The following is a 72,089-nucleotide window of genomic DNA, read 5'->3' on the forward strand; positions in this document are numbered from 1 at the left end:
AATCCCAGCTGCGACAAAGGTGTTTTATGTAGTTGCATAATGTTTTTTTTTTTAAAAGCAAGGAAGAACCTCATTATATAAACCCCACTAAAATGTGGCAGCTAGGAAGTTTGACACTAATTAACTAGTATGCGACAAAGCAGATAACACTTAGTAAATAAGGCTTAACTTGTCTAGTATATACTGTATATTGCTGTATAATGGTAAAAAATATATGTATTTTCTATACATATAAAACAGAAGCAAATTATCTTTTAAACCGCTTCTATCAAAATATGCCTCTCATAAAATCATAATCTAACTGCAAATTAGACACCTGTGCAACCTTATGGCTGTAAGGAGTCCCATTGTGCAAATTAAATCTTAAAATGAAAATTGTCTCTTACCACACCTACCACACCTATTAGCAAGGCCTTAAATCACGTTGGTGGACCAACAGCAAGGGAGATGAAAGGCATAGAATCTGGCAAGGTTTGATGACAAATAGTACGTTTCTGTGTAGATCTTCATATAACACGAAAGGTGCCTACTTGCAATATTCTACTACCTACAATTATCAATTTTTGCCACAAGATGGAAGCATTGCAAAAGTTCTACTTCAGCAAATAGTTACTTGCACATTCAAATGAATTGGAAAAGAACATTTTAAATGTAAAAATATCTATATATTGAATATATAACGTTCCATCCTAAATAATTTAGTATTTCGTTTTTACTACAGTGCACCCAACAAGGCTGCAGCATTCTGTGCAGCCTAATAATGCTAATTATTACTATACTACCAATGACTGCAGTTTAAAAATAATTTCACTGACAGTGTAATTATAAAGAGCTTGCTGCAATAATCAGAACTGAATAAAAGCAGTCAATAGAATTAAGCAGGTAGAGCCTGCTGGGCTGCTGTTTTCTCTAACACTAACATTAAGGGTGGCAACCCCTAATAATGGACACAGCAGGTGTGCTGATCTAGGAACACAGGGATAGTGGGAACCCCTCAATGGGCACAGCGGGTGTGCAGATCCAGGAACTCAGTGCAGGGAGGTTAAGAACCCCTCAATTGGCACAGCAGGTGCAAAATCTCATAATAGATTCGCCAAAGGATAGAAGAGATTGTCAGGGGGTGTAACACTCCAACATTCACCAACTACTGAAATATCAGTTTTGCATTGGGATTCCTCACAATAGTCACAGGGGGTATTCAGACCTGGGAACTCGGAGCAGGAATGGTAGACACCACTCATAATGGTCGCTGCAGGTGTCCAGATCTAGGAATTCAGCACAGAGATAGTGGGGGCCACCCTGATGGGCACAGCTGGAGTGAAAACCCAGAATTGTAGCACAGGAATGGAGGGAACCCTGATGCAGAAATCTCACCAGCAAAGTCACCAAAGGAAAGAAGATACTGTCAGGAGAGTAATGCTCCAGCATTTATCAACCAATGAAATGTGACTTTTGGGTGGCTTGAGCATTTGCTCACAGGGACTCAGGCTGAGTATTTTTAGAAGAAATAAGCAGAATAATAAGAAATTACTAGATGTTTTCATATTTGTTGTGATGCGGCTGCAGATAGATAAAATGGCCCCACCTTTGAATAAGCCACTCTGTATTACCTTCGAGACAACATCTATAAATGCAGAAAGTTGAAGATGAAAAGAAGTCTCTTCTAAAACAAGCTACTGGATGGCTCCATCTCTTCTCTCTAATCATTCAGGTTCTTAAGAATGTTCTGTTGATGTTTTTTCTCTATGAGAGATTCCAGATTTCCTGCTGATATTTAATTGGAATATCCCAAAATAAATTCACCTATTCCAATAAAATACACAACTTGTGCTATGCCAAAGAGAGGGGCGATGACCAGGGCTCTGCACCAGGCTCCCTTCATGAATGCGGATGGACCTTCATTCCTCCAGATCTTCCTATAGAGGGAAGGGGCAAAAAATAGGTGTGAGAAAATACAAAATACAGCTATTCTCCTGTATGACATGGGATTATTATCACTTCTATTCTCCTGTACAGCATGGGATTACTATCACTTCTATTCTCCTGTACAGCATGGGATTATTATCACTTCTATTCTCCTGTACGACATGGGATTATTATCTCTTCTATTCTCCTGTACGACATGGGATTATTATCTCTTCTATTCTCCTGTACGACATGGGATTATTATCTCTTCTATTCTCCCGTACAACATGGGATTATTATCTCTTCTATTCTCCTGTACGACATGGAATTATTATTACTTCTATATGACATGGGATTAGTATCCCTTCTATTCTCCTGTACCGCATGGGATTACTATCACTTCTATTCTCCTGTACAGCATGGGATTATTATCACTTCTATTCTCCTGTACAGCATGGGATTACTATCACTTCTATTCTCCTGTACAGCATGGGATTAATTATCCCTTCTATTCTCCTGTACAGCATGGGATTAATTATCCCTTCTATTCTCCTGTACAGCATGGGATTAATTATCCCTTCTATTCTCCTTTACAGCATGGGATTAATATTTCTATTTTCTCCTGTACAGCACGGGATTAATATCACTTCTATTCTACTCCTGTATTGCATGGAATAACTATCACTTCTATTTACTCCTGTACAGTATGACATTACTATCATTCCTATTCTCCTCCTGTGCAGTGTGGGATTACTAGCACCCCTATTCTTCTCTGGTACAGTGTAGAATTAAAATCACTCCTAATCTCATCCTATAGGATTAATATCACTCCTATTCCCTCTTGTACAGTGTGGGTTTACTATCACTCCTATTTCTCCTCTTGTAAATTGTGGGATTACAATCACTCCTATTTCTCCTCTTGTACAGTGTGGGATTACCATCACTCTTATTCTCTTCCAGTAGAGTGTGGTATTACTATCTCTCCTATTCTCCTATTGTACAATATGGGATTACTATCATTCCTATTCTTCTCTGGTATAGTGTGGGATTACTATCACTCCTATTCTCAGCCTATACGGAGTAGAATAACTATAACACCTATTCTCTGCCTGTGCAATGTATGATTACTATCACTCCTATACGCTGCCTGTAGGGAATTAGATCACTCTCATTACTCATCTACGTCTACATAAAGTGGGATTATTATTACTTCTGTTCTCCTCATGTATGGTGTGAGATCACTAGACCTTTCCTCCAGAGATCAAAATCTACCTTTCTTTCTTGCAGCATTGCCTCTGACAAAGCTGTGCCTTTCTGGCAAAGCATGCTGCAATTTGTAGTTCCCCTCAAGATGGTGGGTTATAAATTCAGTGTTATTGCTGAAAGTTTACCTGGCGCAGTCAATAATCCCATTATACGTATCTTCACCAATTCCTTTTTTCAGTGTCTGTATCCGCGTCTTTAGCACTGAAAGATTTCACATATATACAATTATAATGTCTTGTTTATTAAAGTGTTAATTAAAATACTTAAAGCCAAACCATAACAATACAGACTAAGGGATTAGGGTCCCATGCTTTTTGGGGGTATCAGGCCTTCAAAAGGTACGTGCAGACCTGATAGACAGCTCAATGTTTAACTGAAGGAGTGTGCACAGCAGCCGGACAACACCACTTGCAAGGCAGTGGTTTAACACCGAGAGCTCCTATTATGTACACCATTTGATTACACAGATTCACTGCACAGTGACCACCTCACAATGTGCATCAAAAGCTACAGCAAGTCAGATAGAGCCCAACTCATTTCATGGCTAGAAGATGTCCACCATTTCATCTAGCCCCATTATTGCCACATGTGGACTATACCTGAGGCAGTCTGCATACAAATACATCCTGTCTAGGAGCACCCTTTTCACCAGGATTACATCCACCCATAAAGGTGAAGCCCAGCCAGCAGCCAGGAGAAGGACTTGTGTCTGTGCTGCAGAGGAGACAGGCATGGCTGGGCTATTACAAAACATATAGCAACCAGCGTTATGCTGCCCTCCATCCACTAAGGGGCAAACCAAGAATGTTGACTGCCAGAGACTCTGAGAAGTGTGAAGGATTGTGGGAAGTGTAGTTTGGTTTCTACAGACTGTTTGACTCTAGGGCAGGAGTGTCAAAATAAATTTAATCTGGGGCTGCATCAGCAGTATGGTTGCCCTCAAAGGGCCAGTTGTATTTGTAAGACTATATTTACCCATGCCTTTTTTTTCCTCAGAGAATAAGAGTAGGATCTCAACCATGTCTCTCTGCCCACCCTCCTGGTTGAACCACATGGAATGGTGGGTGTGGCCAAATTGCACTGTGGGCCTATCTTACAGGGGCAATAAATCCCAGGACTGTTTTACCTGCAGAGTTTAGAGATGCATGTATAGAGTCCAGGGTTTAGGAGCGTGCAGTGTGCAATGTTCAGCTCTTTTTCACAGGCTGTCCACATCTTACTTCCACCCATCCTCAGCTCTGACCTCTGCACCAGTCTCCCCCAACCCCCATCTCTGCACATACCTCCCTCCACAGCCCTCACCCCCCCCCCCCCAAGCCTTCTAGTACTTCTGGGAAGTGTAGGCTGCTCCACCTCGCTCTCTCACTTGCAGCAAGTTCATTGGTTGGCATCTGTGCACAGATGGGGATCACAGTGCAGCTTACCACGTGGTGCCCCATCCCTTGTCCCTGGCATGAGTGCAGGGTAGACAGGGATCTGTGAGGGTTGCCAAGAGGAAAGCTGTCCTTGCAAACACAAAGGTATTCTTTTGTGACAGTGGTAAGCAGGGAAGCAGGAAGCGGAGGCCGGGAGCCAGAGATGGCAGAATGGAGTTGCTCAAAAAAGAAAAAAAAACTGGATGCAAGGACCACATGAAATGGCTTAGCAGGCCGGATTTGGCTTGCAGGCCTTGTGTTTGACCCATGTGCTCTAAAGCAATGGTCATCAACCCTGTCCTCAGGACCCACTAGCAGGCCAGGTTTTATATATTACCTTGGGGAGATGCAGACTAGAATACTGCAATCACTGAGCAGAAAATTATATCACCTGTGATGTATTTCAGTTATCTTGCAAACCTGACCTGTTAGTGGGCCCTGAGGACAGGGTTGATGACCACTGCTCTAAAGGAAGAGACATCAACTCCCAGAAGCACTGTGGTGGAGAGTAGGAGGAGTTTTGTAATTTTCCCAGGCTAAGAGGGGATGTTTTGCAGAGAAATGGAGGTTGCAAGCAGACCACCGCAACTGAGTGAAAAAGAGACACAGTGGCAGCCATTCCGAAACATCAGAGAACATCCTAGATGTTGGTTGAGCCTACTGTCCAATTTAGGAGCTGGATGCTGAGGACACTGAATGGGGTACACATTGCCAGTGAGCAGAGAAAGATCCCCTTCTGACAGAGTGGTGAGAGGCTACTGGCCAACCCTGCATTACACCTTGCTAAAGAAAGGAACAGAGTTGTGTGCAAGAAATACAGTGGCAGTGCCCCTGCACCAGCTCTTAAGAGTGCTCCACCATAATGGTTGGGCCCCAAATGAGTTGGTCAGCAGAAGAAATATAGAAGTAAACTGCTAACTGTTATGTGTGTTTATCTATCTATCTATCTATCTATCTATCTATCTATCTATCTATCTATCTATCTATCTATCTATATCTATATATATATATATATATATATATGTATTTATTTTTTTCTAGTTAGGGTTGCCCAGTACAGGTGTGTTTTAGAACAATTACTGTTTCTGCAGCATATTACTCCTATTGCATAATTGTTGCCATACTGTTTAATCATAGCAGTATATTTATTTTACCATTTATTCATTACAGTATGTTTCTTCTTTGTTTTATCTGTTGCAATATATTTCTTGCTATTACTTAACCAGCTGCTGTGTCATTCCTGGTGTCTTTGCACCTTGAGCCCTTGAGGTGTATATACAGCTACTTGAAGTATACATTCCCCACCCAGCCTTGAGTGAGTGGCAATGTTCAGAGTTGTGGGCAGGAACAGGGGGGACAAACACATCAAATGGCATTTCGATATTTGACTTACTCCTCCCAAGAATCAGCTAACTGATTTCATCAGAACAGAGGGCTTTTGAGATGAGTACTGTGATGTTTGCAAGGAGCTATGTAAACACCCAGGCAGTCCCTCGTAGCAATCATGATCTGCCTGCATAGCGAAGCGCAGAAACCTAGTGATGATGTCACTGGGTATAAAATAAGGTATGTAATGAAAATAGAAAGCTATATTTAAAAATGTAATTAGCACGTTGATGGGGGGGGCAAAATATAAACAAATTGAACCTCAGATTCAAAGGGGCCGTAAATCCTCATGTTTTTTCACCTTAATGCATCCTATGCATTAAGGTGAAAAAACTTTTGTCACTGACCAGCACCCCCATTTTACTCACCTCAGCCTGTTCGTTCCCACGCCGGAGACACGCTCACCCTCTCTGGCCGGGGTCTTGGCTCTTGATTGGATAGATTGATAGCAGCGCAGCCATTGGCTCCCACTGCTGTCACTCAAATCCAATGATGTGGGGGACGGGGCCGAGTCGGGCATTCTGTGTCTATGAACAGTGCAAAACAAACTGCACAGTGGAGGTAAGTATGATATGTTCAGGAGGAGCCACTGTGCTAACTATGCAATGTTAGTACAGCAATCTCCCCTGCTGAGCTATTTTTTTCTGAAGGGGACGACCCCTCTGCCAGAACAGACCAGTCAGCCATTGGCTACAAGTGCTGATCGGATGCCGATCGGCAGACCTTTTTCAATCATGTCCCTTAGTGTGTACATCCCTTTAGTCTTTGAGAATGTGAAGTCTTTCCACTCACCATCGAGTGGTGTCACTGCAACGGCAGCCACAGATCCAGCAATGCATCCCGCAAAAAACGAGTGGTAAAATGGCGCCTTTTCATGGGAGGATTTTTGTCCCAGTTTATTGAGATTGGCAAAGAGCGGGAAATAGATGATGGAGAATGGGACGTCTCTGTTCAGAAGAGAAAAGCATTATATATTTCAGAGCTGGTATTTTAGTTTTACATTAGCGCAGATGACTGTTTTTCTCACCTGAGTAGTGTGGCCCCCAGACCTTTGTACACTCCAGAGATGCCCTGGGTACGGAGAAGGTCTCTCGCTATCCGTAAGGCGGAGGGTTTTTGGGCAGGCTGAGAGATGGTGGCCTGTCCGTCACCAGCTACAACTTTCTGTGTTGCTGCAACAGTAAAGTCCAGAGTTCAGTTGTAGAAAGCACAATGAGCATCATATTGTTCCCTGAACATTCATTCAGTTTTCAGTCCACCAGGAAATAGTGACAAGTCGGTTTTTCAATCCACCAGGAAATAGTGGCAATTTGTGCCAAACGCTTTGGTGTAGTCACTAGTTCCTAGTGTATTCATAACCTTAATGTATAATGAATATTGACTAAGCCTGCAAAATGGCTACTACGATGTCAACCCTGAAAGTAATTTAAAGGGGACACTGTATATGCATGAGGCTCTCCCGTACCCCAGATTACCCAGGCGTCCTGCATCTTGCAGCTGGATTTTCAGCATCTCCATGGGGGACGTCACCACCACCTGACAGGTCCCAGCCCCACATCCAGCCAACATTTCTCTGAACAGCGTCAGTTCCTTTCTGTAACCACAAGAGGGAGTGACAGACCCACAGGTCATAACCGAGCAATATTTCATATAATGCACTATATTCGAAAACAGAACAGTAAAGAGGACATCTTATACAAAAATATATATATAGTCAACAAATTTAAAATGATAAAACAAGACAAAACCGAAACAAACAGAAACGTTTCCTACAGAGACATAAAAGAAAATGATAAAATAATAGTGACATAATGGAGCAGAACAGAGAAGCTCCAACGTTGCCAACAGTTAAGGAATTTAGAGACAATCCAAATAAAATACAAGCTGTTCAAAAAAAGTGAGAAAAAATCTATGAAAAACTATTGTTTTTTTCTGCAATTCAAAATCACAGTTACAAAGTTTATAATATTTCTACACTGTAAAACTGAAGATGTTTTTGGGGGCAGCTTTCCAAATAATGGGCAGCCATAACACGATGGCCAGTCTTATACAGGATGATACCAACCTGCCTGAGCATTGTCACCACACATGCATGTTAAAATATCATTAGGAAAGTGTTACCTACGAAGGGCCAGTGACAAAAATAAGATCATAGTATCCCTGTTGGCAGGTGTCCTTTTATGTTGATGGGCCCTAAAAAGTCTGGGCCGTTCCCTAATTTTTTGAACAGTTGGCCATAAAAATTTAATTTTGGATTGGAACACAGAAGAGAGTCAAAGGGATAAGGAAAAGAACAGAATGAAGCAGATTGGATCATGACAGAACAGGGTAGAGAACAGCTGAGAAGAGAAAAAAGCAGGGCATCGGATTGGGGAGCAGGACAGAGCAGATGGGAGCAGGGAAGAGCAGGAGAGGGAAGGACAGAGCAGAAGACAGGAGAGCGAAACAATGCAGAGAAGATCAGGACAGAGCAGAGGAGAGGGCAGAAAAACAAGACAGGGTGGAGCAGGACAGAACAAAGTAGATGAGATGAAACAACTACAGTACAGAGAAGGGGAAAATAAAGCATAGAAAATTAAAGCAGAGGGGGGTAGGACTGAACACAGTAGAGCAAAGGAGAGTAGGACAGACCAGAGCAGAGGAAAGCAGGACAGAACAGAGCAGATGAGAGAAGACAGAGCTGAGCAGAAGGGAGTAAGAGAGAACAGAGTAGAGAACAGCAGGACAGGGCTAAGCAGAAGGGAGCACGGCAGAACAACAGATGTGATTAGGGCAGTTCAGACAAAAAAGGACCAAAACCGTGTAAAGGGGAGCAGAACAGAATGGAAGAGAGAACTAAAGTAAAAAAGAATATATCGGCAGGACAGAGCAGAAGAGGGCAGGATGGAGAGGAGAAAAGCAGAGAATTAAGGAAAGTAGGACCGAGCAAAGGTAAGGAAAGGGGAACAGGATAAAGCAGAGGAGAGGGAAAGGAAGCAGTTCAGCAGAGAGTGGAGGGGAGCAGGACAGAGCAGAGGAGAGCAGGACAGAACAAATTAGAGGCCAAGAAAGCAGAACAGAGCAAAGGAGAGGACAGAAAATCAGGACGGTTCAGAGAGAAGCAGGAAAGAGCAGAAGGGAGCATGACATAACAGATCAGAGTAGAGGAAAAGAGAGCAGCACAGTGCAGAGGACAGCACGGCAATGCAAAAGACAGCAGAGCAAAGTGGAGCAGAATAGAGAAGAGGACAGAAGAGCAGGACAGAGCTAAGTAAATAGTCTAATACAGAATAGAGCTTTACAGAGCAGTACAGTGCAAAAGAGAGGAGAACAGGACAGAGCCGAGGAAATTAGAATGTATAAACCATACCCCTCTTGAGAAAGAAAGTTTCGAAAGAAGTCATTAGCTGCCAGTTTGATTGCTTTTTCTGGTGTCACAAGTGTTAGATTTACAGCCGCCCCTGTCAGTGATAGATAAAAGGTGACAATTAGCACAAATGTCTGTGCAACATATTTTTAAACATTGTACATATTATAAGGACAAAAGAAGAAAACATAACATACATCTAAAATATAGTTGTGTATACACGTGGATATCGTTGTGTATAGATATAGTTTTGAATAGATATAGGGATATAGTTATGTATAGTTATATGGATACACAGTATAGTTGTATATAGATATATGGAGTTACTGTAGTTGTATACAGATCTGTGGATGTAGTTGTATAACAGTGTAAATTTGCTGTGCCCTGAAAATAACTCAACACACAGCCATTAATGTCTAAACCGTTGGCAACAAAAGTGAGTACACCACCCCTAAGTGAAAATGTCCAAATTAGGCCCAAAGTGTCAATATTTTGTGTGGCCACCATTATTTTCCAGTACTGCCTTAACCCTCTTGGGCATGGAGTTCACCAGAGTTTCACAGGTTGCCACTGGAGTCCTCTTCACTCCTCCATGATGACATCACGAAGCTGGTGGATGTTAGAGACCTTGCACTCCTCCACCTTCTGTTTGAAGATGCCCCACAGATGCTTAATAGGGTTTAAGTCTGGAGACATGCTTGGCCAGTCCATCACCTTTACCCTCAGCTTCTTTAGCAAGGCAGTGGTCTTGTAGGTGTGTTTGCGGTTGTTATCATGTTGAAATACTGCCCTGCAGTCCAGTCTCTGAAGGGAGGGGCTCATGCTCTGCTTCATTATGTCACAGTACATGTTGGCATTCATGGTTCCCTAAATGAACTGTAGCTCCCCGGTGTCAGCAGCACTCATACAGCCCCAGACCATAACACTCCTACCAACCATGCCTGACTGTAGGCAAGACACACTTGTACTACTCACCTGGTTACCACCACATACACTTGATACCATCTGAACCAAATAAGTTTATCTTGGTCTCATCAGACCACAGGACATGGTTCCAGTAATCCATGTCCTTAGTCTGCTTGTCTTATATAGTGTTTGACCAGAAGAGATCTTTTTCCTAATATTCTGGAGAATTTTGCAGATTTTTTCCCCCGTCCAGCCTTCTAGCTGTTGAAGTATAAATCCCAGCATGTCCCACCTGGCAACCACTGTCAGCCTAGAAAAGCTGGGACTTTTAGTTCTTTGGTAGCCACCGCAGTTTACGTTTGCCATGGCTGAGTAAAGTGGAGGGTCCCTTTGTCATACTAACATGAATATTTATGAGTAGAAAATGTGGAGCACAAGTTGTGTGGCAGTGAATATAACAGAACCAAGTGAGATGGGATTACACAACTACTGACTGTTGCACCACAACCTTTGATGTTTTCCCTGTTTACTTGTGGGATTCCTCTGGGCCTCTGGTTTTAGTGAAATAACATTCCATCATAAAACTTTGATCTGATTCCTACTCAATACCTCTGTACATTCCAAAGAATCCTTCTGAGCGAACTGTCTTTATGAGGCAGTCAAACCTGTGAGAGAAAGAGAGAGAGAGAAGAGAGACAGAGGGGTAAAGGGAGGGAGTGGGAAGGGAATGGAGGGATATAGAGGGGAGAGGGGAAGTATGGAGGAAGAGCAGGTATAAAAAAATAAAATTGGAGAAAAAGAGGAGAGAGAGAGAGAAAGGGGATGTAGTGAAAGGGGGGTGGGGATAAGAGAAATTGAGGAAAGGAGAGAGGAGGAGAAGGTAGAGGGAGAATGGAGAGAGAGGGAAAAGTGGAGACGGGGACAAAAATAGGAGAGAGAATATGAAGCGCACAGAGGAAGTAGGATGGGGGAGTATAGACGGTATAAGCAGGGGTGTGTGGGAGAAAAAGTCATAGAAAAAGAAAGAGGGAAAATAGAGCAGAGGAGGAGATAAAGAAGAACAAGAGAGAAAAGAGGGCGAGAAGGGGGGGGGGGGCAAAGTAAGAGGGAGAAGGAGAAATGCAAGAGAGAGTGGGTATGGGAGATAAAAAGTGAGGGTATTGGAGGGAGAGGGAAGTGAGGGGATAGGAGGGAGTGAGAAGTGAGGGGATAGGAAGGGGGAGAGAGACGTGAGGGGATAGGAGGGAGAGAGAAGTGAGGGGATAGGAGGGAGAGAGAAATGAGGGGATAGGAGGGAGAGGGAAGTGAGGGGATAGGAGGGAGAGAGAAGTGAGGGGATAGGAGGGAGAGAGAAGTGAGGGGATAGGAGGGAGAAGGAAGTGAGGGGATCGGAAGGAGGAGAGAGAAGTGAGGGGATAGGAGGGAGAGAGAAGTGAGGGGATAGGAGGGAGAGAGAAGTGAGGGGATAGGAGGGAGAGAGAAGTGAGGGGATAGGAAGGGGGAGAGAGACGTGAGGGGATAGGAGGGAGAGAGAAGTGAGGGGATAGGAAGGGGGAGAGAGACGTGAGGGGATAGGAGGGAGAGAGACGTGAGGGGATAGGAGGGAGAGAGAAGTGAGGGGATAGAAAGGGGGAGAGAGACGTGAGGGGATAGGAGGGAGAGAGAAGTGAGGGGATAGGAGGGAGAGAGAAGTGAGGGGATAGAAAGGGGGAGAGAGACGTGAGGGGATAGGAGGGAGAGAGAAGTGAGGGGATAGGAGGGAGAGAGACGTGAGGGGATAGGAGGGAGAGAGACGTGAGGGGATAGGAGGGAGAGAGAAGTGAGGGGATAGAAAGGGGGAGAGAGACGTGAGGGGATAGGAGGGAGAGAGAAGTGAGGGGATAGGAGGGAGAGAGAAGTGAGGGGATAGGAGGGAGAGAGACGTGAGGGGATAGGAGGGAGAGAGAAGTGAGGGGATAGAAAGGGGGAGAGAGACGTGAGGGTATTGGAGGGAGAGAGAAGTGAGGGGATAGGAGGGAGAGAGAAGTGAGGGGATAGAAAGGGGGAGAGAGACGTGAGGGGATAGGAGGGAGAGAAAAGTGAGGGGATAGGAGAGAGAGAGAAGTGAGGGGATAGGAGGGAGAGAGAAGTGAGGGGATAGGAGGGAGAGAGAAGTGAGGGGATAGGAGGGAGAGAGACGTGAGGGGATAGGAGGGAGAGAGAAGTGAGGGGATAGAAAGGGGGAGAGAGACGTGAGGGGATAGGAGGGAGAGAGAAGTGAGGGGATAGGAGGGAGAGAGAAGTGAGGGGATAGGAGGGAGAAGGAAGTGAGGGGATAGGAGGGAGAAGGAAGTGAGGGGATAGGAAGGAGGAGAGAGAAGTGAGGGGATAGGAGGGAGAGAGAAGTGAGGGGATAGGAAGGAGGAGAGAGAAGTGAGGGGATAGGAGGGAGGGAAGAGAAATGAGGGTATAGGAAGGTGGCGAGAGAAATGAGGGGATAGGAGGGAGAGAGAAGTGAGGGGATAGGAAGGAGGAGAGAGAAGTGGGGGGGGGGGGGCAGAGGGTGATAGAAGAGGGGAATCGACATGAAAGAGAAGTCGGGATCGGAAGGAGAGGGAAGTGAGGGGATAAGAGGGAGAGAGAAGTGAGGGGATAGGAAGGAGAGGGAAGTGAGGGAATAGGAGGGGGAGAGAAGTGAGGGGATAGGAAGGAGGAGAGAGAAGTGGGGGGGGGGGCACAGAGGGTGATAGAAGAGGGGAATAGACATGAAAGAGAAGTCGGGATAGGAAGGAGAGGGAAGTGGGAGCAATAGAAGGGAGAGAGAGGAGATTTTAAGCAATTACTATGCCTTAATTGAAACATGGTTCATAACTAGATATATTTATAAATGGGCTGAAGGCTATTTTTTACATTTGCCCAGAGCTTCTACCCATTGAACTTCACACACAGGCTATCATCTTATAAAACATTACTTTGATGATTGTACACTTTGCTGAGAGCTCTACACTGTTGGGGTGCGGTCACCACAAGTAGTTCTCCTTTTAATAACAAACAGATTCTGCTCCATGCTGGAAGTGGTGTGAATCATCGCAGGAAGGAGGAGGGGATGCCAGCTATAAAAAAAAAAAAAACTCCACTAAAGGAAATTTACCACCCTGGCAGCTGCTGGGAAATGGCTGGGAGTTTGAAGCAGCAGAGAGAATATCCTATAACAAGTGCGGTAACCCCTAGCAACCAACAGTTGTGCTGTACTTTGAAATGGGTGAAATGTACATGTTGGTTACTCATCGTGGCTTGTTGTTTTGTGCTGTACAGTAAAGATCACTTTTATAGCTGGAAGGTGAAGTGAAACTAAAATGAAAAAATAAAAATTTATGAGCAGCAACCTAGAAATGTGATGGTACAAAAAAGTGCGCCATCACATCTGCCCCATTGTTTCCATTTCTGTTTGTTTTTGTTTGTCCCAAGCATGTCTGAATCCACTTACTGTTGACTGACTCTGCTGAATCTCTATTCCAAGCATCAACTACTCTTTCAGTAAAAAAATACTTTCTAAGATTAGTTTTAACTTTTCTCCTGCTAGTTTGAGGCCTGTCCCTGTGTTTTTGAAAATGCTGCCCTCCTGAACCTTATTCACCCCCTTGGTGTATTTAAAGGTTTCAGTCATGTTTCCCCTTTCCCTTCTTTCTTCCAGACTGTACAAATTTTATTTGAAAAATTCCTGCAAACAGCCAGACCACTGCTTGCAGGCAGGATGCTGTCATGTTTTGGGGAAGCTGTGTACAGCACCCTGCCAGCCATCCTTCCAGCCATGATCTGCCTGCATCGCATAGAGAAGCACAGAGATCCAGTGAAGACTGAATCTAAACTAAGGTATGGAATGAAAAGTATTTTTTTTCCTTTTAATGTAATTGGCATGTTGATGAGGAGGGAAAGGATGAACCAAAAAGGCAAAATGTACGTAGATAAAAAAAAATCACCTTGAACACATTTAATTTGGATTTGGTTTTTCATCCGTTTTTGACCCACGTTCAAGGTTCCCCGCTGAGCTGCAGTGAATCAATGCATGTCAGCATGGAGAGCGACACGTTGAGCGTGAAGAACTGCTGCAGTGCTTTGACCTTTGCTAAAAAACGCAAGGCAAACGTGTCCCCTCCTATGAATGAGACCCTCCCACTTCCACAGCGAAGAATATACAAAGTTCACCTTGTCTGTACACAAGGGAAACACAAGATTCCACTTGTCTGGAATTGTCAGGATTGGATTACTCATAAGTAACAATAATCAGATTGCACAGGTAACAAAAGGAATGGAATGTGGAAAGATTCATACAATCAGCTGATGATATAGATGGCCCTAGATGACCTCCTGCCCTCCCCTATCCTCATGCTCACTAACTGCGATAACTGTGATAACGGCTCCTGATTCTCTGTGCTAGACATGAATAGCTGACATACAGTATATCTGCATACACAGATATGTGTGCAATATCAACAAAGTACCTCCCACTCACCTATTCACCTAAATTCCTGCTGCTAGCACTTTAAGATGATAAACACCACCACTTAACAGTAAAAATAAAAATAAAAAAAGTTATCTATATATATATATATATATATATATATATATATATATATATACATTTCAAATATGGGAAATATTACAATTGTGCCATCATATCAAGAAATAAATACTCAATGTCAAAAAATGCTCAAAAATAGCAAGCAATACATACTGAATTCTACATTAATGTCCATCTTCCACTCTTGTTCTGTAAGAAAAATATTTTAAAATTTGGTGCAACTCCCACCAACCCTAGTGGGCCTGCTTTAAACTTTAAAAGGGTCCTAAGAGCAAATGTTCCCTTTAAAGCTGGGAAAAAGCTATAACCACAGGTAATAAATCAGAATCACTCCATACATGGAAAGGTCTATGCATGGAGTGATTATGATGTATATCTGCGGTTATAGTGTCTTTCCAGCTTTAAAACGAACACGCGTTCTTAAGGCCTTTTATAGTTTAAAGGTCTATCCATTAAGGCGAGTGTGACCACAGGGATTGGTGCAGGCCGCACCAAATTTTATAATATGTTTTTCAAAGAACAAAAGTGTAAGATGGACGACTGTTACTGTTCTATGTTTTGAGCTTTTTTTGACATTGAGTATTGATTTCTTGATTTAGCACAATTATTATATTTGATATAAAGATTTTATATATATATATATATATATATATATATATATATATATATATATCACATCAATTTTCACTCGCCATGTATTGGGATTGACATCCATAGCGCAATGACCCCTGTTTCTCTTCTGCTCAACATGGAAATGAATGGCAATAGCTCTTTAGATGAGCAATGGGTGAGTGATACAAGCAATGTTTTGGGGAATCACACTCCCCCTACCCCCCGCTCATGTGGTAGAGGAACATCAAACTTCCATTTCTAGATCGGATTGAAATGGCGCGCATTGCTAAACCTGACCTTAGTAAGCACATAGGCTATCATTGCTGACCTACTTGTGAAAATATAAATTGTAAATTGAAAATGTAATTTGCTTGGCTGTCATGCTGAGCCTGTGGTTGCACTATGATCATAATCCAAGCAGGCAGTCAGTGATCTCCACATGTTGTGGGTCTTGAACTTAAAGTACTGAAGCCATTCAGGACTTCACTCTATATAAATCTTCTAAAAAAAACAATTCCTGCCTCTATGCTGCCAAACAAACCTACTTTGTCTCTTATTAATACCTTGTCATCCAGTCCCCATGGACTCTTCTCTACCTTAAATTCTCTGCTTTGTCCCCCACCCCCTATACCCACTAACTCACTCACTGCCCAAGAGATTGTCAATCACTTCAAAGACAAGATTTATGCAATACTTGAGGAAACCTCCACTGTACATACATCTTCCCCACTCAACATTCCTTGTCTAACAGCACAGTCAACACTCTCCTCTTTTGAACTGGCTACTACTGAAGAGGTTACAAAACTTTTCTCAGATGCCCAACTAACCAATTGTCCCCTGGATCCTGTTCCCTTACAATTAATACGATCACCCTCCTATTCTATCCTATGCTCACTCTCTCACATGTTTAATCTCTCCCTCTCTAGTGGCACCTCCCCCTCCCCTCTAAAACATGCACAGATCACTCCCATACTTAAAAATCCCTCACTGGACCTAATCAACCTGAACAACCTTGGACCCATCTCATTGCCCCCATACACATTTAAACTTTTAGAATGCTTAGCCTATAACCTTCTTAGCTTCTACCTCATTGAAAATAACCTTCTTGATCTCTTACAGTCTGGCTTTCGCTTGCAGCACTCCACAGAAACTGCCTTACTACAACTCAGTGATGATTTACTAACTGCTAAAACCAATGGCCACTACTCCATACTCCTACTGCTTGACCTCTCTGTGGCCTTTAATACTGTTGACCGCCTGCTTCTTCTCAATAAACTCCCTTCCCTTGGCCTCCAAGATTCTGCTCTATCCTGGTTTTCCTCCTACCTATCACAGTGCTCCTTCAGTGTTACCTACAACTCTGTCTCCTCCTCTCCACTTTGTCTTTCTGTAGGGGTACCTCAAGGCTCTGTTCTTGGACCCCTTCTCTTCTCTATCTACACCTTCTTCCTTGGTCACTTGATAACCTGCCACGACTTCCAATACCATCTCTATGCCGATGACACTTAAATCTATCTCTCTACTCCTTACCTCACCTCTTAAGTCTTCTCTTGCATTACTAACTTACTAACTGGCATATCAGCATGGATGTCGCACCACTTCCTTAAACTACCGTAAATCTCTCTAAAACCGAGCTGATGATATTCCCTCCTGCCCGTGCCCCCTCCCCTGACTTTTCCATCAAAATCAATAATGCAACCATCAATCCCTCCCCCTATGTCAGGGTACTAGGTATAATCCTAGACTCTGACCTGTCCTTTCACCCCCATATCCAATTGTTGTCAAAAGCCTGTAGACTTCACCTGCATAACATCTTAAAAAATCACCCCTTTTTAACTAATGAAACCACCAAGCTACTCATTCACTCCCGCGTCTCCCTCCTCATAGACCTACCTCTCCATAGGCTATCCCCTCTTCAGTCTATTATGAATGCTGCTGCCAGACTCACCTACCCACCTGCTCATGGTCTGCCACCCCTATACACCAATTCCTACACTTGCTTCCGATTGCCCAGTGAATTAAATTCAAAATACTAACTACAACATACAAAGGTATTCACAGCTCTGCCTGGAGCTACATCACCAATCTTGTCTCCAAATATCACCCAAACTGTCCTCTCCGCTCCTCTCAAGACCTGCTGCATTTAAACGGCCTTACCTCCTCCTCCCATGCTCATCTCCAGGACTTCTCCAGAGCCTCTCCCATCCTCTTGAACTCTCTACCTCAATTTGTCCTATCTTCTACTCTGGCTGCCTTCAGGTGATCCTTGAAAACTCATCTCTTCAGAGAAGCCTATCACGCCTTTAACTAATCACTTTCATCAGCTCATCTCCATCCTACAACCTTTTATACCACTTGCCCCACCCTATTAGATTGTAAGTTCTTCTGAGCAGGGCCCTATTAACCCTCTTGTATTTTATTATATTGTAACTGTATTGTCTCCCTTTTATATTGTAAAGCACTGTGTAAACTGATGGTGCTATATACATCCTGTATAATAATACTATTAATTGGATTAACGTAACAGTCATGCAACTAGCTTTGTTATTAAGAAGTTTAGCATAGTAGCCGCCATGTTTTTTTTGACTACACTGGGAGCTGTACAAAGAGACTGGTGATAAGTATGCACAATTTGCAGATTTTGCAGCTCCGCCATGACTCCACCATCGACTTACATCCCACGATAGATGCTTTGTCCTTGTTGATTCTGTAGTCGTGTCTTAGCCAGATCTATTGGGAAGACGCAGGTGACTCCCACCAGACCGGCGATGCCACCATTTATCAGTTTGGCCGGTAAGCTGTAATACAGAATTATTCATATTAAGAAATATCTGAAAAAGCGGGGAAAAAGATAAACTTCCAGAAACACTGCAAATGGGTTTCTTCCACTAGAAAATGCACACTTCTCTGAAGTGTACTATCAGATGCCAATCACTAGCAACCCCAGAATTCTGAAAAAGAAATGTGGCCTTTTCAACTGCCACTTGGAGCTGGTTATGTGAACTCCGAACAACTGCCACTAGTCAAGTGATCTCCAACTAGCTATAACCAGTAACTGGCCAAGTGGTCTCCCATCACTGACTGCAAATTGTCATGAGAACTCTGATCAACTACTACCTGAAACTGGCCATGTGATGACTTATCAACTACCACTTGGAACTTGCCTGTGATCTCTGACACCTGCAAATCCCTGACCATCTTTCACCTGGAAAGTCATTGTTTCTCTATGTAACTGTACCTCATATCTGGACATGTGGTCTCATTTATAATACTGGTTATGTAATCGCACATCAACTGACATCTGAAACGGTTCATATGATCGCTCATTTACCTCCACCAGGAACTATTCCTGTGATCTTTCATCAACTACCTTGAACTGGGCATGTGATCTCTTATCAACTGACACCTGCAAATCATTTTGTGATCCTCCATCATCTTTAACCTGGAACTAGTTGTGTGTTTCCCCACCAACTAGAACTAGTCCTGTAATCTCTCTGTAATTAAACCCTATATCTGCACATGTGATCTCCGCCAGGAACCAGTCCTGTGATCTTTCATCAACTGCTACCTGGACAGACTGGACAGACTTATTTGTCATAATCTGCAATGGATCATCTGTTCTGTTATTACCTGTTATTATCTGACATCCAGTAAATCTGGTCAGACGATTCCTCCTTAGCTGCCACGTGGAAAAGGTCCTGCAATTGCCTGACACCTGGATTTGAGTTATGTGATTTTGTATCATCTGCCATGCCCCAATAAAAATTCAAATATAAGGTTACGGTTACTCAATTCACTTGGAGGGGTTGCCTTCGGCAGTGGTACCACGCATGGCATCACGGCTGCAGCATGTGTACAGCCCTGAGTGGCTGCATGGCCTTGTTCATTTGGGAGGTAAAACCGCAGTGAATGAGCCCTTACTGTTAATGTTCCCTATTCTAAATGTAACTATAAATCATTTAGTGACAAGCACGGGTAATATATAGAATCACTATGCGTGATGGGCATCTAAAACAGCAGACGGCTAGTATTGGTGACCTTTAGTAAGGTGTGAGATGTATGATCATTTTATGTCAGCCATCTTTAAATATTAGTTCATTCATTCAAATGTATGGCACTGCCATATTCCATAGTGCAATATAGTAGTGTGACTGACCTGATCTTCTCAGGCATGGCGCCGCTGTTTTACAGGACGGTTTGTTTCTCCTGGCTGCTTAGCTGAAAGATTAAGGCAAGACAAAAATAAATAAAATAATGTAAAATACAAATGAAAACAAAAACAGTCCATAGTGACAATATTCATCAGAACATATCAAGAAAATATATTTGGGAGAAAATTCCAGATACTGCAAAGATAAAAAAACAAAAAAAAAGCCAAATATCATCTTTGTGTATGTGCATCATAAAACACAAAAAGGTACCCAGGGATCAATCTCCCTTCTAAGAGCCCTGCATGACTATACAGTCAAGAGAAAATACAATTCTACTAAAGTGAAAAATATTTTATTCTGGTACCTGTACAGGGTTCAGACTTGTAATGGCAGTATTCAGTATTAACCCAAAAAGCAAGCAATTGCGCTGCAAGTTTGAAAATGACTTACTAAGCTATTGCTAGACTTGCCAGGCTTCACAAGTGTGTTGTACAATTGCAGCAATTCTGCATTGCATATCTCAGGATCATGTTTTTTTGTTTTTTTTGAGTAGTGTTTTTTTGTTTATAAAAGTTGCTTACAGAAAGTCACAGCGTTACGGACGCAGCCGCTACAGTAAGGCCCCTTTCACACTGAGGCGTTTTTCAGGCAGTACAGCGCTAAAAATATCGCCTGTACAGCGCCTGAAAAAAGCATATCATTTCACTCCAGTGTGAAAGCCGGAGGGCTTTCACACTAGAGCGGTGCAGCGGTGCGTTAGCAGGACGGTAATAAAAGTCCTGCTAGCAGCATCTTTGGAGGTGAATACACCGCTCCTTCACCGCTCCTACCCATTAAAATCAATGGGGCAACGTGGCTATACCGTTAGGCAAAGCGCCACTGCAGCGGCACTTTGCGGGTGTTTTTTTGTCCGCTAGCGGGGGTTAAAACCGCCCCGTTAGCGGATGAATAGTGCCGCTAAAAAGCCACCGCCGCCCGCACTGCCCCAGTGTGAAAGGGGCCTAAAAGAGGAAAGGAGCAAAAAAGGTTGAATTTCATTGGAGATGAATGCACAAGACATAGCTTGTCAAACATAATAACCAAGTTACGTGTTGAACAAACAAAAACAAAAAAAAACATAGACCTCAAAAAGAGCCAAGACTCTCTGCTTATAGTGTTTATAATTGCCTCAATTTATTTGTGCATGTGCAATTCCACGTTTTAATCCCGGTGTCCGTAGTGTATATATTTGCTCATATTGTTCAATAGGGTTATAATCACGGTAATAAAGGGGAGTGGTGATAGTGGTTAGAGGAGGTTTCGAAGAGGTAGGTGGTTTCCTTAACGGTCATTATAGGGGGGAAAAAAGTAAAGAAATAAGGCCCAGAGTTCCAAACTACATTCCTGTCAACCTTTTTTTGTGAGTGATTAGGCCATACGTTTGGTATATTCATCAGTAATGATAAAATGCTGCCAGCAGGACTATATTTTCCTGAATTTGGAAAGGGTATCATTCGCTTGATGTATAAGTTCTTCCATTGCTGAGGTTTTCTGTATATGTCTAACCCAATCTGTTATGGTCGGAGGGTCTGAGGAGTGCCACTTGGCAGGTATGCACATATTTGCTGCTTTTATCATATGAATGGCTAGAGAGCGTAAGTATACAGCTTTCAAGATTGTATAATGGTGCCTGGCTCAGTTACGTTGTGCAATAGTCATCCCAACACAGGGGTCACTGTGGCTGAATTTTCATGCTATAGGCTTGCAGTGCTCTTGCTGTAGACTCACCACTGCAACTTTGCTCTTGCTAGAGACTTGCCACGCAAATTTGTTACAAATTGGAAAAGTGTTCAACTTGCCATTGAAAATGCGCAGCAAGTTAACAAATGCCGCATACACATGATCACACATTCCGACAACAAAATCTGTGGGATTTTTTTCTGATGGATGTTGGCTCAAACTTGTCTTCCATACACATGGTCACACAATGTTGTCGGAAATTCTGAATGTAAAGAACGTGGTGACATAGGACAAGCCGAGAAAATTGAAGTTCAATAGCCAGTGTGGCTTTTGATTCCGAGCATGCGTGGAACTTTGTGCATCGGAATTGTGTACACTCGACCGGAATTTCCGACAACGGATCCAGATCTCAAATTTTGTGTGTTGAAAATTCAGATGGAAAATGTCCGATGGAGCCCACACACGGTCGGAATTTTGGACAAAAAGCTCCTATTGAACCTTTTTCATCGGAAAATCCGACCGTGTGTACGTGGGCAGCGGCATTACAGTTCAACACTGCCACAATACTGTGACAGTGTTGAACTGTAAACTTACCCTTGCTATCTGGGAAGATATTTTTCATTTTGCATGCATTTATTTATATTTTTATCCACATTAACATGCAGGCCATATTGTCCAGCAGATGTGGCAGGGATAGGATTGGGACTGACCATATAACAGTGTCGGGGGCATACAATGGTCAGCTTTTATTCATATGGGTCAAACCTTTTTTGTCAAAAAGAAAAAGAAAACTGTTGCAGTAACTGCTTAAAAAGTGTAATTTATTATTTACTTAAAGTTGAACTTCACTCTCTCAATCAACATTGACTATTTACAATTTTTATGCTGCTAGCCTTAATAAATAGGAAAGTATATTAATTTTTTGTTTTAAACTTTTTTTTTTTTACATTTTTTCAATTACTTCCTGATTTCCTGCTGTGTTAATGCTACTGGCAGACTGCATGTAGGTAGGTGGGATGGGTGCTTAGGGTATCACTGTTATACCCCAGGAGCGATGCCACTGCTCTGTTATGTTAGCGGTACTGTAGAGTGATGACACAAATCTGTGATCAAAAAATGTATTTCTTGTTAATTTTCAGTATTACACAAAGCAGTCACATGACTGCTGCCTACTACTGGTGCTAAAGGGAACCTCCAGACGCCATCTTGGGGGAGCCTGTGTTCAGTTAGACATGAGAGGTCATGTGAGATTTAGTGTGCTATATATAGAATAAAACTACCTTGCAGAGGTGCTCATTGTGGGAAGTATAACTAGGCAGGGACAGGAACCTCACAGCCTCAGCTCGGAGCGGGCTGGAGCTCTGGAGACCATTACGAGGAAGAGCCATACATTGTCAGAGCTATCCAGTTTTTTGCAGGGTTACTGTTGTCAAGGTATCTCATCTTCTCAGCATCTTAAGGAAGGCATGCTTCTGTTCTTACCAACTGCATTATTGTTCTGTATTCGTGTCTACTACTGAGCATGACCTACTGTTTCTAAGTGTATCTGAAAAATATTGGTTTGGTACTGTACTGCCAGTTTTGACATGGATAAGTGTCATCTTAAAGGAAAGTATGTGTGGCTTCGGCCTCTGTAACTTTCACCCAGAGGAACCACATGTACTTTGGGGTAGTCGACAGGATGACAGAACAACCTCTACTTCATCAGGTACATCTGAGAGAACAGTGATGGTACAGCTAGGAGCTGCTTTGACGTTTATTTGAAAATGAATATTCCTAAAACCACAGTTGGGTTTTAGGGCTAATTTTGCCAAATTATGGTTTCAGTGCCAGTTTAGCTGGATTGCACTGGGTTCTCCTTGGCTGCAGGTGTCGCTGTCACCGCCAGCAAGTGGTAGAAAACAGTCTATTTGGGTATATTGAGTACCATCATTGTCTCGGAACCAGCCTAGTGGGAGTGTTTTCCTGCTGTGCATTCTGGGAGGTGGTATTTAAGGTACTGCGATCACATGCTTCGGGGTTCCGGTCCAGAAGAGATTTTCTGTCTGTTTGGTCCTGGTCCTCCTGACCAGCCCCCATGGCCCTCCTGGCATGGGGTGTGGATCCATGCAATTCCAGGCCTCGGAGCTGGATAGCCTGAGGCAAAGCAACTGCAGGGACAAGCCTGAATGGATATGAGGCCATAATGATTCAAAGGTGGTCCAGTGCTGTCTTATCTAGGGAGAGGCCCAGCAACTGGAGAAGCACCCAGGGGAGGACTCTTTGGGAGAAGGCCAATCCGCAAGGTTGGTTTCTCAGAAGGAGCCTGGAGGCTCAGTTGAAGGACACTTTGTGGATCTATATTCATACGGTATCGACGGACCGGCTGAAAGATACTGGTACCATATGATAATTCTCTAAATTTGTCTATGCCCCTCAGTTACATCCAAGTCTGTGGCAGAGACTTTTATTTCTCAAGTGTTCTACATCCAAGTCTGTGGCAGAGACTTTGTTTCTTAAGTGTTCTACATCCAAGTCTGTGGCAGAGACTTTGTTTCTTAAGTGTTCTACATCCAAGTCTGTGGCAGAGACTTTGCTTTATTTAACACCCTGCCAGCTGCTAGGCCAAGTGAGAGGAGGTCTATCCGGAGGTTGTGAGAATCCAGCTGTGAAACGTTTATTCTCTGGATTTTGCAGTTCCAATAGTACCTGAACTTCCTTTCTAACGCTCCACCTTTTATTAAGAAACTGTGTTATCTTCTAAAATAAATAACGAAAAAGAGGATCCAGTGTCAGTTTCTGCATTTCTTTGGACCATCTACCACGGGAACCCCTAGACGGAGGCGAGGTCAAGAAGGTAATGGTAAGCCCCAAAACCAGCAGCTCCTTCGGGGGTCAGAGCTACAACAGTATCTCACAAAAGTGAGTACACCCCTCACATTTAGGTAAATATTTTATTATATCTTTTCATATGACAACACTGAAGAAATACCTTTTGCTACAATGTAAAGTAGTGAGTATACAGCTTGTATAACAGTGTAAATTTTCTGTCCCCTCAAAATAACTCAACACCATTAATGTATAAACTTCTGGCAACAAAAGTGAGTACACCCCTAAGTGAATATGTCCAAAAATGGGCCCAAAGTGTCAATATTTTGCGTGACCACCATTATTTTTCAGCACTGCCTTAACACTCTTGGGCATGGAGTTTACCAGAGCTTCACAGGTTGCCACTGGAGTCCTCTTCCACTCCTCCGTGATGACATCAAGGAGCTGGTGGATGTTAGAGACCTTGTGTTTCTCTACCTTCCATTTGAGGATGTCCCCACCGATAGGGTTTAGGTCTGGAGACATGCTTGGCCAGTCCATCACCTTTACCCTCAGCTTCTTTAGAAAGGCAGTGGTCGTCTTGGAGGTGTTTGGGGTTGTTATAATGTTGGAATACTGCCCTATAGTCTCCGAAGGGAGGGGATCATGCTCTGCTTCACTATGCCACAGTACATGTTGGCATTCATGGTTCCCTCAATGAACTGTAGCTCCCCAGTGCTGGCAGCACTCATTCAGCCGAAGACCATGACACTCCCATCACCATGCTTGACTGTAGGCAAGACACACTTGTTTTTGTACTCCTCACCTGGTTGCCGCAACACGCGCTTGACACCATCTGAACCAAACAAGTTTATCTTGGTCTCATCAGATCACAGGACATGGTTTCAGTAATCCATGTCCTTAGTCTGCTTGTCTTCAGCAAACTGTTTGCAGGCTTTCTTGTGCATCATCTTTAGAAGAGGCTTCTTTCTGGGACAGCCACGCAGACAAATTTGATGCAATGTTCAGCGTATGGTGTGAGCACTAACAGGCTGACCTCCCACTCCTTCAAACTCTGTAGAAATGCTGGCAGCACTCATATGTCTATTTTCCAAAGGCAACCTCTAGATACTCTGAGCACGTGCATTCAACTTCTTTGGTCAACCATGGCGAGGCCTGTTCTGAGTGAAACCTGTTCTGTTAAACCGCTGTATGGTCTTGGCCACCGTGCTGTAGTTCAGTTTCAGGCTCTTGACAATCTTCTTATAGCCTAGGCCATCTTTATTTAGAGCAACAATTCTTTTTTTCAGATCCTCAGAGAGTTCTTTGCCATGAGGTGCCATGTTGAACTTCCAGTGACCAGTATGAGAGAGTGAGAGCGATAACATCAAATTTAACACACCTGCTCCCCATTCACACCTGAGACCTTGTAACACTAACGAGTCACATGACATTGGGGAGGGAAAATGGCTAATTGGGCAAGATTTGGACATTTTCACTTAGAGGTGTACTCACTTTTGTTGCCAGTGTTTAATATGTTAATGGCTGTGTGTTGAGTTATTTTGAGGGGGCAGCAAATTTGCACTGTTATACAAGTTGTACACTCACTACTTTACATTGCAGCAAGGGTAATTTCTTTAGTGTTGTTACATGAAAATATATAATAAAATATTTACAAAAATGTGAGGAGTGTACTCACTTTTGTGAGATACTGTATACAGTATATGTGTGTGTTCTTATCTATGTGTTAACAATCATGTTGCTAGGGACATAACGTCAATAACAGAATCACTAACGCCCAACTCACCTTTACCTATGGGGTTACTCCATTGCTGCTCTTAGGGCTGCTGTTAGAAATCACGGGGCCTCCCTCATACAGCCTACGCCAGTCAGGGCTGCCTTTAAGGCAGGGCAAAAGGGGCAGCTGAGGGAATATGATTACTTATAAAAAATGGAAAAAGGGTATTCATAATGTTTTATTTTTTTATCTATATACAAATGTTTTACCTTTCATTTCTATTTTAAACTGAATGGGTTATTCTACAAGGTGATCATTTACAATCACTTCCACACCCTATCCAAAACCATTTTTTGGCTATTCATATACTTCAAATAAATGTCTTTTTCACCTCTTATGCCAACCATTCATATTCAGGAAAGGTTGGATCGAGGCACCTAGGGGGATCAATAGTTGTCTTTTAAACAGACAGTTCTGTACTGTCATGGGAACTCAGTGACCAAGTGACTGGCAGGCATGTGACCACAGCAAACACTCTTATCTACAGGGGATGAGAGGACAGGACTGGACTTCAGATATGTCAGCACCTCTTTAAAGCCCCCTGCACACAGAGCTAACAATGTTTTATCTTGTGACATGAATTGCAGAAGTGGGACCTTTGTCCTAGTGACTTTGTCAGAGGACAGCTGTACCCAACACAACACAACCAATGACGAAATCAGGATCCAAACGCTCTAGGTGATCCCATTTACCAAAATCAGGCTGGCATTGTATTTCAAGCTCAAAAGTAATCTGCAAATGTTTTGCCTTTCCTAGTATCCCCCCCCCCCCACTCCCCCCTCGACATTTTGAGGATAAATGGAAATAAAACATGTTTTCATTCCATACCTCATTTTAGACCCAGTGACGTCACCCCTGGGACTCAGCATGGTACTGTACATTTCTGAAACCATCACAGCAACCTGCCTCAGTACACCTCTCAAGAGCCCTCAGCCCCATTGGAAGTAGTGAGTGGGTTGGTTTAGACCCCTTTCACATTGCCAGCATTTTTCAGGCGCTATGGCGCTAAAAATAGCGCCTGTATATCGCCTGAAAAAGGCGGCGAGGGCTTTCACACTGGAGCGGTGCGCTGGCAGGGTGTCACAAAAAGTCCTGCCAGCAGCTTCTTCAGAGCGATGAAGGAGTGGTGAACTCACCACTCCTCCACCACTGCTCCCCATTGAAATCAATGGGGCAGCACTGCGATACCGCCGGCAAAACGCCACTCCAGCGGCGCTTTGCGGACAGATTTAACCCCTTTTCGGCCGCTAGCGGGGGGTTAAAACCACCCTGCTAGCGGCCAAATAGCGCCGCTAAAATGACGGTAAATCGGCACTAAAAATAACGCTGCTTTACCGGTGACGCCCGGGGTGGCTCGGTGTGAAAGCCATCTTATGGTAGGAGTTATGCAAGTATCAAAATGGTTTTATGGGTCAATTTTTAGCGCTGTAGCGCCTGAAAAATGCTGGCAGTGTGAAAAGGGTCTAAAATTATTCATGTCAGTGATGGGCTGTACACTGCACCTGGACTGTATTTACATTGAATGGGCTCAGCCACCTGTGTGCAAGAGCCCTTGCCTGATGGCCTGGATGGAGGGTGGGATGGTTGGATGGGGCGAGGGATAGATGGATGGAGCAAGGGATGGTTGGAGGTAGAAATGGAAGGATGGATGGATGTTTGGATGGAGGGAGGGATGAATGGTTAGATGGATGGAACAAGAGATGGTTGGTTGGATGGATGGAGGGCTGGTTGGATAGAGGGAGGGATGGTTGAATGGATGGATGAGGGAAGGATGGATGGAGGGAGGGATGGATAGAGAGATGAATGAAGGGATGGTTGGATGATGAAACGAGGGATAGATGAGGGGTTAGATGAGGGGGGGGATTGTTTGTTGGGATAGATAGTTTGATGGATGGTGTAAGGGACGAATGGATGGAGGGAGGGATGGTTAAATAGAGGGATGGATGCAGAGAGGGAGGGAGGGATGGATGGAGGGAGGGAAAGGAAGGATAGCACACACAGACATCAGGGCATGACAGGGTTACCCAGTGGTGCCCCATTACTGGCGCCACGGTATTGGTGTACAACGTCTTTGGGAAGGCTGCCCTCTGGCCTGGCTGCTCTACAATGAACAGAACAAAAACCCATAGCCATGGAAACCTTTTGCTGCGCTGCCCATTGCCATGGAGACCACCTAGCTGCAGTGTCAGTCCAAATCTAGGCCAGGCCACAAGCCTTTGTAACAATGTGCCAATGAAAGGGGCACCGAGGCGGACTTATCCCTCTCCCTTCAGCTTTCTCATATTATCCCTGCTGTCCCCGTCTACTGCGAATTATCTGTTCCACAATCGCCATGTAATACAGCAAGTTCCACGTGGATAATGGAATCTGTTTTATTGTATTTCAAAATGATTTTAGAATGTTCTGTAGAGAATTGTGTTAATCAGTGCCAGAGAATTGCTTCAGGTTATCGCATTGTCTGCCTTAGACACCCTGGCAGCCCGCCACTGACATCAATAAACATGCCTGGGTGGTGACGGCTCATGAGGAATATATATGTTATTTTATTTCTTCATGAGTTGGGCAATGCAGGTTAGCATACTACCAGAGGGCCTGCTGGGGCTTGTGGTTCCTTTTCAGTACTACGCATCACACTGTGGTTATTTAATGCAACAAAGGGTCTAGAACGATTCCCTCCTACTACAAGCACTTAAAGGCATAGTTCACCTTTCCTGTTCAAGTAAGGGGCGTCTGTAGAGAAAATCAAACTGTGCAGCTTTGACCAAAGTAGGCTATTGCCCTTGGCATAGGTGTAGGCCCTTTAGGTGCCTTGTGAAGCCTGACTGGAAAACTCTCAAGGATCGTATTATCCTGTCCTGTCTTGTTGCTGGGATGTTGCCAAAAGACTCCCAGTTTAAACTGTTCACTTCCAGCATCACAGGAACAAACTCTTCCTCTCCTTCAAACCCCCTCACATTCACTTTCTATCACCTGATCCAGTAGCTCTGCGCTAACCATTTGGGAGCTCGCACCTGTGATGGTGGAGGTGAGCAGTAGGGGAGTCTCTTAGCAACATCCAAGCAACCTGGCAGGATGGCAAAATGCATCCTCTGAGAGTTTTCCAGTCAGGCTTCATCAGGTATGTATATGGCCTACGCCTATAGCAAAGGCATTTTTCAACTTTGGTCAAAGCTGCACAATTTGTTTTTCTCCACTGACACCCCTTACCTGCAGAGGCAGTTATTGTTAAAGGTGAACTGGTTTGTTCCATGGTAGCTTCAAAATGTGTCTATACTTTCCCAGTGTAGTCTTGTGTTTCCTCCATCGCCCTGGAATAAGACTATTTTAGTGCTGTTTTGAAGAAATGTGGATAGATAGACACTATTGAAAAGCACAGGCGGAAACTGTCTAGAAAGGCAATGGATTTTAGACAGGAGTCATTGGTCAATAAAACTTTAAGGCCCGGTCACACCTATGCGAATTAGATGTGATTTCTCCTCATCCAATTCGCATAGCAGGAGAATGTGCATGGCTCCCTATGGAGCCGGTGTTCTGACACAAAATGTCCACCTATCGAATAGTGTCCGGGCCATACTGTGCAGGCGCAGCACTTGCGCAGTACGGGGGACAAGGAGAAGCTGAACATCTCCTAAGAAGAACGGCGCTTACGCACTGAGTCCAGGTTGAAACGCCACCATCCAAGTGGACATAGGGTTGCTCATAGTAACAGGGCCCCTAGTGGGCTCGCTTCGCTCGCCGCGCTTCGGGCATGGCCTCGCTTCGCTCAACTCTTTTATATTCTATGTCCAATTGGATTGTGGGGCTTGAACCTGGACACAGTGCGCAGGCGCCGTTTATCTTCGGAGATGTTCAGCTTCTCCTTGTCCCCCGTACTGTGCAAGCGCAGTACAGGGCGGACACTATGTGATGGGGGGCGCTATCTGATCGGACACCGGTTAACATATCTCCTTTGCAGCTGCAGATCGCACTGTGCGTCTTTGGCTCTGTTTCAGGGCCAAATTCAGATTTGGCCCTGAAATGGGGAACAAGGACGCACAGCACTATATATCCATTATAGTGTGAACCCAGCCTTAAGCTGAACTGTAGGCAGATATAAAAGACACTAATGCAGCTTTGTAATAATTAATACATTATTACATGCATTTTTTTTTTGTTCAGCAAGTATTTGAATTTGACCTGCTATCAGCCTCTTGCAGTCTCTGAACAGCAGAGCTTAGACTGGAGGAGGGAGAAGCAGCTCAAGGAGCCAATCAGCAGTGCCTAAATGTTATCAAGGGGCATGCTGATAGGAGAAAAGAGCAGAGTGAAAGAGATGAGTTCATAAGTCTGCTGTTTACCCTGTTGTCCAATGACAGACTGTGATCTGTGATACGGGTAGAAGGGGAAGCTAGACAGCTGAGATTGAAGAATACACTCACACTGACCTTGTGAGGTGCTCTAGAGATTCTGGCTGGAGTGGATTACAGGTCTGCAGTGATCACTGGACTGATAGTTCACTAAAATCTTTCATGTATGGCCTCCATCCACTCATCAAGACTGCAAGCCTGTGAACCTGGTGACGGCTTACTGCTGCACTTGCAAAGCACAAGTCGATCTACTGAGCGACCTCTGTTAAACCGCCCTGCCACTTGATCAGCACTGCAAGCAAAAGACTGCAGCACTGATCTGTTAGTGGGGTAGTCTCCCCCTGCTTTCAGAATACAATAGCACAGCTGGGAGGATTGCCCTATTTATCTCAAAAGTATGGATGGGGGATTAGTTTCAGTTTTTTTCATTCAGCCTGCTGGATGAACGAAAAAAAAAACTGAACCATGCATAGCCAGCTTTACAGTCAATACAACTTTATTGTCACTGGAAGTGTATTTGTTGTGATTGGCCTGGACAATCTGAGCAGCGACAGCCACAGGGGAGGTAATAGTCACTCTAAAGCCCCGTACACACGGGCAGAATGTCGGGCGACATTTGCCGGCTGAAAAAAAACATCCGACATTCAGCCCGTGTGTATGTTGATCTGTCCGACAGAAGCCATGCTGGAAAATGCGCAACCAACGGACTCCCGATCAGCGCTCTCAGCCAATGGCAGAGATCTGAGTGTCCTGGCGGTGGAGGCCACCCCCCTGTCAGAATAGGACAGCTCAGCAGGGGAGATCACTGGACTAACCTCACATGGTTAGTACAGTGTTTCCAACCGGAGCTGTCAGTTTCATTCATACAACCCGCTGGGCTGCACAAAACAAACTGTAGTGTGTACAGGCTTAAAGCACAATTTAGTGATAGACATTGGAACAATTACTTTTATTTCAAAGGTAAGTAGGCTCTGTAGGTGTCCAACACCCAATGCCCCATTTGCTCTAAAGCCCTGTTCACACGAGTGTGATTTCTCTTGTATCTGCTGTCACTCTGCCATGCACGACAATGGAAATAACATTATTCTCTACAATTCAGTACATTTTTGAAAAGGTGCTATTTTTGATGCAGGAGAGTGAGTTTTTTCCATATTGACTTCAATGGGAATGCATGGGAAGCGTATGTAAAAGACATGTAAAATGCATGTACATACATTTTTTGCATGTTCTTAGCAAAGTTTTATGTATAAAATAGCCTCCTCCTAATACAAAAAACATGTGTAAACGCACTACAAAAATATACAGAAAAATGCATGGTTATGCAGCAGTACTAGTGTGCAACTAGGTTAACCAGAAAAACATGCACATATGGGGCGAAATTTGATTCATGTATGACCAGCTTAAAGTGGAATAGATTCAAAAACAATCGATCGATCAACTTGGTACATTCAGCCTGCCCATACATGGTTCAAAGCGCCTATGGCCAGCCTTAGTCAAGTGCTTCTACTTCTGCTAATGCATCTAAAGCTGGGCAGCATCGGCCGGTTCAATAGAAACTGGTCAACACTTGGCCCGTGTGTACTGCAGCCGATCCAACAGAAGCTAGCTTCTGTCAAAGGGGCATGACCAAAAAAGAACTGCCGACCAGCTCCAAATCAGCGCTCTCAGCCAATGGCTGAGCCCCTCTTATCAGAACACAATGAAACAGGGAATATCACTGTACTAACATCAGATTGTTATTACAGGGGCTCCGACCTAAGCTGTCAGGTTTTCTTGTTCAGCCTGCTGGGTTAAACGAGGAAAAAAAACTATCAGAGTGTACTAGGTTTAACACCAACTTCTCCACAGGGTGACAATGCTACTGTCCAAAGGAGTTTCCATTGTCCCTATATTAATAGTGGAGATACCCTAAAACCCCTTTCACATTGGCTGCGTTTTTCACGCATTTTAGCGCTAAAAATAGAGCCTATAAAGTGCCTGAAAAGCGTCTCCCTTACCTCCCCTGTATGAAAGCCCGAGTGCTTTCACACTGGGGCGGTGCTCTTGCAGGATGGGAAACAAAGTCCTGCATGCAGCATCTTTGGGCTGGGGATGGGAAAGGTGTATACACCGCTCCCAAAATGACCTGCCCATTGAAATGAATGGGCAGCGCTGCCGAATCGCCTGCAAAGCACTTCGGCAGCGCCACAACACAGACGCTTTTACCAGGCAAGGAGGGCATTAATCAGATAGGCACCACAGAGACCTAAGGTAACCCTGGAGGAGCTGCAGAGTTCCGCAGCAGAGATTGGAGTATCTCTACTTAGGACAACAATAAGGTGTATGCTCCATAAAGTTGGGCTTTATGGCAGAGTGGCCAGAATAATGCCATTACTTTCAGCAAAAAAACAAAATGCAAAATGGCATATTTTGAGTTTGTGAAAAGGCATGTGGGAGACTCTCAAAATGTATGGAGGAAGGTTCTCTGGTCTGATGAGCCTAATGGTGCGTACACACGATCGGAATTCTCGTCGGAATTCGGCTCAAGCTGTCTTGCCTACACACGGTCACATCAAATTCCGATCATTTATAATGCGGTGACATACAACACGTGTATGACGTGACTAGAAAAAGGAAGTTCAATAGCCAGTAGCCAATTGCTTCTGTCTCGTAGTTGAATCTGAGCTTGCGTGATTTTTGGTGTGTCGGAATTGCATACACACGATCGGAATTACCGATAGAAAGTTTTTCCGTCTGGAAAATTGAGAACATGCTATCAATTTTTGGCTGGCGGAAATTCGGACAGCTAAATTCCGAGGGAGCATACACATGGTCGCATTTTCCGATGAAAAGCTCTCATCTGTCTTTTTCTGGCCGTAAATTCCGATCATGTGTATGCGGCATAAGATTTAACTTTTTGGCCATCAAAGAACACCATCCCCACAGTGAAACATGGTGGTGGCAGCATCATGCTGTGAGGATGTTTTTCAGCAGTCGGGACTGGGAAACTGGCCAGAGTTGAGGGAAAGATGGATGGTGCTAAATACAGGGATATTCTTGAGAAAAACCTGCACCACTCTGTGTGTGATTTGAGGCTAGGATGGAGGTTCACTTTCTAGCAGCACAATGACCCCAAACACACTACTAAAGCAACACTTGAATGATTTAAGGGGAAACATGTAAATGTGTTGGAATGGCCTAGTCAAAGCCCAGACCTCAATCCAATAGAAAATCTGTGGTCAGACTTAAAGATTGCTGTTCACAAGCGCAAACCATCCAACTTCAAGGAGCTGGAGCAGCTTTGCAAGGAGGAATGGGCAAAAATCCCAGTGTTAAATGTGGTAAGCTCATAGAGACTTATCCAAAGTGACTTGGAGCTGTGATAGCTACAAAAGGTGGCTCTACAAAGTATTTACTTTAGGGGGGTGAATAGTTATGCACATTGACTTTTTCTGTTATTTTGTACTATTTGTTGTTTGCTTCACAATAAAAAAAAAAAAACATCTTCAAAGTTGTGGGCATGTTCTGTAAATTAAATGATGTAAATCCTCAAATAATCCATGTTAATCAAGGTTGTGAGGCAACAAAATACGAACAAATGCCAAGGGGGGTCAATAATTTTGCAAGGCACTGTAAATGGATGGGTTTAGTTCTGTTTTAAGGATTGGTAGGCTGCAATATATTAAATTCTTGCATTTGGGTTTCTTATCATCAACTGTTATGTTCCCTGATATGTGTACAAGCCCTAAACCTTTTCTCTTCTGTCCCCAGCATTGAATTTCAGTTTTTTGACGCAGAGTTGTCTCTACAGAGGAGCCTCCCACTATCCTTGCGGTACCTAGCAAGATGTAAGCATTCCGCAGAACAGAGTGAACACTTAAAGAGCGTGCACAAACTGATGGGCTGAGACTGCTTACAGTTCTCTTGCACAAAGCTACATCACAAAACTACATCACAAAACAGGTAGAAGTTTTACCGCAAGCACCTAAAAGTTGTCATCAAGCCAGTAGACTTGTAAAGTTTTTTGTCACCACCCAGCTCTGAAAAACAAAGTCAGCCCTGCATTTCCTAATAAGGAGAAGTGGATATTTTACTGTCAAAATACTTTTTTGGGCTTAAAATAAAACATAGCATGATTGAACACAGAGACAACTTACCTTTTTTGGAATGTACAATCGTTTTTGTGCACGGTTTACTGTTTAGCCGCTCTTCTTCACTTAGCAGATCTGCCATAGAAAAAAATAAAAATAACAACAAACTTTAAATAGACCCAAAACTTCCTACAGGATGAACATATTTGTGATGCTGCAGAATCTGATGTCTGCTCTACCTGCTCAGTGTGGTCACCTGGAATTGTCACCCAGAAAGTTCCCAGCCTCTCTTCTCGTCCACTTTCTTTTTTTTTTAGTAAACATTCAGGATACCTTTTTTGTATTTGCAAATCTCCGGGATTGGCCTCTGGGAGGGACAGGAAAAAAGGGGAGGAGGGGAGGGAACTTCTCCTGGTATACAATGCCGCCTTCAGTTTAAGGTTTACAGATTATCCCATGATTGCCCTGATTTCTGTATATGGATCTGGCTCACTCTTTATGTATCTGCACAGTAGACCTCTCCATACACATAAAGTTCTGTACTTTTTTCTGATTGATGCACTGCAAACGTTGATGTTCCTGAAAAAGTCTGTTAATCATCCGCAGAGAAGAGGAAGGAAATGTACTGAGCTATGTTGTATACAGTATCCAGGAGACTTTCCTGCCTGATGTTGTGTATATACATGTTACCACATATTCATTCCCCACATGAGAAAGCCTACAGCTCGCTAATCATTAACATTTCCTGGGTATCGAGCAGCAGCGTAAAATTGACATGTACATTGGAGATATTCAGTAAAGAGAAATAGAACACAATGCAACATAAACATTAATTATATGTTCAACATGGTTCTGAAGTTCACCCCTTTGGAAACTTGGGGGAACCTCTGCAACATTATCACTGACTAGCCTGAGTATAAGTTCTCTATTGTAGACCCTATCACTGGTCTTGGGCAAGTCCAATCTGTCGAGAAAGTCGCTTGAATACAACTGGCTCCCCCCTAGGCCGCATATCAGAGTAGGGGGGGGCTATAATCGCCTCCAACTAACCTCCCCCAACCCTACACTACGAGGAGAAAAGAAAAAAACACACTCCTCCTCCTATTTGGTGGCCTCTTTCATAGCAACAAAACCGTATTACTATTTACTGGTTTAAAACATATATAAGGAAAGATATAAACTAAGGTGCAAAAGATGAAAAAAATGTAGTACTGTACGAGAAAAAAATTAGCTAGAAGGAAAAGAGGAAGAAAAGTCAGGCTCGTACCTGAAATCTCGCAGATAAAGTCTTCGTTCCTGCCCAGCCCGTCACCACCAAGTACAGTTGGAATCATTCAGAGCAAGGGGAGCCAGTAATTGGTACCCCATCCATCACTATGTATAAATCCTAGCTCACTACTCTTATGCCGCGTACACACGAACGGAATGTCTGACAGAAAAAGTCCAACGGAAGCTTTTCATCGTATATTCCGATTGTGTGTATGCTTCATTGTTTTTTGTTTTTTTTTTTAATTCTGACGGACCTAGAAATAGAACCTGTTCTAAATATTTCCAACAGAATCAATTACTATCGGGTAAACCGCTCGTCTGTATGCTGTTCCGATGGACCAAAAACAACGCATGCTCTGAAGCAAGTACGAGACAGAAGCTATTGGCTACTGGCTATTGAGCTTCCTTTTTCTAGTCCCGTCGTATGTCACCGCATTCTTGACAACCGGACTTTGGTGTGAATGTGTGTACGCAAAACAGTTTCAGCGGAACTCCGTCGGAAAAACCTTCAGAGTTTATTCCGACGGGAAAACTGGGCATGTGTACAGGACATTAGGGTTGAATATGCTGTCTAAGCGATGGCTCCACCAGTTCTAGCATTGCCAGGTCCAAACTGGAGGATAAGTGAAAAAAGGGGGTGGAAGGCACGTGATATAACGCATGAATCAAAGTAAGAGGATTTATTCATAGACAAAGAAGATAAATACAAAGAAATTACTACAAATTCATTAAAATGGGTTAAAAGATATTCAATAAAATGAATAATTCATTATGCCCATGCAGGGGCAAAGGATCAAGGTAGGCTAACACGTTTCAAGGTTTTCCCTCTTCAAAAGAGCCTTGGAGAGAAGAAGAAGAAAAAGAAAAGTCTATAGGGTGTGGTAGATACACACGAAGAGGAATGGCTGATTCAGAGATGTATCACATAGTAGGTGATGTATTCTCCTTTACTCTAGAGCAGGCATGTCCAAAGTCCGGCCCGCGGGCCAGTTGCGGCCCGCGGTCCGGTTTTGAACGGCCCGCCTGCTCTTTCTCAATTTATTGTGCCATGGGAGCAGGGCTGTCAGATCAGCCGATCCCCGGCACTGTGAGAAGCTCCGTGAGCTTCAAAAGTGAAAGTAAAGTGCAGAGGATTGTGCTGTGCTCTCTGCTTCCCCCTACAGTGCAGTACCCGGCTGAATGAAGAAGCTGCAAAGGTACTGTACTACAAGCTAGATTCGTGTTAAAAAGGCCTTTATTCATGTGTGTGTATGTATGTATGTGTATGCATGTGTCTGTATTTGTGTGCATGTATGTCTGTATGTGTGTGTATGTGCACATTTGTCTGTATGTGTGTGTGCACATGTGTCTGTGTGTGTGCACATGTGTCTGTATGTGTGTGTGCACATGTGTCTGTATGTGTGTGCGCACATGTGTCTGTATGTGTGTGCGCACATGTGTCTGTATGTGTGTGTGCGCACATGTGTCTGTATGTGTGTGTGCGCACATGTGTCTGTATGTGTGTGTGCGCACATGTGTCTGTATGTGTGTGTGCGCACATGTGTCTGTATGTGTGTGTGCGCACATGTGTCTGTATGTGTGTGTGTGCACATGTGTCTGTATGTGTGCACGTCTATGTGTGTGTGCACGTCTGTGTGTGTGTGTGTGTGTGTGTGTGCGCACATGTGTCTGTATGTGTGTGTGTGCACATGTGTCTGTATGTGTGTGTGTGCACATGTGTCTGTATGTGTGTGTGTGTGCACATGTGTCTGTGTGTGTGTGCACATGTGTCTGTGTGTGTGTGCACATGTGTCTGTGTGTGTGTGCGCACATGTGTCTGTATGTGTGTGTGCACATGTGTCTGTATGTGTGTGTGTGTGCACGTGTCTGTATGTGTGTGTGCACATGTGTCTGTATGTGTGTGTGTGCGCACATGTGTCTGTATGTGTGTGTGTGCGCACATGTGTCTGTATGTGTGTGTGTGCGCACATGTGTCTGTATGTGTGTGTGTGCGCACATGTGTCTGTATGTGTGTGTGTGCGCACATATGTCTGTATGTGTGTGTGTGCACATGTGTGTGTGTGTGTGCGTGTGTGTGCACATGTGTCTGTGTGTGTTTTTTTTTTTTTATTGCACTGCACCAAAAGCACCCTACATTTTCCAATGTGTGGGGTACCATTAAGAATTAACGGTGCCCCCTCAATTTATTGTGCCATGGGAGCAGGGCTGTCAGATCAGCCGATCCCCGGCACTGTGAGAAGCTCCGTGAGCTTCAAAAGTGAAAGTAAAGTGCAGAGGATTGTGCTGTGCTCTCTGCTTCCCCCTACAGTGCAGTACCCGGCTGAATGAGGAAGCTGCAAAGGTACTGTACTACAAGCTAGATTCGTGTTAAAAAGGCCTTTATTCATGTGTGTGTATGTATGTATGTGTATGCATGTGTCTGTATTTGTGTGCATGTATGTCTGTATGTGTGTGTGTATGTGCACATTTGTCTGTATGTGTGTGTGCACATGTGTCTGTGTGTGTGCACATGTGTCTGTATGTGTGTGTGCACATGTGTCTGTATGTGTGTGCGCCCATGTGTCTGTATGTGTGTGCGCACATGTGTCTGTATGTGTGTGTGCGCACATGTGTCTGTATGTGTGTGTGCGCACATGTGTCTGTATGTGTGTGTGCGCACATGTGTCTGTATGCGTGTGTGCGCACATGTGTCTGTATGCGTGTGTGTGCACATGTGTCTGTATGTGTGCACGTCTATGTGTGTGTGCACGTCTGTGTGTGTGTGTGTGTGTGTGCACATGTGTCTGTATGTGTGTGTGACAATGGCACCAACCTCCTCTCCGCCCTCCGACAGGGACAACTGACCCATGTGCCCTGTGTAGCTCACGTCCTTAACCTGGTGGTGCAGCGGTTCTTGGGCAGGTACCCCGGCTTACAGGATGTCCTGAAGCAGGCCAGGAAAGTCTGTGTGCATTTCCGCCGATCATTTAATGCCTGTGCTCGGCTGGCTGAGCTCCAAAAGGAGTTGAACCTGCCCAAGAACCGCCTTATATGTGACATGCCCACCAGATGGAACTCAACATTGGCCATGCTGCAGCGGCTGCACACGCAGCAGAGGGCCATCAATGAGTAGCTGTGCGACTACGGCACCAGGACAGGGTCAGGGGAGCTTGGTTTTTTCTCACCACGCCAGTGGGGCATGATCAGGGATGCATGCACTGTCCTGTCACCGTTTGAGGAGGCCACAAGGATGGTGAGCAGTGCATGCATCAGTGACACTGTACCTCTTGTCCACCTCTTGGAGCATACGCTGCGTGGAATAATGGACAGGGCACTTGAGGCAGAACAGAGGCAGGAAGAGGAGGACTTCCTTGCCTCTCAAGGCCCCCTTTATCCAGACAGTGTTCCTGCTGTGCCACCCATCACACAGGAAGAGGATGAGGAGGAGGAGGATGATTGTGTCAGCATGGAGGTGGAGGCTGGCACTCAGCATCAACAGCAGCAGTCTTGTAGGGATGATTTACAGTCCCAAGAAACCCGTGGACTTGTACGTGGCTGGGAGGAGGTAGCTGCGGATCATGTTGTCCTTAATGACCCAGAGGACTCCAGACCGAATGCCTCAGCTAACCTACGCTGCATGGCCTCCCTGATCCTGCAAAGCCTGCGGAAGGATCCTCGTATTCTTCGGATCAAGGAGAGGGACCATTACTGGCTGGCCACTCTCCTTGATCCACGGTACAAGGGTAAGGTTGCCGACCTTATCTTGCCATCGCAGAGGGAGCAGAGGATGAGACATCTCCGGGAGGCCTTGCAGAAAGGTCTGTGCAACGCGTTCCCAGAGACTGGGAGGTTACAAACTCCTGGTCCTGGACAACGTGTTGCTGAGTCATCGGTCAGAAGGAGCGGTGGAGAAGGTGGCCGTCTGACTGATGCTTTCAGACAATTTTTTAGTCCGCAGCCCCAAGGTATGATCGGTTCCAGCAACCATCGCCAGCGTCTGATTTACATGGTGCAGGAATACCTAGGGGCAAGGTCAGACTTGGACACCTTTCCCACCGAAAATCCTCTGGCTTACTGGGTCTTGAGGATGGATCACTGGCCAGAGCTTGCACAGTATGCAATTGAGCTACTGGCCTGTCCTGCATCCAACGTTCTTTCGGAACGCACCTTCAGTGCTGCTGGTGGCTTTGTTACCGATCACAGGGTGCGCCTGTCCACCGAATCAGTTGATCGACCGACCTTCATCAAGATGAATCAGTCTTGGATAACCCACAGCTACCAAGCACCTGAAGCTGATGTAACCGAATAATTTTTTTGGAAATATCACATCCCTTCAAGACTGCCTATGCTGTCCTGTTATGTTGATTGTCTATTCTCTTACTCCTCCGCTGATATGTTGGAAGAACATTTCTGGTTCTGGGTGATGCCATCAGCCCAATTTTTCTGCCCCTGTTTAACAGGGGCGTTTAATTACAATTTTTGATGCAATGCTTTTCAGCAGGGCTAATTCCTGAAATAAAACTAGAGTATATGGGAGAGGTTGCAGTGTCATGGCACCAGCACCAGGGCCTAAGGCCCAATTTTTCTGCCCCTGTTTAACAGGGGCGTTTAATTACAATTTTTGATGCAATGCTTTGCAGCAGGGCTAATTCCTGCAATAAAACTAGAGTATATGGGAGAGGTTGCAGTGTCGTGGCACCAGTGCCTAAGGCCCAATTTTTCTGCCCCTGTTTAACAGGGGCGTTTAATTACAATTTTTGATGCAATGCTTTGCAGCAGGGCTAATTCCTGCAATAAAACTAGAGTATATGGGAGAGGATGCAGTGTCGTGGCACCAGCACCAGTGCCTAAGGCCCAATTTTTCTGCCCCTGTTTAACAGGGGCATTTAATTACAATTTTTGATGCAATGCTTTGCAGTAGGTCTAATTCCTGCAATAAAACTAGAGTATATGGGAGAGGTTGCAGTGTGGTGGCACCAGCACTAGTGCCTAAGGCCCAATTTTTCTGCCCCTGTTTAACAGGGGCGTTTAATTACAATTTTTGATGCAATGCTTTGCAGCAGGGCTAATTCCTGCAATAAAACTAGAGTATATGGGAGAGGTTGCAGTGTCGTGGCACCAGCACCAGTGCCTAAGGCCCAATTTTTCTGCCCCTGTTTAACAGGGGCATTTAATTACAATTTTTGATATAATATTTCACAGGAGGGCCCGTTCCTGTGCCCACCCAGAGTAACTGTGAGGACTTATAGTGTTGTGCCACCAGCACCACAACCACCAAAGGTCAATTTTTCTACCACTGTTGAACAATGGCATGTAATTACAATTCTTGATATAATCGTTCACAGCAGGGCGCTCCAGCGCCCACCAAGAGTCACTTTGAGGGCTTACAATGTTGTGGCAAAACCAACACCTTGTTCCGCCATTTCTGCAGAGCATATAGGGCAGGCCCCTACTTTCAAACATCCAACTTACAAACATCTCCTACTTGCAAACGGAAGGAGACAACAGCAAGTGAGATGAAAAAAGATGTACGACAAAACAAATTATACAGGGGTGATAACCCTTCCCTATGTTTTCCAAAAAGCTTAAAAATATTTTTTTTTGACTGGAGATACACTTTAAAAATGTACCAGTTGAAAATTACAAACAGATTCAACTTAACACAACAAACCTACACAGTCCCTGTCTTGTTTGCACGCCTGTATACTGCTGTTCTGAGTATATAGGGCCTGAGGGCCACACGCATTTCCTTTTTTAAATATGGGTACGGGGTTCCCCTTAATATGCGTACAAGACCCAAAGGGGCTGGTAATGGGCAGGGAGGGCTACTGTCACGATCAGGAGTGAGGCCGAGATGCTGAGAGGGCTCCCCTTGCGGCCGAGTGCAGCACAACCCTGAAGATGACACAGGGATGCAGTGCCCACAGTAGCACAGGTTGCCAGGTAGCAGCAGCAGAGGACAAGAGCCGGGTAAACAAGTCTCTGGGGGCAACCGTGCTAGGAAGTCCAAGAGCGGAGCAGCAGAAGTCCAGAAGAGGAGTCAAGCCAAGCCGGGATCGGGTGCAGGGAGCTGACAAGGAACGTCGGGTACAAGCCAGGGGTAAGAGCCAGGAGAACAACAGGAGCAGGTCGAGAAAGCCGGGTCGGTACACAGGAGATCAGATAGCAGAAATCACGGACACAGGTACACAGGGGAGCTGACGATAATCCAGCGATGCAGCACTGTCAGGTGAACGTTTAAATAGGCGAGGTGCCCAGGTCACGTCGTGAGCGCGTCGAGGCGATCGTACGGCTACGTCGAGTACGTTGTGCGTTCGTATCATCACCGCGTACGCCTGGTCAGACGTAGCGTCGGCCGTTCGTCTTGGAACTACCTTGCGCTTCCGTAGGCGCTGATGCGCGTTAACACGAACGTACCTCGTGAGATTGCGCCTACTTCCCTGACAGTGCCTCCCCCCAAGGGGCAGCCTCCGGATGCCCAAACGAGCCCATTTTTCAGGATAACGGCTGCGGAACCTGTGTATAAGCCTAGGAGCATGTACATAACTTGCAGGTTCCCAAGAGTTCTCTTCAGCAGAATACCCCTTCCATTTGATTAAAAACTGTATAGTCCTACCTCTCCGACGACAGTCAAGGATAGACTCAACTTCATATTCAGTTTCTTCACCAACCTGAACTGGAGGCAGGGGCACTTCTTCTCTTCCTGAAAAGGGACTGAAGGTAACACGTTTAAGAAGAGAAACATGAAATACAGGATGGATTTTAAAAGATTCAGGCAAAACAAGTTCAAATGCTACGGGATTTATCTCCCGTTTAATCTCAAAAGGACCCAGGAATTTAGGTCCCAATTTCCGGGATGGACATGGCAGTTTAAGATTTGCTGTTGAAAGCCACACCTTGTCCCCTGTCTTGAAGGTAGGGTTAACTCTCTTCCTTTTATCGTACTGTCTTTTGTACGCCTCCTGAGCCTTCTTCATGGTATCTTGGAGTATTTGGTAGTTTGCTTGAATGAGGTTTACTCTGTCTTGAACTGCCGGGACAGAGGATTCAGGGATGGTATTAGGCAGAAATGAGGGGTGGAATCCGTAGTTTGCCCAGAAAGGTGATTGGTTGGTAGAGGCGTGCACTGAGTTGTTATAGGCAAATTCTGCACAAGGTAACAAGGAAACCCAATCATCCTGGGAAAAGGAACAGAAGCATCGCAGGTACTGTTCCAACGTCTGGTTGGTTCTTTCAGTTTGACTGTTGCTCTGTGGGTGATAGGCTGAGGACAAACATATTCCAATCGAGAGTAATTTACAAAGTTCTTTCCAAAACCTGGAGGTGAATTGTACCCCTCTGTCCGATACGATGCTGTCAGGTACCCCGTGTAATCGGACAATTTCCTTTATAAAAGTTTTTGCCGTATCCAAGGCAGAGGGAGTCCCTTTTAATGGCAAAAAATGCTCCATCTTGGACAGGCGGTCTACTACCACCAAGATGGTCGTAAACCCTTCAGAGGGAGGTAATTCTACAATAGAATCCATGGAAATTTCTTTCCATGGTTTCTCCGGGACTGGCAGTGGCCTTAACAGGCCCCAGGGTCTGGCGTTAGATCCCTTGTTACGTTGGCAGATGGTACAGGAGTCAACGTATTCTTTACAGTCTGCCCTTAAAGTAGGCCACCATAAGGACCGCTGCACAAGGTCAATCGTCTTCCGGACTCCAAAGTGGCCTGCTAGTTGGTGGTCATGGAAAGTCTTTAATACCAGTAACCTGGCTTGCCGGGGAACAAAAATCTTGTCCCGATGCCATAGAAGCCCTCCTTGGCTTCTCAGGGAAGAAACTTCAGTTTCCGTACACTGACTAGAGGCCTGCTCGATGAAGACCTTAGATCCGGTTGAATCAGTAAGAAATTTTGGGGGGACAAAATTGTACTGGGTGGGACTCCTTCCGGGGTATCAGGAAACATCCGGGATAAAGCATCCGCTTTGCTGTTCTTAGATCCTGGGCGATAGGTTATGTGGAAATTAAACCTTGAAAAGAACAAAGCCCATCGGGCCTGTCGGGGTCTCAGACGTTTGGCTGTGCGGAGGTACTCTAAGTTCTTATGGTCAGTAAAAATTAGGATGGGGTGAGCGGCACCTTCCAGGAGATACCTCCATTCTTCAAGAGTGGTTTTAATTGCTAGAAGTTCCCGATCCCCCACATCGTAGTTCCTCTCTGGGGAACTCATTTTTCGAGAGAAAAAGGCTACGGGATGCAGTAATGCCTTGGAACCTTGACGTTGAGATAAAATCGCCCCCGTGGCCACCTCTGAGGCGTCAACTTCCAGCACGTAGGGCAAGGCGGGATCTGGATGCTGCAGGATTGGCGCAGTGGTAAAGAGGGTCTTGAGCTGGTCAAAGGCGGACTGCGCTGCTGGGGACCAATGGAACTTGGTGTGTTGACGAGTGGTCTGAGTGATGGGGGCTACAATGGTGGAGAAGCTCCTTATGAATCTTCGGTAAAAGTTTGCAAACCCGATGAATCTCTGAACACTCTTTTTGTCAGAAGGAGCGGGCCAATCCAGGATAGACTTCACTTTCTGCGGGTCCATGGCAATTCCACCTGTGGTAATGATGAGTCCCAAGAAATGAATGGATTCCTTTTCGAAATCACACTTCTCGGCTTTAACATATAACCCATGTGTTCTAAGAATACATAGTACCTTCTTAACATGTACCCTGTGAAGTTCCAGAGAGGTTGAAAAAATAAGAATGTCGTCAAGATAAGCGACAACAAAGTGGTCTAAATGCTCCCGGAAGATATCATTAATGAAATGCTGAAAGGTTGCCGGGGCATTACATAGTCCAAAGGGCATGACTAAATACTAGAAATGCCCGAATCTCGTTCTGAATGCGGTCTTCCACTCGTCCCCCTCCCGGATACGGACAAGGTTGTAAGCCCCACGTAGATCAAGTTTGGTGAAGATACGTGAGGTGTGGAATCTTTGGAAGAGTTCGGGGATGAGCAGAAGTGGGTAGCGGTTTTTAAGGGTAATATTATTTAATTCCCTGTAGTCCACACATGGTCTTAAAGTCTTGTCCTTTTTTTCCACAAAAAAGATGCCGGCACCGACAGGGGATGAAGAGGGACGAATGAATCCTTTGGCCAGGTTCTCATCTATGTATTGTCTCAGGGCCTCAAGTTTAGTCTCAGAAAGGGGAAATATCCGGCCAAAGGGAATGGGAGCCCCGGGTAATAACTCGATGGGGCAGTCATAGGGGCGGTGTGGAGGTAGGGTATCGGCTTTCTTCTTGTCAAACACATCTCTAAATTCCTGGTAGACTGCTGGTATGTGAGGAACTGGACTGGGTACGTGTTGTACGGTCAGACAACTGGGCAAGTCATGGGATTCGGAATCCAGGCAATGTTGTTGGCAATAGGCAGATGTGAAGGATACCACCTTCTTGAGCCAATCGATCCGGGGGTTGTGTGCCTGTAGCCAAGGAATCCTTAGGATAACGGGGAACATCGGAGAACTCAGAACATCGAACATCGAATTTAAGGAATTCCCGATGACCTGAATCGGTGATCGCCAGGATGGGTATTGTTTCCCTGGTGACATGGTAAGGAGCCATCGGCCAGATGGACAGTCAATCTCTGCTTCTTGAGGTTAAGTGGAAGAGCCAGACTATTAGCCAGGGTTAAGTCCAGGAAGCAGCTACAGGCTCCGGAGTCAATTATTGCCTGTAGAAGAACTCCTTTACCTGCCACCATCAACGTGACCGGAAGGGTGATATGGGCCGAAGCCGACTTCGCTACCTGAAGGTGAAATGGAGTGCAGAGGACTGGTTTACTTGGTCTTGTGGGGCAGTTGTTAATGAAATGTCCTGATTCCCCACAATAGAAACAAAGGTGTGCCTGTCGGCGATGAAGTCTCTCTTCGGAGGTTAAAGCGGGATGGGGCATGCCCTTCGGAACGGAGGTTACTGCTGGGCGAGCCGAAGGTGGAGCCTGGATAGAACAAGGAATCCGAGCGCGTTCAGACTGGCGCTCCCGTAGACGCCTGTCGAGCTGGATAGTGAGTAGGATAAGATCCTCAAGGGTAGAGGGAACCTCTAATCTCGTCTTTGAGGGCTTCAGACAACCCCACCCGATATTGATATCTCAGTGCTGCTTCATTCCAGCCGGAATCAGAGCTCCATGTACGGAATTCCACTGTATAGTCCTCCGCAGGCCGCTCACCCTGGCAAAGGGCGTACAAGGTTGCTTCAGCTGTTGCTGTCCGAAAAGGGTCATCATATAGGCGTGCCATAGCCTTGAAGAACTGATCCAAAGTATTCACAGAAGGGCTGCAATGCTCCAGCAGGCCATGGGCCCACGTCTGGGGATCGTCCCTCAATAGGGATGAGCCGAACACCCCCCGGTTCGGTTCGCACCAGAACTTTCGAACGGACCCCAAATTCGTACGAACGTTAGAACCCCATTGAAGTCTATGGGACTCGAACGTTCGAAATGAAAAGTGCTTATTTTAACGGCTAATATGCAAGATACTGTCCTAAAAAGGGTTTGGGGACCTGGCTCCTGCCCCAGGGGACATGGGTCAATGCCTAAAATGTTTTTAAAAATGGCCGTTTTGGCGGGAGCACTGATTTTAATGACGATTAAAGTGAAAAATAAAAGTGAAATATTCCTTTAAATATGGTGCCTGGGGGGTGTCTGTAGTATGCCTGTGAAGTGCCACGTGTTTCCCGTGTTTAGAACAGTCCCTGCACAAAATGACATTAAACGGAAATAACACCATTTAAAACTGCTTGCGGTTTTAATGTTATATCTGGTTCCTGCAATATGGTTGAAAATCATTGAGAAAAATGGCATGGGTAGCCCTCCCTGCCCATTACCAGCCTATTTGGGTCTTGTACGCATATTAAGGGGAACCCTGTACCCATATTAAAAAAAGGAAATGCGTGTGGCCCCCAGGCCCTATATACTCAGAACAGCAGTATACAGGCGGTGCAAACAAGACAGGGACTGTGTAGGTTTGTTGTGTTAAGTTGAATCTGTTTGTAATTTTCAACTGGTACATTTTTAAAGTGTAGCTCCAGTCAAAAAAACTATTTTTAAGCTTTTTGGAAAACATAGGGAAGGGTTATCACCCCTGTATAATTTGTTTTGTCGTCCATCTTTTTTCATCTCACTTGCTGTTGTCTCCTTCCGTTTGCAAGTAGGAGATGTTTGTAAATTGGATGTTTGAAAGTAGGGGCCTGCCCTATATGCTCTGCAGAAATGGCGGAACAAGGTGTTGGTTTTGTCACAACATTGTAAGCCCTCAAAGTGACTCTTGCTGGGCGCTGGAGCGCCCTGCTGTGAACGATTATATCAAGAATTGTAATTACATGCCATTGTTGAACAGTGGTAGAAAAATTGACCTTTGGTGGTTGTGGTGCTGGTCCTCACAGTTACTCTGGGTGGGCACAGGAAGGGGCCCTCCTGTGAAATATTATATCAAGAATTGTAATTACATGTCCCTGTTAAACAGGGGCAGAAAAATTTGGCCTTAGGCACTGCTGCTGGTGCCACCACACTGCAACCTCTTCCATATACTCTAGTTTTATTGCAGGAATTAGCCCTGCTGCAAAGCATTGCATCAAAAATTGTACTTAAACGCCCCTGTTAAACAGGGGCAGAAAAATTGGGCCTTAGGCACTGGTGCTGGTGCCACCACACTGCAACCTCTGCCATATACTCTAGTTTTATTGCAGGAATTAGCCCTGCTGCAAAGCATTGCATCAAAAATTGTAATTAAACGCCCTGTTAAACAGGGGCAGAAAAATTGGGCCTTAGGCACTGGTGCTGGTGCCACCACACTGCAACCTCTGCCATATACTCTAGTTTTATTGCAGGAATTAGCCCTGCTGCAAAGCATTGCATCAAAAATTGTACTTAAACGCCCCTGTTAAACAGGGGCAGAAAAATTGGGCCTTAGGCACTGGTGCTGGTGCCACCACACTGCAACCTCTGCCATATACTCTAGTTTTATTGCAGGAATTAGCCCTGCTGCAAAGCATTGCATCAAAAATTGTACTTAAACGCCCCTGTTAAACAGGGGCAGAAAAATTGGGCCTTAGGCACTGGTGCTGGTGCCACCACACTGCAACCTCTGCCATATACTCTAGTTTTATTGCAGGAATTAGCCCTGCTGCAAAGGATTGCATCAAAAATTGTACTTAAACGCCCCTGTTAAACAGGGGCAGAAAAATTGGGCCTTAGGCACTGGTGCTGGTGCCACCACACTGCAACCTCTGCCATATACTCTTGTTTGATTGCAGGAATTAGCCCTGCTGCAAAGCATTGCATCAAAAATTGTACTTAAATGCCCCTGTTAAACAGGGGCAGAAAAATTGGGCTGATGGCATCAACCAGAACCAGAAATGTTCTTCCAACATATCAGCGGAGGAGGAAGAGGATAGACAATCAACATAACAGGACAGTCACTCAGCATCAGCATAGGCAGTCTTGAAGGGATGTGATATTTCAAAAAAAATTATTCTGTTACATCAGCTTCAGGTGCTTGGTAGCTGTGGGTGATCCAAGACTGATTCATCTTGATGAAGGTCAGTCGATCAACTGATTCGATGGACAGGCGCACCCTGTGATCGGTAACAAAGCCACCAGCAGCATTGAAGGTGCGTTCCGAAAGAACGCTGGATGCAGGACAGGCCAGTAGCTCAATTGCATACTGTGCAAGCTCTGGTCAGTGATCCATCCTCAAGACCCAGTAAGCCAGAGGATTTTCGGTGGGAAAGGTGTCCAAGTCTGACCTTGCCCCTAGGTATTCCTGCACCATGTAAATCAGACGCTGGCGATGGGTGCTGGAACCAATCATACCTTGGGGCTGCGGACTAAAAAATTGTCTGAAAGCATCAGTCAGACGGCCACCTTCTCCACCGCTCCTTCTGACCGATGCCTCAGCAACACGTTGTCCAGGACCAGGAGTTTGTAACCTCCCAGTCTCTGGGAACGCATTGCACAGACCTTTCTGCAAGGCCTCCCGGAGATGTCTCATCCTCTGCTCCCTCTGCGATGGCAAGATAAGGTCGGCAACCTTACCCTTTTACCGTGGATCAAGGAGAGTGGCCAGCCAGTAATGGTCCCTCTCCTTGATCCGAAGAATACGAGGATCCTTCCGCAGGCTTTGCAGGATCAGGGAGGCCATGCAGCGTAGGTTAGCTGAGGCATTCGGTCCGGAGTCCTCTGGGTCACTAAGGACAACATGATCCACAGCTACCTCCTCCCAGCCACGTACAAGTCCACGTGTTTCTTGGGACTGTAAATCATCCCTACAAGACTGCTGCTGCTGCTGCTGATGCTGAGTGCCAGCCTCCACCTCCATGCTGACACAATCATCCTCCTCCTCCTCTTTCTCCTCCTCATCCTCTTCCTGTGTGATGGGTGGCACAGCAGGAACACTGTCTGGATAAAGGGGGCCTTGAGAGGCAAGGAAGTCCTCCTCTTCCTGCCTCTGTTCTGCCTCAAGTGCCCTGTCCATTATTCCACTCAGCGTATGCTCCAAGAGGTGGACAAGAGGTACAGTGTCACTGATGCATGCACTGCTCACCATCCTTGTGGCCTCCTCAAACGGTGACAGGACAGTGCATGCATCCCTGATCATGCCCCACTGGCGTGGTGAGAAAAAACCAAGCTCCCCTGACCCTGTCCTGGTGCCGTAGTCGCACAGCTACTCATTGATGGCCCTCTGCTGCGTGTGCAGCCGCTGCAGCATGGCCAATGTTGAGTTCCATCTGGTGGGCATGTCACATATAAGGCGGTTCTTGGGCAGGTTCAACTCCTTTTGGAGCTCAGCCAGCCGAGCACAGGCATTAAATGATCGGCGGAAATGCACACAGACTTTCCTGGCCTGCTTCAGGACATCCTGTAAGCCGGGGTACCTGCCCAAGAACCGCTGCACCACCAGGTTAAGGACGTGAGCTACACAGGGCACATGGGTCAGTTGTCCCTGTCGGAGGGCGGAGAGGAGGTTGGTGCCATTGTCGCAAACCACCATTCCTGGCTTAAGCTGGCGTGGCGTCAACCACCTCTCGGCCTGCCCCTGCAGAGCTGACAAAACATCCAACCCAGTGTGGCTCCTGTCCCCCAAACAAACCAGCGCAAGCACGGCATGGCATCGTTTTGCCTGCGTACTTGCGTAGCCCCTGGAATGCCTACGGAGCACCGCTGGTTCTGAGGACAGAGCACCGGAAGAGGCCATGGAGGAAGAAGAAGAGGAGGGGGTGGAGGAGAGAGGTGTGTCACAACCAATAGTAGCATTTTGGAGGCGTGGTGGCGGAACAACCTCCAACACTACTGCACCTTGTCCTGCATCCTTCCTAGCTGCCAGAAGAGTGACCCAATGGGCCGTGAAAGACAGGTAACGTCCCTGTCCATGCCTGCTGGACCATGAGTCAGCGGTAATATGCACCTTACCGCTGACCGCCCTGTCCAGCGAGGCAAGGACATTGCCTTCCACATGCCAGTAGAGAGCCGGAATCGCCTTCCGTGAGAAAAAGTGGCGTTTGGGGACCTGCCACTGAGGAACCGCACATTGTACAAACTCACGGAAGGGGGCCGAGTCTACCAACTGAAAAGGCAGCAGTTGAAGTGCTAGCAATTTAGCCAAGCTAGCATTCAACCGCTGGGCATGTGGATGGCTGGGAGTGAACTTCTTTCGCCGGTCCAGCAGCTGGGGCAGGGACATTTGCCTGCTATAATCGGACGTGGGTGTACCGCTAGGAGAGTTCCCGGAAGCACTTGGCTGTGACACACCTAATTCTACACCTTCATTCCTCTCAGAGCAGGTTTCAGAGAGGACTGAAGGTCTAGTGGGGTTGGAGATGCCAGCTGATGAGGAGCAAGGAGAGGTCCGCTTTGTTCTTTGGTGTGGGTCTTTGAGGTACGCTTGCCAACGAGCTGCATGGCAGGTCAACATATGTCTGGTCAAGCATGTGGTGCCCAAGCGGCTGATGTTTTGGCCACGTGAGATACACTTGAGACATATGTTGCAAATAGCAGCGGTGCGATCTGATGCACTCGTCTCAAAAAAGGCCCACACCAAAGAACTTTTAGAATAACGCGCAGAGGCAGCGCTCTGCACAGGCGGAGCTCTGCGGTGTGATTCAGTCGGTGTGCTGCCCCTAAGCTGGCCCCCGGAGGGCATCCTGCCTCGTTGGACATGTGCCTCCTCCTCCTCCTCCTCTCTCCTTCCAGGCACCCACGTGGAGTCAGTGCCCTCATCATCCCCTCCCTCTTCATCGCTGTAGCAAACCTGGCAGTATGCTGCAGCTTGTGGAACATGACTGTCAGATTGCTGTCCTTCTTGAGCATCCCCTCTCTCTGCGCTCACGCTACTGCCTTCCTCTAGCTGAGTGTCATCATCAGAGCCCACAAAACACTGGGCATCCTCCTGGAGCATGTACCCAACACTGTGCTCAAAGAGTTCAGGAGACTCCTCAGGAGGACGTGGTGGGTCTAGGGAAGGAGTCACTGATGATGACATTGAGAGGAGGGAAGATGATGCGTTGGCAGCTGCTTTGCTAGTACCCTGAGACTGGGTGAGAGAGGATGAGGTGGATGAAGAGGGCTTGGTCATCCACTCTACCAAGTCGTTGGCATGTTGCGGTTCAACATGTCCAGCTGCCGAAAAGAAGGACAAGCGTGTCCCATGGCCACGTGCTGATGACAATGCACCGCGTCCACGACCAGCACTGTTGTCTCTAGACACAGAGCCTGCTTGCCCTCTTTTATCGGCTCGCGCCTGTCTGCCTCTCCTTGCTGGCCTTCCAGACATGGTAATGGCCTGAAGGGAGTTGGGTAAAAAAGCAGTTGGGTAGTGTATATTGTGCTAGAGGCACACAACACCCACTAACTCCTGCAGATGCCTTTATTTTAGAACACCAGAGATAAAGGGGTATATACAGATGTATACTGTGCTGTGCTGGAGGCACACACAACTTCCAATAACTCCTGCAGATGGCAAGTGGTCTCAAATAGAGAAGAGCTATGTAGGTGGATATAGCGGTATGTACTGGTTACAGAGCACGCAGACAGCACGCACTATCTCCTAACACTACTGACTGCAAGCTCTATTATAAAAGATAGATCACTAGCTATATAGGTGAGGTGAATATAGCGGTGTATACTGCGGTCAGGGCACGCAGACAATAACCAGAGAACACCAGAGATAAAGGGGTATATACAGATGTATACTGTGCTGTGCTGGAGGCACACACAACTTCCAATAACTCCTGCAGGTGGCAAGTGGGCTCAAATAGAGAACAGCTATGTAGGTGGATATAGCGGTATGTACTGGGTACAGAGCACGCAGGGCACGCAGACAATAACCACTACACAACAGCAAGATTGAAAATCGGCCGAAAACGATCGGTGTGTACTGTGTTGAAGGTACACAGAACACCCACTGCTTCAGACGCCAACACACTACACAAGGCCGCCGCGCTGGCGGCCTTATATAGTGTGGGGCGTGCACTACACAGCCTGAGCTATGATTGGCCACAGGCATCCTGCCTGTGGCCAATCATGGCTCTCCTCGCTGCTGTCGCTGTGATTGGCCAAGCATGCGGGGTCACAGTGCATGCTTGGCCAATCATGAGCCAGCAATGCACTGCGCCATCGCAGTGCATTGTGGGCCGTGAGCGCCACACGAATTTGGCGCGAACGGACCAAAATGTTCGGACTTCGCCGAACGGACGAACAGCCAATGTTCGAGTCGAACGTACGTTCGACTCGAACACGAAGCTCATCCCTATCCCTCAACAGTGAAATGGTGAACCCCACCTTGGTTGCTTCTGAAGAAAAGGTCTGAGGTTGCAGGGAGAAGTAAAGAAAACATGAGTTCTTGAAGGATCTGAATTTCCTTCGGTCCCCATAAAAGCGCTCTGGGGCTGGGACTCGTGGTTCTGGAGAGGTTGAAGTTACGAAAGCAGGAACTTGACCAGAGGAGGTGGGCGGTTCAAGAGAGTGCTGCAGGTGTTCCTTCAGCCAGAGATATCTTTCTTGGAGCTCCTGAATAGCCGGAGTAAGGGCCTTAACTTCTTGTAAAATGGCCTCCATTGGGGAGTCACCTCTGTCGGCCTCTGACATGGCTGGATTATACTGTCACGATCAGGAGTGAGGCCGAGATGCTGAGAGGGCTCCCCTTGCGGCCGAGTGCAGCACAACCCTGAAGATGACACAGGGATGCAGTGCCCACAGTAGCACAGGTTGCCAGGTAGCAGCAGCAGAGGACAAGAGCCGGGTAAACAAGTCTCTGGGGGCAACCGTGCTAGGAAGTCCAAGAGCGGAGCAGCAGAAGTCCAGAAGAGGAGTCAAGCCAAGCCGGGATCGGGTGCAGGGAGCTGACAAGGAACGTCGGGTACAAGCCAGGGGTAAGAGCCAGGAGAACAACAGGAGCAGGTCGAGCAAGCCGGGTCGGTACACAGGAGATCAGATAGCAGAAATCACGGACACAGGTACACAGGGGAGCTGACGATAATCCAGCGATGCAGCACTGTCAGGCAAACGTTTAAATAGGCGAGGTGCCCAGGTCACGTCGTGAGCGCGTCGAGGTGATCGTACGGCTACGTCGAGTACGTTGTGCGTTCGTATCATCACCGCGTACGCCCGCCTGGTCAGACGTAGCGTCGGCCGTTCGTCTTGGAACTACCTTGCGCTTCCGTAGGCGCTGACGCGCGTTAACACGAACGTACCTCGTGAGATTGCGCCTACTTCCCTGACAGCTACCCATGCCATTTTTCTCAATGATTTTCAACCATATTGCAGGAACCAGATATAACATTAAAACCGCAAGCAGTTTTCAATGATCTTATTTCCGTTTAATGTCATTTTGTGCAGGGACTGTTCTAAACACGGGAAACACGTGGCACTTCACAGGCATACTACAGACACCCCCCAGGCACCATATTTAAAGGAATATTTCACTTTTTTTTTTCACTTTAATCGTCATTAAAATCAGTGCTCCCGCCAAAACGGACATTTTTAAAAACATTTTAGGCATTGACCCATGTCCCCTGGGGCAGGAGCCAGGTCCCCAAACCCTTTTTAGGACAGTATCTTGCATATTAGCCGTTAAAATTAGCACTTTTAATTTCGAACGTTCGAGTCCCATAGACTTCAATGGGGTTCTAAAGTTCGTACGAATTTGGGGTCCGTTCGAAAGTTCTGGTGCGAACCGAACCGGGGGGGTGTTCGGCTCATCCCTATTACATAGTTACATAATAGGTAAGGTTGAAAAAAGACACAAGTCCATCAAGTCCAACCTATGTGTGTGATTATATGTCAGTATTACATTGTATATGCCTGTATGTTGTGGTCGTTCATCTAATCTATCTAGTTTTTTGAAACTATCGATGCTCCCTGCTGAGACCACCACCTGTGGAAGGGAATTCCACATCCTTGCCGCTCTTACAGTAAAGAACCCTCTCAGTAGTTTAAGGTTAAACCTCTTTTCTTCTAATTCTAATGCGTGGCCACATGTTTTGTTAAACTCTCTTCTGCAAAAAAGTTTTATCCCTATTGTGGGGTCACCAGTATGGTATTTGTATATTGAAATCATATCCCCTCTCAAGCGGCTCTTCTCCAGAGAGAAGAAGTTCAGTGCTTGCAACCTTTCCTCATAAATAATAGGAAAGGTTGCGAAAGGGGCCCCCCCTGTTTCGTGCCATTCCTGATCGAGAACCTGGAGGAGAAGAGTCAGTTAACTTTAACCTCTGCACTAGGGGCAAAATAAAGGGCCAAAATACAGGTTAGCATATGTGGCCCCAGTCCAAAATTCTCTAGCACCGCTCTAAGATAAAACCAGCCAATGCGATCAAACATTTTTTCTGCGTCCATTGACAAAATCAAATACGGAGAAGATTCCTGACAGTTTCAAGATCATTGTATGAGTTGGAATGCTCTAACAGAGTTGTCTTTGACTTCGCAGCCTGTAATGAATCCTGTCCAGTCGGGATGGATAATGTGGGGCAAGAGATACTTCAATCGGTTCGCTAGAATTTTTGCCAGGATTTTATTATCCATGTTTAACCACTTTCAGACCGGACCAATTTGCTGGTCAAAGACCAGACCACTTTTTGAGATTCGGCACTGCGTCGCTTTAACTGACAATTGCGCGGCCGTGCGACGTGGCTCCCAAACAAAATTGACGTCCTTTTTTTCCCACAAATAGAGCTTTCTTTTGGTGGTATTTGATCACCCCTGCGGTTTTTATTTTTTGCGCTATAAACAAAAATAGAGCGACAATTTTGAAAAGAACGCATTATTTTTTACTTTTTGTTATAATAAATATCCCCCAAAAATATATATATAAAAAAAAAATTTTCCCTCAATTTAGGCCGATATGTATTCTTCTACATATTTTTGGTAAAAAAAATCGCAATAAGCGATTATTGATTGGTTTGCGCAAAAGTTATAGCGTTTACAAAATAGGGATAGTTTTATAGCATTTTTATTAATAATTTTTTATTATTTTTTTTTTTACTAGTAATGGCGGCGATCTGCGATTTTTATTGTGACTGCGACATTGTTGGGGACCCATCGGATATTTTTGACACATTTTTGGGACCATTGTCATTTATACAGTAATCACTGCTATATAAATGCAGTGATTCCTGTGTAAATGACACTGGCAGTGAAAGGGTTAACCAGTAGGTGGCAGTGTAGGGGTTAAGTGTTCCTAGGGGTGTGTTACTAACTGTGGGGGGGTTGGGCTTTCATTTAGTGTACACTGATCTCTGCTCCAATCACATGGAGCAGAGATCAGCGTCACTAGTTGCTAGGCAGAATGGAAAAATGTTGTTTACACAGCATTTCCTCCATTCGGCCGCTCCGTGAGACGATCGCGGGGGTGCCCGCGGCGATCGAGTCCGCGGGTCCCGCGACCGGACTCACGGGGGTCCCGACCAGCGCGGGAGCGCGCCGCCGCCGGCGCGCTCCCGATGGCAGGGCGGCATCGAATATTGGACGTACCTGTACGCCAATATGCCTGCCCGTGCCATTCTGTCGACGTATATCGTCGTGCGCTGGTCGGGAAGTGGTTAATAAGGATATGGGACGGTAGCTTTAGAGGCCAGCAGGGACTTTACCTTCTTTCAGTATCACCAAGATATGCACCAACAGTGCCTCTGGGGGAATCAGGTTACACTTCACCAGAGAATTAAAATACCTATGCATGGTCTAACAGTAAAGGAGCAAACATGCTAAAGATTTGGTGAACCCATCAGGGCCCGGGCCTACGCGAGGAACGTGAACCAACATGGGAAGTACGAGAGGGGGCTTACCCCGCGTACACCACAGCCGACATCTGACAAAGAGCATATGGGGGGGGGACCACAATAAAAGGGGGAACACCTGGGTATCCGGAGGATCTCAACCAAATTCAAAACAATAGTTCTGATGTCCAGGAAGGGAGGGCTCAAGCAGTGCCAACACAGTGTTTATTCTGGTGCAGGTCTTGGGAGACCACACTCCGCCATAAGCCTGTAACAGGAGCACTCTCTACAATTATTTATGGACTTAGGGCACAGCATGAGCCAGAGTCTTAGCCCTTGTACACACGGTCGGACATTCTGACAACCAAATCCGTTGGATTTTGTCCGACGGATTTTGTCCTACGGATTTAGTCCGAAACTGTTGCATACACACGGTCGGACCAAGTTGTCGGATTTTGCGGTTGCCAAGAACGCGGTGACGTAAGCCGTGTATGGCGGGACTAGAAAAGGGAAGTTCAGCACCACATCCGGCACCCTTTGGTCTCCTTCTGCTGATCTCATGTTAGTAGAAGTTTGGTGAGAGACGATTCGCGCTTTTCAGATTAGTGATTCAGATCGCTACTGCTCTTCGGTTTGTGCTTGTGTGTGCGTATCTGATAATCAGTGCGTGCAGTCAGTAAGTATTTGTTTCTCATTGTGGACTATATCTTGGTATCGTACACTTTGAAAGGCATTTCTTATTGTCTGCTTGCTTCTGTTATTCAGGTCGTTCTTTCAGGCCTTGCTGTTTATCGGTGCTTTCTGTTGTCCTTTCTGAAGAGCCGACCGTTTTCAAACCATGTTTCGTCTACGTACTCATCGTAGAGTTTTTGCTGTGCAGGGGCTTCGTGTTGGGGTTCTTACTTTGACACAAGCCCGGTCCATGAACAGGGAGGGGAGGCGTTTGTGGACCAAGAATTGGTTGCGCCAGTGTGACCAGTTCTCGCACATGCCTTTGCTCCGTGAGATCCGCGAGAATAATCCTGATGATTTCAGGAATTATCTCCGGATGACGGACCCCGTTTTTCACCGTCTGCTGGCTTTGCTGACCCCTTATATCAGCAGGCAGGATACCTGCATGCGGCAAGCCATCACTCCGGAGCAGAGGCTCATCGCCACATTGCGCTACTTGGCGACAGGGAGAAGCCTTCAGGACCTCAAGTTCTCTACAGGCATCTTCCCCCAGGCTCTGGGGATCATTATTCCAGAGACCTGTTCTGCCATCATTCAGGTCCTGCAGAAGGACTATATGAAGCTAAGTTTTCTCCTTAACCACTTCAATACAGGGCACTTAAACACCTTCCTGCCCAGACCAATTTTGAGCTTTCAGCGCTGTCGCACTTTGAATGACAATTGCGCGGTCATGCTACACTGTACCCAAATGAAATTTTTATCATTTTTTTCCCACAAATAGAGCTTTCTTTTGGTGGTATTTGATCACCTCTGCGGTTTTTATTTTTTGTGCTACAAATAAAAAAATACCGAAAATTTTGAAAAAAAAAATGTTTTTTTTTTGTTTCAGTTTCAAAACTTTGTAAATAAGTACGTTTTCTCCTTCACGGATGGGCACTGATGGGGCTACACTGATGGGCACTGATAAGGCGGCACTGATGGGCACCAATGAAGTGGCACTGATGAGGTGGCATTGATGGACACTGATAGGCGGCACTGATAGGCGGCACTTATAGGCGACACTGATAGGCGACACGGATAGGCGACACGGATGGGCGACACGGATGGACACTGATAGGTGGCACAAATTGGCACTGATAGCTGGCACGGATTGGCATGGATGGGCGGCACAGATGGGCATGGGTAGGCGGCACAGATGGGCATGGGTAGGCGGCACAGATGGGCATGGGTGGGCACTGATAGGCGGCACAGGTGGGCACTGATAGGTGGCACAGGTGGGCACTCATTAGCGGCACACGTGGGCACTCATTAGCAGCACAGATGGGCACTCATTAGCAACACAGGTGTTATACTGTACTAATGGATGCCAATCAGTGCCAAACAATAATGCATGCCAATCAGTGATGCCCATTGTGGGCACTGATTGCCATCCATTATGGGCACTGATTGGCATCCATTGTGCCTGACTGGCATCCCTGGTGGTCTAGGGAGGATTACCTCTGCTGGGCATCCCTGGTGGTCTGGTGGCATCCCTGGTGGTCCAGTGTGGGCATCCTCGGGGGGGCTGTGCTGATAATCGATCAGCACAGACCCCCCCTGTCAGAGGAGCAGCCGATCGGCTCTCCTCTACTCGCGTCTGACAGACGCGAGTGAGGAAAAGCCGATCACCGGCTCTTCCCATTTACACTGTGATCAGCCGTGATTGGACACGGCTGATCACTTGGTAAAGAGTCTCCGTCGGAGACTCTTTACCGAGATCGTAGTTGCCGGGTGTCAGACTGACACCCCGCAACAACGATCGCCGCGATGCGCGCCCCCGGGGGCGCGCAGCGGCTCATAATCCTGATCACGTCATATGACGTCCGGTTAGGATTATGAAACCACTTTGCCGCCGTCTATTTGTAATAGGGCGGGCGGCAAGTGGTTAAATATCACATTCTATGTATTTCTTGATTGCTAATGTCTTGCATTTCTTTCCTCATTCCCTAATTACCATCATTGCAATATGCTCTAATTCATATACTCTGCCCCTTTGTCCTCAGGCATATTTGCCTCACTAACTTCCCCACCATGCTCTTCTTGGCCCATAAAACTATAGTCTAGTCACTTACCAATGTCTTTTGTCAGCTCCATAGTATTGCTTTTCCCTAAACACCCCCTATAATGTCTACAAATGTGATGTGTGTGCTTCAATTCATGCAGAGTCAAATTTTTCAAATTTTTGGGGTTGTGCCAAACTCATTAGGAACCCCCCTCCCCCCAACTGCTAGCTCAGCTGATAGCAATCCTCTATCTGATGACTTTACCAAACCCAATACACACTATACCCACCTTTTTGATGATCACATTTATGGATGAATTAACCTAAGCATGTAGTGCAAGGGCCTGCCTCATTACTTTCAAATGCTATTTTTATTTTGTTTTTAAACATATTAATTATCTGGATATGTAATAGCAGAATGTCAAAATGTGCTTCCATTTTGTTTTCTTTTTGGGATTATGACACTTCTTACCTGTCCGGTGGGCTGCCAATAGTGTAACTAAGGAGGAGCTTCCCAAAGTATCACACATTATTTAGGCATTCAGCTCTCAATCAAGTGGAGAGGGTTACCTGTCCAAAACATCCCCCCTCATTTTTTAGCAAGGGCCCATCAGATGGGGGGGATGGGGGGTGGGGGGGGGGATGGGGGGGTGATTACTCTCATAAGGGGACCTTATACTTTAGGCTTTAAATACTCAGTTCCCAAAATGTTATACTAATTTTGTCCAAAAATGTTGGTGTCTAATCTGCTTGCGATGTTGATTTGTCAAATTACTAATTTTTGTTCTTGTTTCACTACACAGTGTCCTTCAACGCCACAGGAATGGCAGACTGTGGCCTCCCACTTTGCCAGTTTTTTTCAAGTTGTGCCTTTTTCACCAACAGTGCAAACCCAAGTTCAGAGCGAGATGAGGGGACAGTCTCTTCTTCAGATAATCTTATGTTGTGGGTCTGCTACACACACACACCTTGTTTTTGTAACTAATGTATGTAGTACATTACTAACCAAAATCGTGCTCATTTTCAGCACCATGGCAGGAAAATGGCATGATTGTCCAAATTTACACCTCACTGTGGATGTTTTTTTACTAAAGGCACATCCATTATGCACTACAAGTGCACTGCAAAAGTACACCTGAAACTGCCTTTAGAAAATCACACTCCTTCTCAGCACAAACTAAAATTTTACTACAAATACATTTTATGAAAAAGGAAGCCACACATTGTTGATAATTAAACTTTTTAATACAAGCACATTCACATGTGCGTTTCGAAAAGGTTTTTACAACAAACCAAGAAATTGTGTGTATCAAAAACAGAGTTTAATAAAAATGTAGTTTACTTGTTGTTTTTGTGTAAACAGGCATGTATCAAACCGTAAAATACAGAACACAGGAACTTACAAAGTTCAACTTTGAAAAGTGAAGACAATATCAGACATGAGTATGTACAAACGGGGCTGATATTGCCTTCATCACATGGGGTGTCACCCCTGAAAAATCCAAATTTGGAAGATGCACACAGGTGTCAACATGTGCTATCTCCCATCATGGGGGATCAATGTACATGCTTTGGGGCTGCAACCCCTTCATCTCAGACATTTTACACAAAACACGTACATTGATCCCCCATGATGGGAGATAGCGCATGTTTACACACTCTGTGCATCTTCCAAATTTTGTAATTTCGATAAATACAATTTTTTTTGTTTAAAATAGCAAAAATAAAACCCTATATAGTTTTTTGTGTTTCACACTCTCCCCAAAACATCAATGATGTTCTTCATTTTATTTTTAACATTAGTGATGGACGAACGTTTCGCCCGGCGGTCGTTTCGCGGCGAATTTCCGACTTTCGCCGTCCGCGGGTTCGAACGCCTTTTTCCGTCGTTCGCCCCGGCGGACTTACGTGTTTAATGTATACAAGAACTTTAACCTTTCGTGACACGTTTATCATGTGTTACAGGACAACCAATTGAGACATGACAGCTCATGGACACTTGGACATTCCCCCTAACCTATAAATACACCCGATCCGGTGGCCATTTTACATTCTTTCTTCTGTCACTGTAGGGAAAGGATCCTGTGTGGAGTAGGGACAGAGAAAACGCTAGCTATTTGGTACACAAAAGTTCTTTTCAGGACTGGTATAGGTGTTAGGTCAGCAGCCTGAGTTTCTTTTGTCAGTTTAGATAAAGGGACAGAGCGCTGTATGCTGCTATTTTAGGGACAGCTCAGCCAGATTAGTCTTTCTTCATCATCATCATCATCATCATCATTAGCTGTTACTATCAGGTCCACAAAAGAGCTGTTCCAGCTAATCGTTCCAGCCTACTCTTTTTTGCCAATTTGTATAGGGACAGGCAGGAAGCAGTGTGTCAGGCAGTGAGGATAATTTTAAAGACTTGCTGTTACTATTAGTTCCACAAAGGTTCTTTTCAGGACTGGTATCAGTGGTACGGTAATAGGCTTGTACACGTATAATATTCTTTCTTCCAAATATAGAAAGAATATTATACTTGACTGCTGCCCTTCTGCTGCAGTCTGCTAATCATTCACAACTCACTTGTTCCACAAAGCTCTTTATCAGGACTGGTAACTTGGTCTGTCTAGGGTGCTACGGTACATAGGCTTGGGTGCGGTACAGTCTGCTGTTCTGTAAGGACCGCTATCGGTCCACAATACATAGGGTTGCCGTGCACTACTGCTGACCGCTGCCCTATACTGCAGCAGTCCTTCAGCGGTATAGGGACTGACGCACAGTCTGCTAAACACTAATACACAACCTGCTTGGTCCACAAAAGTTCTTATAAGGACTGGTAACTTGGTATAGGGTGCTACGGTACATAGGCCTGAGTGCGTTACAGTCTGCTGTTCTGTAAGGACCGCTATCGGTCCACAATACATAGGGTTGACGTGCACTACTGCTGACCGCTGCCCTATACTGCAGCAGTCCTTCAGCGGTATAGGGACTGACGCACAGTCTGCTAAACACTAACACACAACCTGCTTGGTCCACAAAAGTTCTTATAAGGACTGGTAACTTGGTATAGGGTGCTACGGTACATAGGCCTGAGTGCAGTACAGTCTGCTGTTCTGTAAGGACTGCTATCGGTCCACAATACATAGGGTTGCCGTGCACTACTGCTGACCGCTGCCCTATACTGCAGCAGTCCTTCAGCGGTATAGGGACTGACGCACAGTCTGCTAAACACTAATACACAACCTGCTTGGTCCACAAAAGTTCTTATAAGGACTGGTAACTTGGTATAGGGTGCTACGGTACATAGGCCTGAGTGCAGTACAGTCTGCTGTTCTGTAAGGACCGCTATCGGTCCACAATACATAGGGTTGCCGTGCACTACTGCTGACCGCTGCCCTATACTGCAGCAGTCCTTCATTGGTATAGGGACTGACGTACAGTCTGCTAATCACTAACACACAACCTGCTTGGTCCACAAAAGTTCTTATAAGGACTGGTAACTTGGTATAGGGTGCTACGGTACATAGGCCTGAGTGCGTTACAGTCTGCTGTTCTGTAAGGACCGCTATCGGTCCACAATACATAGGGTTGACGTGCACTACTGCTGACCGCTGCCCTATACTGCAGCAGTCCTTCAGCGGTATAGGGACTGACGCACAGTCTGCTAAACACTAACACACAACCTGCTTGGTCCACAAAAGTTCTTATAAGGACTGGTAACTTGGTATAGGGTGCTACGGTACATAGGCCTGAGTGCGTTACAGTCTGCTGTTCTGTAAGGACCGCTATCGGTCCACAATACATAGGGTTGACGTGCACTACTGCTGACCGCTGCCCTATACTGCAGCAGTCCTTCAGCGGTATAGGGACTGACGCACAGTCTGCTAAACACTAACACACAACCTGCTTGGTCCACAAAAGTTCTTATAAGGACTGGTAACTTGGTATAGGGTGCTACGGTACATAGGCCTGAGTGCAGTACAGTCTGCTGTTCTGTAAGGACTGCTATCGGTCCACAATACATAGGGTTGCCGTGCACTACTGCTGACCGCTGCCCTATACTGCAGCAGTCCTTCAGCGGTATAGGGACTGACGCACAGTCTGCTAAACACTAATACACAACCTGCTTGGTCCACAAAAGTTCTTATAAGGACTGGTAACTTGGTATAGGGTGCTACGGTACATAGGCCTGAGTGCAGTACAGTCTGCTGTTCTGTAAGGACCGCTATCGGTCCACAATACATAGGGTTGCCGTGCACTACTGCTGACCGCTGCCCTATACTGCAGCAGTCCTTCATTGGTATAGGGACTGACGTACAGTCTGCTAATCACTAACACACAACCTGCTTGGTCCACAAAAGTTCTTATAAGGACTGGTAACTTGGTATAGGGTGCTACGGTACATAGGCCTGAGTGCGTTACAGTCTGCTGTTCTGTAAGGACCGCTATCGGTCCACAATACATAGGGTTGCCGTGCACTACTGCTGACCGCTGCCCTATACTGCAGCAGTCCTTCAGCGGTATAGGGACTGACGCACAGTCTGCTAAACACTAACACACAACCTGCTTGGTCCACAAAAGTTTTTATAAGGACTGGTAACTTGGTATAGGGTGCTACGGTACATAGGCCTGAGTGCAGTACAGTCTGCTGTTCTGTAAGGACCGCTATCGGTCCACAATACATAGGGTTGACGTGCACTACTGCTGACCGCTGCCCTATACTGCAGCAGTCCTTCAGCGGTATAGGGACTAAGAGTTTTGTCACAGGGTGATTTAAAAAATGACAGGCAGAGGAAGAGGCAGGCCCTTCCGCAGGGGTGGTAGGGGTAGGGCAGGAGCAACAGCCTTGAGCCAAAGTGGGAAGTTGCAGAAGGTGCGTTCAATTACTTTAAAGGACGCACCAGACTTGGTTGAGTGGCTCACTCAGCCTTATTCTTCTGCACCCTCCTCATCCTCTCGATCTGCACCCTCTTCTTCACTCTCTGCTATGTGCACCCCCAAAGACACTACCACCAACAACACCACCACCACCACATACCTTCCGCTTGAGTGCAAATGGGGGCCTTCATGCTCCAGTGTTTTAATAGGGACCCCCGTATAAAAAGCATGAGGGTCAAGGACCAGTACTGGGTGGCAACGTACTTAGATCCCCGGTACAAACACAAAATGGCGGAAATGTTACCGCCGTCGCAGAGGGCTGTCAGAATGCAGCACTTCCAGGCCTTGCTTCGAGAAATGCTGCATTCTGCTTTTGCGTGCGCTGGCAGAGGAGCAATTCCCACTCCCAGAGAAGGATTTGCGGGTACCAATCCAACAGCGTCTGCAAGAAGAGGCCGGTTTGAAGATGTGTTGGTGACTTCGGATATGAGGTCATTCTTTCAGCCGACCCATCGACAGGTGTCATCCGGATCCAGCATCAGGGAACGCCTAGACCGTCAGGTGTCCGACTACATTGGGTTAACGGCCGATGTGGACGCTCTGAGGAGTGATGAACCCCTAGACTACTGGGTGGGCAGGCTTGACCTCTGGCCAGAGCTTGCCCAATTTGCAATCGAACTGTTGGCTTGCCCCTCATCCAGTGTCCTGTCCGAAAGGACGTTCAGCGCAGCAGGGGGGATTGTGACCGATAAGCGTACTCGCCTAGCTCACGACAGTGTTAACTACCTCACATTTCTAAAAATGAATGAGGCATGGATCTCGGAGGAATTCAACACATGTGATCAGTAGACCATGTATATGTCTATAAACAATTTTTGGAATCAAGCACACAGACCTTCTTAATTCATTTGGCTCACTTCCCTGACCCAAAAAAGCACACCGTACTATATGCCCCTACCCTCCTCTTTGAAGAGGTTGAGCGGTGTCATATTTCTACTGGGGCTGCTTATTATGAGGGGTTCCCACCATCCCTGTGCTGTGCTGACTTCCTCCTGGGTGTTCTTATTATGAGGGGCTCCCACCATCCCTGTGCTGTGCTGACTTCCTCCTGGGGGTTCTTATTATGAGGGGATCACACCATCCCTGTGCTGTGCTGACTTCCTCCTGGGGCTGCTTACGGTGCTGCTGTCAGCGCTGTATGTCACGGAGCTGCTGTCAGCGCTGTATGTCACGGAGCTGCTGTCAGCGCTGTATGTCACGGAGCTGCTGTCAGCGCTGTATGTCACGGAGCTGCTGTCAGCGCTGTATGTCACGGTGCTGCTGTCAGCGCTGTATGTCACGGAGCTGCTGTCAGCGCTGTATGTCACGGAGCTGCTGTCAGTGCTGTATGTCACGGAGCTGCTGTCAGCGCTGTATGTCACGGAGCTGCTGTCAGCGCTGTATGTCACGGAGCTGCTGTCAGCGCTGTATGTCACGGTGCTGCTGTCAGCGCTGTATGTCACGGAGCTGCTGTCAGCGCTGTATGTCACGGAGCTGCTGTCAGTGCTGTATGTCACGGAGCTGCTGTCAGCGCTGTATGTCACGGAGCTGCTGTCAGCGCTGTATGTCACGGAGCTGCTGTCAGCGCTGTATGTCACGGTGCTGCTGTCAGCGCTGTATGTCACGGAGCTGCTGTCAGCGCTGTATGTCACGGAGCTGCTGTCAGCGCTGTATGTCACGGAGCTGCTGTCAGCGCTGTATGTCACGGAGCTGCTGTCAGCGCTGTATGTCACGGAGCTGCTGTCAGCGCTGTATGTCACGGTGCTGATGTCAGTGCTCTGTATTACGGTGCTGCTGTCAGTGCTCTGTATCTCCTGCACCCTCTTGTTTGCCTACCCTGGTCCCTGACCTTCCCTCTCCTCCATTGCCTTCATTAGCTCCATAGTCCTGAATTGTCAGAACAATTTCCCAAATAAAAAAAAAATGCTTGTAGTTATCGATCCCAAATTCACCTCATACATGTATTATGCTATTGTCCAGGTGGTGGGACTACGTGCTACCCCCTAATAATTACCCCGTGGCCGCAAATTCGACCTAAAGGTTTGCGAAATTCGCCTCCCATTGAAGTCAATGGAGCCCGCGGCGAACGGTCGTTTTCGCGAACGTTTGTGGCCGTTCGCGTTTCGCGTTCGCGAAACGTCCCGTCGGAAGTTCGTCCATCACTATTTAACATCATTGATGTTTTGCTGTATATTTTCCAAATTCCGATTGCACCCCATTATCCCCCCAATCAGGATCTGGGCACTTTCACTGGTAAAACGGGAATCTTCTTCCACATCACTTACAAAACAAAGCAAAAAAACACACCATGTAATAAAAATATGGTGACATACATTGATGAGCTTACCGGAAGCTGTGTTCTCCGACACTCACCTGTTGTGGTGACAATTTGCCCAACCTCCACGATCTCTCCTTCCTCCTCCTCCTCCTGCTCCTCTGTTTCTGCTTTTGGAAGTTGCCCTTCTTTGGGAGGGGTGTGGTCCATGGTGTCCTAATACTTGCCGAGTCTTCTCTGCCCTATGAGAATGGAAAAAAAGAATAATTAGCACAGAGGGCAGAAATAGGAATATGAAACATTGCTTGGAAGTGTTGTACAATTATGTTTTTTGGCCAAGTTCCAAGGTGAGAACATTATTGTGGACACTTTGTTAAGCTGGAATACTTCCCTGCAGAACGATGTTTCTTACGAACGAATGAAACCATGAACTTGAAAGGGGCCATTGTAAAATGCACAACATGAAATCAAAGCACATTGGAGCAGTATGCAAGCAAGAATAATCATATGAACACACGACAACTACTTACTTTTTTTAAGAACACGCTTGATCCTTAGGTACTGCTCGTGCTCCCTCAGTTTCAGGTCTGACCAGCGTTTTCTCAGTTGATCCTTGGATCGTCGTACCCCAAAATTCTTATGAAGACTCTTCACAACTTTAGACATGATCTTGGCCTTTCTGATATTTGGTTTTGGGTAAGGTCCATACTTCCCATCATAGTCGGTCCTGTTCAATATGTCCACCATCTCCAACATCTCTCCAAAAGACATATTTGAGGCCTTAAATCTTCTCTTCCTGGATCGGGACGTTTCAGACTCCGGGCTTTCCTCACCCTCCTCCTCGTTAGTGGAACTATTATTAGTGCGCACCTGTGTTCTCTCCGCCATGTGCTCTCCCCACTGCGCCGGAAGCGAAGGGGCGGGGAATAGTCTAGAAAGAACGTCAGGGGCGGGCGGAGTTTCACGCATGCGCACTGTATATAAAACGCAACACGCATGTATCGTCCGTACGATCTGTGAAGAGAGTGAGGCGCGGACGCGATGATCGAGCAAACGAAGGTAAAATTTTTAACTTGGTGCATCACTAGACTAAACTGCTTCTATCTAGGCCGATGTTGGGACAAGATTAGGAGGGTTTTTAATGGCATTATTAGTATTTGAGGGTTTGTCTTGTGTTGTGTCTTGCAGACAATATGGATCCATTCAAAAACCCAAATTTTATGGGGCTATTCCTCGAATTCTACAAGGAGATGCCCTGCCTGTGGCAGTTCCACGAGTTTTACTATGACATGAGAAAGAGGAACGCAGCGCTGGAGAAACTTCTTTCTTTGATGCGGATCATGGTCCCCACGGCAGACATGGCCTATCTGAATAAGAAAATTGTGGCCATGAAGATTACATATCTCAGGGAGAGAATGAAGCACCTGGAGTCCTTGAGAGCAGGAGATCCAGATGCCGTTTATTACCCCAGGATGGTTTACTTTGAGAGGCTGCATTTTCTGATAGACCAGGGGGTACCCAGGCCACCACTCAGGCCACCACTCTCCAGTCTTCCTTCAAGGCATCCTTCACCCCCAGCTGAGGCTTCTGATGTCCAACCTGGGCCTTCCAGGCAGCAACATGTGGTGGGGCTCAGCTTGAGACAGATATTGCATTGTTGAACATACAGTGCCTTGTGAAAGTATTCGGCCCCCTTGAACTTTTCAACCTTTTGCCACATTTCAGGCTTCAAACATAAAAATATAAAAAATTTATTTTTTGTGAAGAATCACCAACAAGTGGGACACAATTGTGAAGTGGAACGAAATCTATTGGATTTTTGAAACTTTTTTAACTAATAAAAAAATGAAAAGTGGGGCATGCAAAATTATTTGGCCCCCTTGCGTTAATACTTTGTAGAGCCACCTTTTGCTGCAATTACAGCTGCAAGTCGCTTGGGGTATGTCTCTATCAGTTTTGCACATCAAGAGACTGAAATTCTTGCCCATTTTTCCTTGCAAAACAGCTCGAGCTCAGTGAGGTTGGATGGAGAGCGTTTGTGAACAGCAGTTTTCAGCTCTTTCCACAGATTCTCGATTGGATTCAGGTCTGGACTTTGACTTGGCCATTCTAACACCTGGATACGTTTATTTGTGAACCATTCCTTTGTAGATTTTGCTGTATGTTTGGGATCGTCTTGTTGGAAGATAAATCTCCGTCCCAGTTTCAGGTCTTTTACAGACTCCAACAGGTTTTCATCCAGAATGGTCCTGTATTTGGCTGCATCCATCTTCCCCTCAATTTTAACCATCTTCCCCCCTGCTGAAGAAAAGCAGGCCCAAACCATGATGCTGCCACCACCATGTTTGACAGTGGGGATGGTGTGTTGAGGGTGATGAGCTGTGTTGCTTTACGCCAAACATAGCGTTTTGCATTGTGGGCAAAAAGTTCGATTTTGGTTTCATCTGACCAGAGCACGTTTGGTGTGTCTCCCAGGTGGCTTGTGGCAAACTTTAGACAAGACTTTTTATGGATATCTTTGAGAAATGGCTTTCTTCTTGCCACTCTTCCATAAAGGCCAGATTTGTGCAGTTTACGACTGATTGTTGTCCTATAGACAGACTCTCCCACCTCAGCTGTAGTTCTCTGCAGTTCATCCAGAGTGATCATGGGCCTCTTGGCTGCATCTCTGATCAGTCTTCTCCTTGTCTGAGCTGAAAGTTTAGAGGGACGGCCAGGTCTTGGTAGATTTGCAGTGGTCTGATACTCCTTCCATTTCAAAATGATCGCTTGCACAGTGCTCCTTGGGATGTTTAAAGCTTGGGAAATCTTTTTGTATCCAAATCCGGCTTTAAACTTCTCCACAACAGTATTACGGACCTGCCTAGTGTGTTCCTTGATCTTCATGATGCTCTCTGCGCTTTCAACAGAACCCTGAGACTATCACAGAGCAGGTGCATTTATACAGAGACTTGATTACACACAGGTGGATTCTATTTATCACCATCAGTCATTTAGGACAACATTGGATCATTCAGAGATCCTTGCTGAACTTCTGGAGTGAGTTTGCTGCACTGAAAGTAAAGGGGCCGAATAATTTTGCATGCACCACTTTTAAGTTTTTTATTTGCTAAAAAAGTTTAAATTATCCAATAGATTTCGTTCCACTTCACAATTGTGTCCCACTTGTTGGTGATTCTTCACAAAAAATTAAAATGTTATATCTTTATGTTTGAAGCCTGAAATGTGGCAAAAGGTTGAAAAGTTCAAGGGGGCCGAATACATTCGCAAGGCACTGTATTTCTTGTGTTACATTTAATGATGTTAACTAGATGTTCTTATTGATCGGTAAGTTGTGATTTAACAAAGTGGTTTACATATCAAGAGACAGTAGTGACCAAAAATGATTGGGACGGGAAAGAAAAATGCTGGGCTCAGAATGATAGTCTGTTCTATTTGGTAACATTCAATTTGAAAAAGCCAGGAGCACAAAATGGTGTGATTGTTGAGCAAAAAACTAAAACTATGTCCCCTTTTCATACACAGGAAGACCTCAGTCGGGGGGAGGCTGTAGCAAGTGGCAGCCAGGAGGTCGACCAACGCCTTCCTCCTCCTGCCCCAACTACAGGAGCCCAGCCACAGCCTCGAAGGATGCCTGGTGGGAAGTGCCTAAGGAAGATGAGTGAGTGATGGCCTGGGTTAAGTCTGGTCTGCCAGAAGATGCAGCCTCTTGAAGAACCACATCCTGGGGACATAAATGGCATCTGAATTTCCTTTTCTCTAGGAGTTCTGGACCAGACTTCTCTCCCTGAGTTATGTACTCCTCAGGCCACCAATTTTTTAGATTCTAATTTGTTATGTCTTTGGGGGCCAAAGGCTGCACCAAAGTAACAAGTTTCTCCAGCGCTGCGTTCCTCTTTTTATTTTAGTGAGACCAAAATAAAGGTTTTTTTTGTTTGATGAAATACTTGTGTATGTGTTTTCCTTCCAAAAGGCCAGTTTATTTGTGAGCAGGCAGGTACATTTCAAAAATACAAAGTGAAATGAATAACAAGGGGCACAAACACTAAACAACCTCCTGTAGATTAAAAACGAAAAACCAAAGATAAAAAATAAAATAATGTTGTTGTGGTAAGTTTACACACAAAAAACACCCCAAAAAAAGGAGAAATTAGCAAACTGTCTTTAAAGGAGATTTTGAGGAATTAAAAAAAAAACATCCAAAAAAGAATAAACAAAATCTAAAATTGTGTAGATGTGACGCAAAATAAAATTGTATTTCCGAAATGGTTAAAAAAGAGTAATGAAATACATTCAGGAGAAGTGTGTGTGACTATGAGCATCAAAAGAAGTTCCTTCTTGCAGCATTGTAAAGAACAAGAGAATGCGCTTCATGAAAGAATTATTTACATTGCAGCGTGATGAATGTGCTATATCGCTTACGAGCAGTAGTTTTACCTGAACGAGCGCTTCTGTGTCGGAATTTGAATGTGAGCATGCGTGGCACCTTGTCCGTCGGAGTAGGCTACACACGATCGGAGCAGTTTGTCAGAAAATATTTCCAGCAAGTTGGAAAATTTGGTCCGACGGATATTCCGACGGAAACAGTCCGATGCATACCACACACAGTCGGATTATCCGACAAAACGGTCCGATAGGACACATTGTCCGTCGGAGTAGGCTACACACGATCGGAGCAGTTTGTCAGAAAATATTTCCAGCAAGTTGGAAAATTTGGTCCGACGGATATTCCGACGGAAACAGTCCGATGCATACCACACACAGTCGGATTATCCGACAAAACGGTCCGATAGGACACATTACGACGGATTCTCAGACCGTGTGTACAAGGGCTTAGTGTCATTTGCAGACATTAGGAGCATCTCCTGGCAGTCAGGCTTTAGGGAGCAAAAAGAAAAAAGGATCAAAAAGGGATAGAGGGGCCCAGGAAGGAACCAGAAGCAGGACACTGGTGAACCCTTTTGCGGCTCCTTCGCTTAGCTGACAGCCATGGTTGGAGAGCTGGAAACTCTGATGATTCTCTCCAGTCCAGAAAATCCACCGGGTCTAGCTCAAGAGTAGACAAGAAGTGGGGAAGGTCATCCTTAGTGTGTAGAGTAGCTTGTCGACCATCTTTAGTCACCTGGAGGTAAAAGGGAAAACCCCAGCAATAGGTAAAGCCTGCATCCTGGATGGCAGCCAGCAAGGCCGGAGTGCACTGCGCTTCACGAGGGTATGCTTGGCTATGTCCTGATAGAAATGCAGATGGGCCTTGTCAACGTACGGTTACTTGTGCATTTTCTGCATAATATGGTCCTTGAGAGTGTATTTGTGCAGTTTGCATATGACATCTCTGGGATTAGCCATGTCCTGTGAAGGAGGCGTGAGAGCCTCAATGGGGGCAGTGTCAGGAAGCTCCAGAATACATCCACTAAAGTAGGTATGATGTCTCTCGGGGCTGTAGCCTCTGGTAGGCCACAGATGCGGATATTAACCCGCCGACTGCAGTTCTCAAAGTCATCTAGTTGACTCAACAGGGCCTCTATTTTCTGGTCCTGCGCAATACATCTGGATTGTAGCCCAGAGATAGTGGGCAGTGCCTCATTGAATCATTGCTCCAACATTTCCATTCTCGTCCCTAGGTGTGTCATGTCTGCCTTAAATTGTGCTATATCTTCTTTGAAGGCCATTTCAACTCTGTTAGCAAATTTTTCAGGTCGTCCCATGTAGGGAGTGACCAGATATGTCTCTTAACCGCTTAAGGACCGCCTCCTGCACATATACATCGGCAGAATGGCACGGCTGGGCACAATCACGTACAGGGGTGGAGGGGGCCCCGGGCCACTAGGGGGCCCCATAAGAGTTGCCAGCCTCAGTAAAACCAGGGACAGTATGTAAAAATCTGTGTTTTTTTTACATCTGTCTCTGAAATGTCCCTTACCAACATCCTTTTGTTCTAAAATTATATTATAGCTGCCCCACCTCTCCAGTACCTTCTCAGCCAATAGAAACATGTCTGTGTATACTGTGTGATTGTATACTGTGTTAGTGTATACTGTGTAGCCCCATAATCTCTGATTTCCTGGGGGCCCCATAATCTCCGATTGCCCGGGGGCCTCATGAGTTGTCAGTCCGCCCCTGATCACGTACCTGTACGTGGCTCTTTAAGTGCCCAGCCATGGGTCGCAAGCGTGTCACTGGCGGCATGCTCGCGACCCAGTCCTGAGCTCCATGACCGTGGCCACGGGGCCCGCGGACCTGATCGTCGCTGGTGTCCCGCGATCGGGATACAAAGCTGAAGAACGAGGAGAGGTCTGTATAAACAAACCTCTCCCTGTACTTCCTACTGTGGCTCTCACCGATCGTCTGTTCCCTGTTATAGGAAAGACGATCAGTGACATCACATGCCAAGCCACGCCTCCAACAGTAAAAAAAACACACACGTCACACATAACTCCTCC

General features: G+C 45.9%; 1 protein-coding gene across 2 annotated transcripts; it reads right to left on the reverse strand.

Annotated features, from left to right (window-relative positions):
* Positions 1–1,586: 1,586 nt before the first annotated feature.
* SLC25A18 (solute carrier family 25 member 18) lies at positions 1,587–34,873 on the reverse strand. Of its 2 annotated transcripts, none has more exons than XM_077468865.1 (11): positions 34,525–34,873; positions 34,335–34,403; positions 19,554–19,615; positions 18,073–18,195; positions 10,834–10,889; positions 9,322–9,412; positions 7,448–7,566; positions 7,000–7,144; positions 6,765–6,919; positions 3,297–3,372; positions 1,587–1,916 (listed from the first exon to the last, which is right to left on the reverse strand). In XM_077468865.1, the coding sequence occupies exons 3-11, from the start codon at positions 19,568–19,570 to the stop codon at positions 1,775–1,777; spliced, it is 924 nt and encodes a 307-aa protein (XP_077324991.1). In that variant the 5' UTR covers positions 19,571–19,615; positions 34,335–34,403; positions 34,525–34,873; the 3' UTR covers positions 1,587–1,774. The 2 variants fall into 2 exon arrangements, with proteins under 2 accessions (XP_077324991.1, XP_077324990.1); XM_077468864.1 differs by having other exon boundaries at positions 34,508–34,873.
* Between the last annotated feature and the right edge of the window lie 37,216 nt (positions 34,874–72,089).

Source organism: Lithobates pipiens, unplaced genomic scaffold, assembly GCF_037356315.1.
Source record: "Lithobates pipiens isolate NorthernLeopardFrog02 unplaced genomic scaffold, aLitPip1_a1.2 Scaffold_8, whole genome shotgun sequence".
NCBI classification, from domain to species: domain Eukaryota; kingdom Metazoa; phylum Chordata; class Amphibia; order Anura; family Ranidae; genus Lithobates; species Lithobates pipiens.

What these genes read in the sequence shown, in the direction of transcription:
- SLC25A18 (XM_077468865.1), bottom strand. An exon ending in ATTCTTTGGAATGTACAGAG is followed by an intron (nt 9,413 to 10,833) that starts GTATTGAGTAGG and finishes TATCACTGACAG; the next exon opens with GGGCGGCTGTAAATCTAACA. An exon ending in CTGGGGGCCACACTACTCAG is followed by an intron (nt 6,920 to 6,999) that starts GTGAGAAAAACA and finishes TCTTCTGAACAG; the next exon opens with AGACGTCCCATTCTCCATCA.